Genomic DNA, 72,089 nt, shown 5'->3' on the forward strand with positions numbered 1-72,089 from the left:
TTTGATTAAATTTATTTTTGTAAAATCTTATAATCGACAGTAAACTTTGAAGTGTTTTTCCAAAGGTGTACTTGTGGAGAAACTGATTTTTCCTCTAAAGAAAAATATTTCCAGAAGCGTGTTTTAAAAATATTATTACGCAATTTTTAAATAAAGCTGCTTCTGATATACTTTTAAATATCATCCAATCATTTTTCTTTGAAGGTATAAAGTATGATTAATTAAAAAATGCGCTTACTTGCAAAAAGAAAATTGCAAAAGGTATGCATACTGCAAATGCTTCAAGAGTTTGCGAGGAAATCGTAAGAATGTTTTCTCAGCTAACTTAATTTGTTCATGGCCAATGCTAGGGTTTGTAATGACTTTAAGAAAATGGTCCATTAATATTTACGTGAAAATTTATAATTAGTAATCAGAAAATGCATCTTTGTTTTTGTAAATTACAGGATATAATGAAAAATTTACAAGTCATAATAGCAGCTACATTATCGCTCCAGCTTCATCAAGAAAATTTATAAAATCTTTCTCTCTTTCATTCCTATCCAGTAGACCGTAATATATATATTGAAGTACTAAGAAAACCTTCTAAATGTGCTCAAATACTTTTCTACCTCGTGCTTTCGCTCGTCTCGGCGCATTTTTATTTTGCGCCTCTTGCTTCGCAGCCTTACCTAACTTTTGCCGTCTCACCTTGCCTTACCTGGAAAACCCGCCGGAATTGAATTACAGGTAACGATGATCTGAGAACTAATGGACTTTCCGGAGGTGGGATAAGCCGCCGAAGAGGTGAGGAGCGCCGCGCGAAGAGGAGGAGGGAATGGGGGGAAGAGGAGAGAGAAAAAAGGAACGGAGCGAGCACGGAGGCGCGAAATGTTATCGAGCATCGACGAGCGTTCGATCGATTCGCCGTCTCTCACGGTGTTTCCCTTCAGGAAACTTTCGCGCCCCTCCGCACCCCGTGCCGCGAAGTGCGAGGGCGAAAATTGAGTTACGATGTCACCGCTACCCGTTCCGAAAGTCGCTCGATATGGAAACGAGGCGAGACTCGACGCCGACCGCGAAATCTCCATCGCTATCTTCGTCATCCCCCTTCGGCTGCTGTGCCCCTCGTGGCGTTCCGGCAGCCGCGGTTCTCCTTCGCTCTCTAAGAGATAAAGCTCTTTTTCAAGATTTCCCCGCTCTGCTCTTTGCACAGGACCGACATCACGTATCGTTTGCTAACCGGCGGTCAGAGGTTGATCCCTTGACTTGAACCTGGAAGCGGAGAGTGTGTGTGTACAAAATCTCAGCGTTTACGCTTTCCCCGGCACGTTTTCCGCTAAAACTGCGGCATTTTTCGCGGATATTCAACAGATGGGAACAGCTCGTTTTTGGCGCCAGGCAAAGCCGGAGGGGATTTCCGCGGTCGGATTACGATATCTAGCAGAATAAATGGCTAAATGATATCGTTTGTAGCGGTATACCACCATTTCTTAAGTCACTTTTGCACCGAGATGTTTCTTTTCTCAAGATATACGATTGTTATTGAGGAAGAATATATTTTTATTGTGCGCGTAACAGCTGCGGTAAATTAATCGTTAAAGATTCAGTACTACAAATATATTTTGTATTTTACAAGTAAACAAATTGTTTAATTGTGTATGTATGTGTGATTGCTAGGCGAAACACAAAAATAATTTATTAATACGCAATTTTGCATTGAAAGTAAGAGACAAATGGAAAGCATTGTAAAAAAAATGAAAAGCTTACAAAAAATGAAGGAAGATTGAACTCGGCAAGAGAACTTACTCTTGTTCCTCAACCAAGATTTTATTTCCATCGCTCTCAATTAATTTGGATTTTAGTTTGGCGACATGAAGGATAGCGGTCGTTGGGAAATAAGGAACTCAATTATTTCACCGGGAGTTCGCATTGTATCCGGTACACGACGCAACCCCGTGGCACCCTCATCGACTTTTCCATCTTAACATCGAGGTAGCACAGTAGACACCCTTCGTTAGTTCAACGTTAATAGCATTGTGCAAAAACCATTACCGCGTAGTTTTGCGACCGATTCTAAGCGAGAGAATTGAATAAAAGCATAATGCACGGTGCTGTATTCAACGGAGGTTCCACGAACGACAAAGACTGCGAAGCTGGAGGCGGTGATGGAGATGGTGGGGAAAGAGTGGACGCAGTCGTGCGGCTTTTTCGCCCCGTTGGCTTGGGGTATTTGACAATTTTGATCCTATGTCGTTTAAGCGAACAAATACATCCACGAAAAGTGAAAATTGTGGAAGTTTGAGGAAGTTAGAAGACTGCCGGCTACACGTGGCAAAGAAAAAGGAGCGAGATCAAATCGAGATTTTGAGAAAGTGTCTGAGGAGGAAAGTAAGAAAGAGAGACGAGCGTGGAATGAACGCAAAAAGGAAAAGTGAGAACCGTGGGACGAGCAGAAGAGAGGATATTACAGACTCAGGCGAACCGGAAGTATATGTGTACATATACCAGTGTGACCTCACGTACCAGCGATCGTTGTAGCATGCTGGATCAGCCGTTTCAACGTCGACACGCCTGATTGGATGCGGTAAAGTGACATCGGAACGCTTAGACGCCATCCACTCGACAACAATCAAGAACTGTAATAATCTTAAGTCCAGATTAAAAGCTCCTCTCTTCTTTTTGTTTGGCTTTATATATGTTGATTGTAACACATTTGTGGTAACACTACGTTTGCTATTTGTACACAATTGCGTAAAAGAACCAAATTAAAGTTAAATAAAAAGGGGTTATTTAATTAAACTACATAGATGAATATTCATCATATACAAAATATAATTTCTATATGAATTATATCTCATATAAATTGTAAATATAACATTTTGTTTGTTATATTTATAATTAGATGTAACTACATAATTTGAAATTGATGTACATAACATTTATATATATATATATATATATAAGAAGATCTATATTTCTATTATACAGATCTAACTGTTAGTAAAATTCATATTGCAAATATTAATTCTGTATTTGATTAAATGCTTTAAAATTTAGTAAAAATGATGATAAATATATATACAAATAATGATTAAATATATACTTATATTGATTGACGATATATCGATTAGTTCGGTAATTAAACCACTTCTAGTGAAATAATATACGAATATTATTTGTTGCTTAATTAATCACTTGGACATTTATAATGCCTCGGATATGAGATTAATATCTGAATGCATGATTACATTGATATTGTGATTATACGAGCACGATGGGATGCACAATATGTCGGAAAATTGAGAGGGGGGAGGGTGCTAAGTCAACATATCCAAACAAATACATAATTCTTGTATTAAACGCAGTATTGTTATATCATATAAATCGTAGCTTTGTTCTCCGTTTATCTGAAACGCAGAGAGAATATTTCGGACGGAAGATGTTATCAATAAAATATATTAAACAGAATCGGCATGTTGTTACATAGTTAACATCGAACGATTTACCATACCGTTAAGTGTAATGATATTATTAATCAATTATATTAATTATACATATCGTTATGAGAAAAGAATATAATACTGATATGTTGACGAAGTTCGATTAATGATAAACAAAATTAGCTGAACATTAGTCAAATTATCCTACCTAAATTACGGCTATGGTTATTACATGGAAATAATTGCGTGTTAAATACGGCCTCTTGCATTTAGCGTTTGAATATCCATGCCAGTGTGTCACATGATCGTATAGGTGCGCATGACGTAACTATTATAAAAGCGGAGATTGCTCGAACAATTGCAAATATTCGTAAATTATTCAAACTAACATTCTACTTATTGATATAATTAGTTATAGTTATAAAGGCCGTTCTTTTGAAACTATGTACACGCAGTTTCGCATTCAAAGCTGCGGGTAACATAGAAACAAAGGAAATTACTAGAATATCTGTAAATTTTGCTTGTGTATGGAAATCGCTGTATTATTGATAAAATTCAATCATCAGCGAAAGAATCGCGTCGACAATTCATTTTACACACGTATACATTCAGTTAATCTCTGATTCGCGATGCGCGCGTTCGAAGCGCGGATACTCGCCGCCATCCTCGCCGCGATGCAGCTGACCCGCATAGTTACTCGTCTTAAAGATTTATTTCCTCTATAAATGAAATCCGATGTCCCGCACGCCGTAACCGGGATGATTCATGGCGCGTCCCTTCGAGTGTCATGCAGTTCATACAGTGGGAATACAGTTTTCGTGGCTGCGGATAATAGACCAAGCGATATCGACCTCTCTTCTTTCTCTCTCTCTCTCTCTCTCTCTCTCTCTCTCTCTCTCTCTTTCTCTCTTCTCTCTCTTGAAGTGCTCGAAGATCGAACTTGGACGGAAATGCGGAGGAGCGGAGAATCTATTGGCAACCGGCTCCAATGCTAACAGTGAAATTTATCATCTCGTTTCGTAAGAGCGGACTTTAGTTACGATAGCAAGCTTCAGTTTTCCTTATAATGGGGATATGTATTTCTCTGCATCGACAATAAAAAAACTAATTACTTTTCTTGGCAATTTTAAAGTCCATAAAGTACACTTCGAAATATTATTTCCATAAATAACGCGATAATGATTGAATGATATTTCAACAATTTGCATATTGCACAGTTACTTTTCATTTGTTTTAATTTATTAAACCATGCCTCATGCATCGGAACAGGGCAATAAAATCATTTGTAAAATCGTAGTCGTTTATGTGGAATTACGCTACCCGCCGATAATACGCAAGATTATAGTTCCCATGATTTCTGATACACCGTCGCATTTCGATGGAGATATCCCGAATACATGTCATTTAATACATTCATTTTCTCGCTTAAAGCCTGATATTTGCCATAGCAATAATTTATGCAAATTATGGATTTCGTTTTGCCTACGCACCTATCATACGCGATATTGTCAACGACGTTATTAATGCGCGATGTGATATATTAATATTAATATTATAGTGTTATCCGCGGTATTATACGCACCATTATACGTATCTATACGAATGGCATCATGTACGTAGTGTGACATCTTGCATCGTCACGCAACTCATCGTTGTGATGAACTTCGTAACAGCGGGACAAGTGATCGCCGTCAACCATTGACAGGTTTGCGTCGACCAGTTAGCGCCGACTGTCGATACCTGTCAATCATTATCCTATACAGTGTACATGCTCCAGTACTCCTTAACCTGCTACTATCATGCCTTTATATTCGACATGTAGCAAGTTTCGACGTAGAGCAAAGGGATATATTCGGAAATAATATTTTGGAAATAATTTCTTTGGAAGTAATTTCTTTGGAAATAATTTATTAATATCTAACAATTTATTTTTGTATTTATTAGGTAATTTTTTAGGTTTCTAATAGACGAAATTGCGCATAATATATTCAATTATATTTACAAAAATAATGTAAATAGCAAAAGGATAAACTACGTGTTATAGCAAGTAGTAATGCTGCGAATTAATCCACCTGAGAAATGAGAAATATCTAACTGATCAATTATACATGCCCATTTTATAATTAAATCTAGTTTATATTTTCAAAAGCTATTAATTGCTAAGAAATTTTAATGCGATGTTGCATACATGATTATTATCATAATACAATTATTTTATTTTGTATCAGATATTATTGTACGATACAGATTTCATCGTTAAACTACTTTCATTAATTATTGATTTAATAAGGTCACAGTTGTTAATCTCAATTTGATAATTATAAATATATTCATTGTAATTTCCAACATAATCAGAAGCCATAAAATCTACATTTATTGTGCAAAATAATTATGAAAGATATCAACATATTTATCGTAATATAATTATTATAACAAACATAACACGTAAATATAATTTATTTTATTATACTTTATTACATAAATGATATGAAGATATAAGTCATTCGACGTAAAATAAAAGAAACATATTTACAGTTATTGCCATTCGATTATTTTTTTCTCTTTATCTGTTTTTAATATTTCACTTTGATCGAACGGCAAGTGCAGCCGCTCAACAGTTTTAAGAATATGTAAATGCAATATTAAATAAATCATGAGAATTAAAAATTAATAGAGCATAAAGCTAATCTCGTTCTTTTCCAGCAGAGATGACGGTCAGAGCGTGATTAATGCGACTTAAGATGCTCTCTTTCCGCTCAGCGATAATCCAAACGCGGACATCTGACACGCATGCGGAATTTATTTCGTTTACCCTCGCGCCAAGGAAAAAAAAAGTTTTATGACTAATATGCGATAATGTGCCATCCAATACATATATATTTTCCCGGAGCCTGATAAAATTGGAGACCCGTCAATACCAGCCGCCGCAGATGCCGGGCCGCCTCTGTTGTTCCGCCCGGTACTGCGCGGCAGTAAACGGCCAAACTTTTCTCCTTAGTTAAAGTATCAATATTTTTAGATGGCGCAGCTTTTTCCCTTATACCTGAGATGTTATTTCTTCGGTATTGATTTTCTTCATTTCAGCCATCCGCTTTCGGCTAACCGCGGTAAATTTCCTCGAAACGCGTGGCATTTCGTAAAATAGAAATGTCGCTATTGAGGCTAAACAAAAATCCCACGGCTTTATATATTACGTAATTGAATCTTCTTAAAGGAGTTCTGTCACAGAAATGAACATTTCGTAACCACTATTTGTGCGTTTGTACACGTTGGCGTTCATATTTCCTGCGGATAAATGAGGAAGATTATTATTAGTAATGTTATTATACGCTTCATTAGATGAATAACTAGTTTCCTGCAAGCACATTATCGTAATCGTATAAAAAAATAAAAATCTTAGCAAGTTTCGAGCTTTAGCAGTAATTATCGTGTTATTTAATTACATAAATTAATTAGATTACATCTGCATAAAAATAAATAGATGTATTGTTATCTAAATCTCTATAATTTAATTTGTTATAAGGAATTCCATCAACTTCAATTGCAAATTAAGATAAAAATCAATTATATATTTACAAAATTTAAAATTGCAACATTCGAAATAGATATTTACTTAATATAAAAAATTAAGTAAAATAATGTTATTATATATAGAAAAGGAATTACAAGTTGTCATCTAACAAACTGTGAAAAATATTTTCCTCTGGTTGTGTAAGCCAGAAATTGCAGCATAAAAGGATTGCATTTGTTGAAAACCTCAGTTTAATGATGCAATTATGTCATGTGAATTTATACTTGTAAGCAGCACTTGTAAACATTACATAGGCAATAAATATTACTTTACTCGTTCATAAAAAAGTTTTATCTACAACGTGCATGCAAATTTTTGCATAAGCTTCTAACATGCAAATTGCAAATTGCAACCAACAAAATGCAAGTAACAAGTTCTTTTATACTAAAATTTTGAAATTAATATTAATTATAGCTTAGAGTGCTTGATTCTTTATGGCTGTAACAATTATATATAATATATATATATATATATATATATATATATATGTTGCTACAGTTTTTAGAAATATTTTTTTCTTAACTCTCTCTCTTTCTCTCTCTCTTTTTCTTTCCAAATCAATGTCTTTTTCATAAACAAATTTGTATGTTTATAAAAAGAACAAAGAAATATGTTTTTCCATTTTATATCGTAAAATAAATTTTTTTCCTTTAATTTTTGATAATGTCAAATGTTTATACAGATAATAGTTTATTAATGAGTTATCTTTCGATGACTTTCGTTTATTTTCCAATTAGCAGAGCATGGCAACTTGCACGAAGAAAGGAGAACGGTGTGAGGAGGGAGACGGACAGGCCGACGATTTACAGCTTTCGCCGAGCAAAACAGGCCGAGATGGAAGTTCCTTGGCCGCTGGTATGCGCCGGAAGTAAACCAATTAACCGGTTGCAAGTTTCGCGGAAAATCTGAAACTTAACTCCCACAATGCTTCTTTCGCCAAATCGTAATCCGGCATTTTGCCCCGCGATGCCCAGCGTTCGCGCAGTGTGGCAGAAAGGAGAATACTATCTCTCGAGGGCGAGACAGAATACCGTCGACATTCGGGCGTCGTCGACGGACGTTGTAAAGGACGGCGTCGACGTCGGCAGCAACAACAACGACGACGACGACGACGACGACGACGACGACGAAGGCGACGGCGACGGGGACGGCGACGACGACGGCGACGACGATGACGACGACGACGACGACGACGACGACGACGACGACGGCGACGAGAAGGACGAGGGCGACTCAAGTGCCTGCAAACGAATTACGTTGCGCGGCCGAACAAAAACAGCAAATCCGGTAATCTTGTTTCAGACTCGCCGGCAAACTGCTGCGAGTCGTAAGGAGAGCAAACGTTCTACTACTTCTAATTAATTTCTGTTTGCGTGGTAGTAGCTGGATGGAGGAGGACAGCTATCAACGAGGATACGGAGGGTTGGAGAAGGAGAGCGAGAGGATCGGATAGCTGGATGGAGGCACAGAGCGGGGATTGACATTCACTGAGCTCGTTTTTATGGGTCCTCGTTAAGACTTCTAACGTGAATTGTCGGGAAAGCTCGAGACACGCAAAGATTCGAGACACGCTGTTTTGATGGTCAGCGCTTTACAACGTTACGATGGCTTTGCGACAGTCACGTGTAATACAACTCAGTTGTGATAAATGATATATTAACGACGTAAAAAAAAATGTGATTTAGTAATTGCGTTATATAACGTTGCAAAAAATGTATCTCTTGGAATTATTTAAATTTTTATAACTTTTTTCTATTTTATTTTTATATATAACAATAACTTACTATTTTGTTGCTTGACTGTGAAGTCAAGAAGATTCACCGAGCGAATATCAAATGAAATTACGTATCGCGTGAACCAAACTGGTCGCAGCAAAGTATTCTTCTTTTGATAAAATACACATCAATCAACGCATGTAAAATATTTCACACGTCAATTCCTGTGGATTAAAAGTTAAAGTTGAACGATTAGAGCTTACCTCTCGTAAGTTTCCATGCTGTCGTTTTAAAACAGCACGCGTTCGTAAAATCGAGGAATCGACGATACAAAAGTTTCTCCCTAAGCTGTAGAATTTCTTTCCAAAAGATTTCCCACGATGAATAGATGCGGGACAGTACGTACACCCTCCATGTCGCTTCCGTCCGATATCGTGAATAATGCAACGGACTTGGGTCAATCGGTAGCATGGAAAGATAGGTGATCTGTGTCGGAGAAATCGTACGCCGGAAGTTACTGTGAAAATATAGTGCCGCTGTGATTTTCAGACAATCTCGCAATTTCAATATGATACGTAATTCGCATCGATATACAAGATTAATGTGTAAGTTTTTTACATGCGCATGTGTATGCGGGTGCTTTTTTATATGAAAGAAATATACGTCACATTTTCCATTTTAAATTTTTATCTGAATTGTTTGAATTATCTGACTTTACTTTTCGCTTTTATAAATATATTTTATCATAAATATTTATTATAAATAATACTTTTATATGGAATCACTTCCAACAAATATTTTTCCATTATGTTTTATACATATTTAAGTTTTACATAGCGCCGATTTATTCAATATACAAAACTTGTGATTTCAATCTTTGAGTTTTTACGGTACATATTTCCTCAGCATGCAAAATGGTACGATAAATTATTACAGATTTATTTCTCGCAACGGATATCGAACGCGGTGGATATATCGCAAAGGAAATCGAGATGCAGCATCCAGACGGGACACACGCTCGCAATGTGGACTATTGTTAATTTATCAAGCTACTGTACTGTCGCGCGCGATACATTTTGCTTTCTCGCTCTCCACCGTGCAAACGAAGGTGTGTGAATTAACAAGCAGTGATTTGAATTTCTACACCGATGTGCACCGTTGCATTCTGTGTCACGCACGTGTATGTCGTTCATACAATTAGATAAGTGCGTTTGCAACAAAAGCGGAAGCGGAACAATACTGTCCGAGCGAGGCGCAATTCGAATGTTTAAATGTTTGGTTTCTGATTCACCGGAGCGCATTCCGCGCGAGAATATCTCACTCTCAAGGGAACCGAGCACAGTTGACTTTTTTTCAAATCATATTACGTTGTCCAGGTATTATAATGATCGGATACGCGAGTAAATTTACAAAAGAATATTAAGCTCAGAGTCAGTGAGGAAGTTCGATAAGAGCCAGTACGGTCTCGGTTAAACCTTGTCACCCTTCAACATCCACGTAGGTAAATGCGGAGTTATCCAGGAAAGCTTTAGAAAATTCGACACCATCTGGCGAGGCAAAAGGAGCCTCGAATATAGCTATCGTTCTATAAATACGCAAGCAACGAAAACACGTTGCGAAGAAGTTGCGAGAAATGTTATGTGAAAATAATGTTTGTGTTAAAAGCGAAATATTGATTTTGACATACATACGACAGCAGAGTGCATCTTTGTAGAATTTAATAGTTATTCAATTTTGTTGTCTCACAAAATAAAAAAAATATATTTTTCTGTCGTATAGAATTGTTATTCGTAAGAATTCTGTTTATCAAATTTCGAACTAAATAAAGCTATAGTAAAATGTTTTTTTAGACTCGACTATAAAAATGTTATTGCAAAGTGTGTATTTAAAAAGAAATAAAACATGACAAGGAATATATAAATATATTCTTCTTTAAATACTTCTTTAAATATACCAATAAATATTAGTTATCAAATTAGTTTTCTCATTTGTAAATTCCAGTTGAATTCAGTAATGTATTTTCACGATCAATCTTCCATTACCAACATCTGACAATTGTGAAATATTGTGTTTACGTCACATGTATAAGTTATGATGGGTTTGGAACTTTGCATGACGAGCAGAATCGTGGAAGTTATAATCAATGCGGCCTTCTTTACAATTCGCATCTTTATGCACGCTGTATTCGTAGCACATTTACTAGCATACCGCCATAATGAGGTCATGAAGTGTACACGACAAATACACTCGCATAAAACTGCCTTTCTAAGAAAAGTCGTAGATCTCGTTCAGATGGTTACACACACACACACACACACACACATACACGTGATGAAACGCTGCACCGGATCAATACTATTGGAACGTTCCGTAAATGTCACCGAAACTTTGAGACAGAGAGTAATGTGATATTTTATTCTTGCGTTTTGCTTTTTCTCACAAAACATCTTTAATCTTTGTACCTGAAAATTTGACAGTGAAAAGGATTTCTTTTTTACGCGATAATCATACATCTTATTCGTTTTATCTTCATCTCTAATTCCATAACAAATAATTGTTTGAGATTATGTATAAAGAGATAAAAACACCATTATATTATTTTAGTAATATCTAATATATTAAATTAAAATAATGCATGTATTACAATATAGAAATTTACGAAATTGGTAGCAAATGAAAACAAATTTATTTAATGCAATACATAATTATTTTATAATTGTGCGCACGAAAGTACTTTTGTTTCATGAAAAATTTGTTTAAATATAATAACATCTATAGTATTTTCAAATTTATTAACTCATATCTTAATCTATCTTTCTTTTTATAAATTTTTGTTTTTTATTAATAGCATTTATATTGATTATATTACAGATTAAGTTTAACATGGGATATGAATGTGTTGAATATTGAGTGCATTACTCTTGAGAATATCCGCAGTTTCTAAGGCACCATAATTAATAGGTAAGTTAGTTTAAGTAGATCCCAGGTTAAAAGACAACACATCCATTAAGCAAGTCTTCGGTATATCCTGTTCTTCCATAGTCCCTAAGGGGAGATTTTAAACAAAGTCTACTATATTTTATATATTTAGCACATATCTTACATTTAATTAGTCTCAAATCTACACTTTATTGATTCTAGGATAGAAAATTCTATAAAATCATTATACTTTACACATAAGCTATGATATTTCATTTGTGATTTATATAATATTTTAAAAAGTAAAAAAAATTAAAATAAATATTTTATACATATTTAGTATATGTTTAATAAATTAATTAAATTTAAGTTTATATTATATGTAATCAAATTTTTTTTTGTATTCAATATTGTAAAAAATGCGCCAGGCAAAAGAGGCCACGTGCATTCATCGTCTTCAGGTAAGCAAATTATGCAAGTAGTATGCGTTATTACCCTTTAATACAGGGCTATTAATTCGCGTTCTATGGTCATTAGCCACGTTTCTACGGCGGTGTATTAATTTCAGACGTTCTTGATACATACACGTCGTACCAGACGTGATGAAAGACGTGCAATCTGCTGCCGCACTAATGTTGCTGTCAGATGCCCAGGTGTTGCTTGACCCGTGTAAATCGATCTCAGCCTAAATTGCATCGTTAACCACTCTATCGCGCGACTGCGTTTCGCATCACAGCTCATTTCGCTCGATTTGTCCGCACGACATTATAGTTTAGAGATTGCCTTTCCTAATCATTCTACTAATGTAGGTTCTGTTGCAATAATTCAATACCTTCAACAACCAACATATCCACAAATAAGAAATATTCGCAACATAATGCAAACATACATGGCAAGTATGCATTATAAATGTATCCAAATTAATTTCTAAGTAATTATTTTATTAAACTATTTTTTAAAACATTCTCCTAGGTAGATAATTATATGTATCAACGTTTAAAGAAATAGTTCGGATTTGATGGATATTTACCTAATTTACTCTAATTTATGAACATGTATTTTATGTTATATTATTTATTATCTGAATAAAAATGTTGGTATTTGTCTGTTCGATAACTGCTTGTCATGCTTGCGTCCCTCGTTATACACCTTCAACGGAGAGACTGCTCTTACCAGAGTGTCGGATGTATCAAAGTTTATCAGAACCGATATACGTTGATCCGGAATTGATTATGGAAAATTGGATATTACGCCGATATTAGACTGTTACCTGAGTTCAAGCGAGTATAATTACTGATCATCGACGGTGCTGTTATCGCCTACCGTTCACACGCCTATGCGTGGGCGCACGTGATGCATTTGCATAACCACACGTGGTATGAGTAACACAAAAACGATAGAAAATCCGTTTTTCGTTAAACCAGTGGCTGTTCGCTCTCAGTTGGCTTCCTTTCGCCTCTATGAAACAATCGAAACGAATTATCGCGCGAACTTTCAATTGAAAATTTAAACCGGTACTCACTGGCTTCAGCTTCCCAATTTTGATCGCAGATTGAGGTCGTAAACTCGGAATAATTGGAAGGTTAAATAGTGACTTGAAAAACGGATAAATTGCTAATTTCTTCAAATTTCCAGTAGATGATCACAATTTAAAGGAATAACGGAGCGACAAATTGCCTTAATTACTTAAAGTCAAACCTTAATTTCAAAACTTTTTTAAATTTACACTTTTTTAAATTTACATTTATGTACACATTTATATACACATAATATATTCTATTATAAATATGAAATCAGTATTAAAAATTTCCAAACGTTCATTCTTCATTACATTGAAAAAAGGATTATTTTTTTCAATTGAAAAATAATTATTTAAAATTTATAACAATAGTTTGATAATAAAATTATACAAATTAATATTTTTGCATTCTGTTTAAATACAAATTAATATTATATTACACACATCTCTCTCTTTCTCGTAATGAAATAGATCTATAATTAAGTATAAATATAAACAAGATGGAATAATAACATGTTTCAAATTGTACAAATTTTGAATTAAAATTAATCGAAATTCTATATATCAATTTGTTCTTCATTTAGCCTTTGACAAATTTTTGGAATTTAATATCATTTCAAGATGATTAATATAATACGTAAATGTATGATTTACATGTGCAATAATAATCAATATATTTACTCAATGTTAATGTATATATTTTAGTTATTATGTGTAGTTATGTTGTCACATTTAATGTTATTTTTACAATTTGTATAAAATGTTATATACATACGTGACATTTATACATTCTCTCTCTCTCTCTCTCTCTCTCTCTCTCTCTCTCTCTCTCTCTCATATAATATCAGACGCAGTAGGTTGAAAATTGTACTTCTATGCCAATAAGTGGCAATATTTTGGATTATTGATATTTTGGATTGCAACATACACTTGAAATTACAGAGATGCAAAACACACACACACACACACACACACACACACACACACACACACACACACACACACACACACAGACACACACACGCACACATTAATTATCTATTTATTACGCAGCATTTCGTATTCACGTAAATGTTATTTAGAAATCTATGTTTAATTTAATCATATTGAAATGCTTTTCGCTTCTATCGATAACTTTTCAATAATATTGAAAAGTTTCGTTATTTCGATAGCGACGAATCAGGACTGTTGTTCACACCCCATCTTTTATAACCGGGCACCATTGAATCAACAACATATCCGATATCATCTGGTGCAACGAAATAGCTTCTATGAAAATGGTTCCTCGCGTCCCACCTATCACGGAAAATAGTTCTATTATATGAAGTAGCAGACGATCGGAAAATGGATGGCTATTGACAACAACTTAGAAACGTTCACGAGATTTGGAACTGCTCTATTCTTCTTTGACTATTGCTATTTCTTTATCTTGTAATAGGTATATCCTTTTACCAGTAAAGGTTTGCCATTAGGTACCACATGCTGCATGGTGCATGGTAGTAAAAGATTCAGGCAGAAACCTATTCCTCAGAGATACTATTCTCTCTCTCTCTCTCTCTCTCTCTCTCTCTCTCTCTTTCTCTCTCTCTGTATCTCTCTCTGTATTTCTCCATCTCTCGCCAAACGTTACTTGGCCGATATACTAGAATGTTTTACGATATTCGATTTAGTCACGTTTCGCGATTCCGGCTTCTAAAGGCACATCCGTGAGTTAAGACACGCGGGAGTTTTCATCGTTGAGAAAATAGAGAGATTTCGTTGAACGAAATAAAGATATTGCGGCACACATAGAAATTAGGACAGAATATGACATGGGAGAGAAGGTGGAAGAAAGAAAAATGAAGGGGAGAAGTTGAGGAACGTGAAATAGGAAGAGCAGAAACGAATGCAGAAACGAGCGCCGGAGTTAGTGCTATTTACTCGGTTTATACGCGACTTTCGCGGCCACTCGACGTTATATATTCTCTTCTGCCGACTGTCTTTTGTCTACCTTCTTTTTCTCCTCTCGCATGTCAATCTCCTTCTTGGTTTCCTTTTCTTCGCTTTTCCATTCCGTCTTCGGCACTGCTCTCCATTGCGCCGCATGTTCGTGCCGACTACGCTTTATCATTCCGCAATTATTTCACATACATGCCACTCCCCTTCACTCTCTTCTCCGACACCCTCTGTCATCCCTCTGACTCTCACACACTATCCCTTTCCTCTCACGGCACTATCACGCGGCCTTCTATAAAATATATACGTTTGTAGGCGGACCGGCGATGTGGCGGCCGGTTATTTATTTTTCCAGTAACTGTAATTTTTCAAACACGTACTGCCCGCTGGATAAATGTGCCAGCCTGTTTTTGACGCGCTGAAAAATACGATGTCGGATCCGACGGCATTTCTCGAGATCTCTCGGTGGTTAGGAGAATGATAAAGATCTAGACGGAGAATTGATTTTCTTCATTGTTGTTCAGTGTTTGCGCGGTCGTTTCTATATTCCTTTTTAATGAGTAAGCTATTTATCTTCAGATAATTTATAATAGAAAAGCTTACGCTTTGCCTTCGTATAATAGCAAGTAAAGTAGCAATAGTAATGAATACCTTTCTTGAGGTGCTCTTAATGCACAATGATACGCTGTACATCAGTCTGACAAAAATTTTGCATAGATGAAAATAATTCATAAATCAAGAATCTCAGGAAAATTCAATATTTATAAAATATACATTTTTATAAAACATTTGATATAAAACACATATACTTTATATATTTAAAAAGCTTCATATTTCTTTTTGTATACATAAATAATAAAATAATACGTTTTGCTTTATTAAAATGTTTGAGTGCTTTGTCATAGTCCGCAGTCGTGTTCGACAAAAGATAACATATTATATATACTCGAGGAACATCATCGGTTGGAAAAAAAAGCTATCCGCAAATTGGAGAGGCCATCACGACAGGCTCTCCAATAGTTGCGCCTGTCGCTTCATTTGAAGGTAGTACAAAATCCCTTTGAATTTCGCACCCATGCGACAGATACTGTACTGTCGTTCTTTCCCTTCTGTTCCCTTTGTCACGCAGAAACCGCGCCTCGGAACGCCGTATTAATTTCGTGATCGATAGAGAAAACGAACGAGAGCGGAGGGAAGTCATAGTACCGATGATCGAAGGAGTTATTAAAATGGATGGATATATTCCTCCGTCTTCCATAAGTTCCAGAATTGACTAACTAGCTCACACTTTTTTAATACTAAAAGTCTACTGATTGGTTTATAGCTTCTAATTTGAATATTAATCAATTCTTACTATAACGTCGGATAAGATGTTTGAAAAATGTGTTTGCTATTCTCGAGAGCACATAATGTTAATTATCCAGCTTGTTCTGCGGCTTATGAAATGTCTTGCATATAAAGAGGCGAATTACCAACGTGCATACATTGATCTTAAACCACGCGATCGAAATGCTTCAATGGCACGACGATTAATCAAATTTTTATAAATACATGTGTAATTATATGTGACCGATATGTTGTCCATTTGAAATACGAGCAAGGGATATCGTACGGTTTCTACGCAAATACGAATGGATAGAAAAAGGCACGTTTGTTCGCAAGAGGTATCTGTATGTTTCGCATGGAATTATTAAAGCTAAAACCGTAGTCCTCACGGTTTGCGTCTTGCAAGGGGATCCGGTACCGATATGTTGGTATACACGGTATGATATATATCGAGATTACGGCGATACATCGGCGTCGACAACGTCAGGCTGTCCTCGGATATATTGGAGCATGTTGCCGATGGAGAAAGATCCAGATATGCCGTTTCTAGTCGAGTAGGCACAGTTTCAATAATATCATCTTGGCGGACTGCATATATCTTCGAGGATCAATCGTTCGGGATCTGGAGCTTTCGGGTCAGTTCGATGATGAGGTCGAACTGTAAGAAGCTCGCACCAATGGTGCGCCACGACGATAAGGCACGTCTTCCTTGGAACACGGTGTAGTACAAACGATGTGGCACGTTCGATATGGTAAGGCATCATAATATGGGCAGCTTACTAATAATGCCCGCACGAAACATACCGCTAAGTGTATACTATTATGTATATATATATATATATATATTAGCTTATATACCTCTTTAGAGAATAATACTGGTGTTGGTGCGTACTGCAAAGACTCATACTATTTACACGTATATAATGTTGTTTGATGTATCTACTTTTATTATATAGTGTAGTGATATTGTGTAATTATTTCTTTATTACATTTCGTAGAAAAATAATTCTAAACATATTATAATCTTAAAAAATGCAAGCTTTAAAAAGCACAAAAGTGAAAAACACATGAGTAAATTTAAATTGTAAAGATATAAATCATTTTCAAATTATTTTTTACTATAAATAAATTATATATATATATATATATATATATATATATATATATATAATATATTAGAATTATTTTTAATAAAAATGACATCACTACGATATTGTTTACTATTGCTTCATAAACTTTATTTTCCATGAACTTTATAACTAAAATATTTTGATTTTGTTTTTATTCATATTCTTTTATATTTTACAAAAATAAATTTCTGTAATAAATTAAGTTTGTAACCAGTAAATTTAACTTACATACATAATAAGTTGAGTTATTTTAACAGTAATAAATATTTCTCAAAATAAGAAAAGTTATTAGATTGGAATTGCAATGATCTTTACTCGCCAGATTAATTAATTTCTCTCAAGTTTTATAAAGTTTTATTTATGTTTAAAAAATGTTTATTACTATTTATAAAACATACAAATTTTTTGTTTTGTTTTGAAAATAAATGTTTAAACATTAATGATTAAAATTTTCTATAAAAAAAGAAAACTATTTTACATTATCATTATTACTATAAATAGTATTATAAATAGTATAAATAGTACTATAAATAGTATAAATAATATTAAAAATGCTACAAATGATCAGCTTGCCTATTGCCCTTCACAAACGTGCAATCCATCTCAATTATTGGTGAATCAATATGCACTTACACGTGAGTTCACCAGATGTTAAAAGTGTAACATAGCAACTACAAGTACCGTTAACAACTACAAATACCGTTAGAATTGTGACTTCTAATATTCATATCTATCAGTACAGAATAGATATTTTTGGATTTACAATGATTTTAGTACTAACAAAACAGTATTCGATCTCATCATCCACGATTAACTTTGTCGATCTATTAATTTCAAAAAATGTAAAACTCAAAACTGATTATTCTTAATCTAATTTAATAATTATTTTGATTAAAATTATTTTTTAATTATTATTTATATGTATTATATTTTATATAGGTATAAATTACAATTTGTAGAAAATAGACAGATGATGAATCTGATTAACTTTCGAAACAATTTACCTATAGTAGTCTATATTGATCCTGATGAAGATTAAACTATTAACAGAGAGAAAGAAGAAATACAGTCATGATGTTATTACAATGAATAAGTTAGTTTATCTATGTTCAGGAAATTGTCGAAATATTAAGTCAACGCACGGCCGAGGTCACATCCATGGTGGATTCATCATTGATAGAATACTATAAATTCTCAATTATTAATAAGCTTAAGAATAAGATTGCAGTCACACAACATTTCGATATGATCATTAAAAATGATCAAATTTTGTAGAAGTTTGATATGTAATATTCATGGACATGTAATATTCATGGTCTACTTACTTGAGATGTATCTACATCTGAAGTCAGTACCGTACTAAGGGTTCGATAACTTTGGCCTTTAAATACAGGTAGACTTGTAACTATAACGGGAAATATGTAGAATGTTATAAAATAATTTCATGTTAAATATGTATAAGCAATTGGAGTAAAAATCTCTATTAAAAAAATTTCATTTGGGCACCTATTCTAATTATTTTATAGAAATTTCTCTTTACTATAAATGACTACTATGAATGATCAAACTTTCTAGGTCGACATATCATGTAATATTCACACCAAGTTCGCTGAAGTTCTATCCATGTCTGAAGTCAATGCACTTCTGAGAGTTCGATGGCTTTGGCGCCTAGACATAGGTGGGCTTTGAAACTGTAATGGTAAAGATACATGCATAGTTTCAAATTTAAAATAGCTTTACACTGAATATGCCTAAATTATTAAATGCTATAAGAAATGCTATTAGTAAATCATGTTTTAGTCTAGCTATTTACTGGTTAGAAACTAAAATTTATTGACCAATTTGATCCGTATTGTTTCTATTTAATTATTAATCAGAAAAGGTGGTCAAGATATTTCATGGTTTACTGACTAGAAGCTGGTCAATTACTGACTAATATTTCCTTATTAAAAATTTTTGCCTAATTATTGAATAGTTATCCAGTAAATTCACAATAGTATAAACTAGATGGTTTTTGGTCTGTAATAAATTTTTCCGAGATATTTCCTTATTTAGAAAGTTTTATTTATTTAATACAGAATTTTGCATACGTTTTACTTAACTTTTCGTCGGAACGTTTAATTAATTTATTTTATTCAAATTACATTGACAATTCGATAGCTTTGGCATCTAAGCATAGATAGGTTTTGAGTTTATAACAGCAATGAGACATATAGAATTTAATAAAACTAGATACTATTAACGTATGCTATCTTCTCTTTATATATTTCAATTAAGTATAAAATTACGATCAATATTCTATGATATGTATATGTACATTATGTTATATACATGTCTACATTGTACTATGAATAGCTATTGCGTAACATGAAGAAAATTGCTTTACATATTCATACATCAAGATTATTTGATCATAAAATACTCCGAAGAAAGTACGAAATAAAATATTTTCTCACAATTTGTAACATTCTTATCCGTGATGACAGTTATGTATACATGTGAAAAATATTGAAGCTGTTAAAATACATAATCTTCGTGCTGACGGCTATCCTCATAACACGAAGTAAGCGAAACAAGAAAATTAACAAATAACATGGAAAAGCGGCAACAATTAAATTTTTGCACGATCTTTTTAGACGTTGAGAAGATGCATTTGTTTTCTGTCTTTTTGAGAATGTTTAATTCTAATAGTATTAAAATAACATACACACATCATATATCTATTCCTATCAAATTGTTACTGAAAATTTGTGTAAATAGATTTTAGTTAATAATTTCGGCGTTACCATCATTATCGATGTTTGTGCAGCGTGTAACAAATTCATAGCGTCGTAGCATTTGCAAAATCCGATTAAAGCGATTACTCCAATTCCTCACGGGCCTACTGCGTCTTTGATGCGATCGAGCGAGCAACGCGTGCTCGGTCCGATCACTCCGTACGTACAGGCGTAACAGGCGCGCTATTCGCGAGATACGTGGCAAATCGTCGACGTGATTGTCGGCGTCGACAGAATATCCTTGAGCGCGGGAATGAAATTAATGGCGCGCGAACGATATGGATGCACGGAACGACGGCGAAATTTCGCGATAGCGTTATGCGATGGGAACCCTTCGAAGCACGTCTCTGCGCTTGCAGTGTATCCGCGGCATCACATGCCAGCAGTTTCGTCGCACCTCTGCCTATGAGCTATGATAGGACGAACATTCATATGCGCTAGCTACGCACGCACATATCCGCGTGTACGCATCTCTGCATAATCTGGGCCAATAATGTACAACAGCCAGCGTAAGCGGTACACACAGAAGATGAATCTTACAGGACTTGGTAAAGTCTGGAGGAATCAGTCAATCTTTTCTATCTCTTTAACTGATGTAGTAATTTATTTTATCTTTAGAAATTGTATATTGAAGATATTTAGTGTAAAAAAAAGGTTAAAACTGTAAATAAGCTTATAATAGTGCTGTAATAAGCTGGTGAAGTCTACTTCGAGATGTACTAATAGACATTTTCGAAAGTGCAAATTTTGTTAATATACAAATGTAACATTTATATTTTTTTTTACTTTATTTTCTTTACTTAAAAATTAACTTTTTATGTCATATTATTAATGTTTTATCAATAATACACGTTATATAAAAATAAAATAATCGGTATTTTGCAGGGAACAAAATAATGCTTTGTATGCATTACACTTGCACGCTTAGTATGCAAATTTACAGTAAATTTTATTATAAATCGTTTCAGATTCAAAAACATACATACTTTTCATATATGTACGTATAAAAGCTACTTTACATCTAATTAAAATATTATTATACGCAGGAAATACGAAAAAATTATAAAATTTTGACATTTTACATATATAAAAATAAAATTTCAATTTATATTTTATTATGATAGCCTAATGTATTGTATCAATAACTTTAATATTTTTTATTCAAATTAATAAAATTCAAAATTAATAACTGCATTGAATTTGCAACAATATTTTCTAATATTTAACAGATATATTTATATTTATATGTATATATAAACATTTTTTTTCGCTAAATAACTGTTTCTATTATAATCGTAAATGTTAATCGTATGCAATATCATTATTGCTTATAATTAACACTCTTAACTTAAATCTTAAATGTTTCTGATATATGAACTATAATAAAGGAAAGGAAAATTCATGTTTCACACACGTACACATGTTCTATATTGGAAAAAACCGCGAGATTGGATTATTATTTTGATGAAAAATTTCGATATTTTTTTTTTAAGTTAATCTCAAATAACTTCGATAGTTTGTATCTTACTGCATGCCATTCCGGCTTCATCGTTTCAGGGATTCTAGTTATGTTATACTATTCATTTCTCGCGGGAATGTCTCTCCGATACATAGATTGCATGATTAAACGAACAACACGTTGACAATTTGTTTGTCAATTCGCTTGTTTATTTTCAATACTGTGAAACGCTAATATCGCACGTATTAAAAACGGCGAAACTTATTGGTTCAGTGAATGCAATGAAAAGATTATCCGACTGTATAGTACAATATCGGCTTAATAAAAGAACATTATAATAGGTTGCTTCATATCGATTGTGCAGACTTTTCGTGTTGTTTGCGCAAATCAATTATTATGCACAAAGAATTTCGATGAACGTGAGTATATTACATTAAATTAAATAAACACGAGAATTATGAAGATTGATGAAATATAAAAATCAGTTTTTGATAAGTTTATTGTGATTTAATCGATTTTTTTCGTTAACAAAAATAATCCTCTTTACGCACTAACACAAACGCATATATATATATATTTAACTTCATAAAATTATTACTGGTTAAATCAAATTTTTATATATTTTTCCAAAAATTAGTTTATTAGATAAAGTATACGAAAGAGAAATGACTGTTTCTCTAAAGATGATGTTTTTCTAATATTAAAAATGTCAATATGTTGCATCCAATAAATTGTACAAAGATACGATGGAACATATTAAAGATTCAAAGCTATTTTGTACACTTACACGAGAATGTCGATATATTTCTGTTAAAGGAATTATTATTGTACCGAGAAACCGAGCTAGAGCTTGTGATGTTATTTATCACGTCTTCGGTTGGTTCTAATAAAAGATTTTGCTAAAAAAATCGAAGTTATATTAAACGTTCGTCCGTCATCTTATAGCCGCGTATGATTTCTTGTTTTATTTTGACATTGATCGATGTCTACGTTATTTCACATCTAGGAGCTCAAGACTGATACGCATTATTTGAGTGGTACAGAAATCTGACGGTTTAACGAAAAGAAAAGAGAGTGGAAAAAGAGAGGGGAGAAATTATTCGCGAAACTATAAAACAAGTGTATTCGTGAAAATAATTTTTATTGTACACTTTTGTCAATTATTATGTATACATTGTGTTATGCAATGTCTTAAATGATTTCTTCTTCTTTTGACACAGAAGACTTCATCGTAAATTTTGTGATTCAAAAAAGAATTAATTTTTACGTTCGGAATAATTTAAAATGTTTGACATTTTATAGAAAAAAATAATTTTTTAATAATGCTGTCGTGGAAAACTCCCGTTTTTTTTTTTTTTATCACTAATAGTGCTAAAATGTGCTTCTTTATCTCAGCACTGATAGCTAGATTACGATCGGTCTTGTGTTGCTTTTAACACAACGTTCGATGTCTCCGATCAGAGAAACTTTTGCAATTAATAGCAGTAGAGAGTGGCGGAGAAACTACAGAGGTCAGAGGTTGGAAAGGGATTGAACAAACCAGAGGGTGAGAGGGCCGAGATGCAGCGGTGTACTTGGAAAGATCGTGGAGCTAACTTTTGTCGAGTAATCAAGGAGGCGCTCTTTGTGCAAGGTGCTCGTCCATCCACCACTTACTCGAATACTTCCAAGGTGAATCGTTATCATTGACGACAATCGTTTTATGACCGATATTATACAGAACCCGGGTGAATTTCTTTGTCTCTCTCTCTCTCTCTTTCTCTCCACCTCTTTCTTTCTCTTGCTTCTGAATGTTGGCAGCAGAAGTTCCTCGATAATGATTCTGGAAAACAGGATCCGCTTAATAAAGATTCAATTAAGATGTCAGACGCTCTTTAATTCACCGAGGAACAAGTCGAGAAGGAGAAGGGGAAGGATGAATCCCGGCGCGACTTTATTCGTGGCGTGACGACGACTGCTGTGAAATTACGCCACAGTAATTAATCCAACGACGATAAACGACGTGAATCGGCCGCTCCGTGTGATTTGCAACAGCAAATTATAGATAACATATTGCGAATCATCTAAGATATTAAATTTTGCGCGTCACACGCGATACAAATCGAGCAAAGAGAGACAAAGTACGAGTGTTTAACAGATGAAGCGAGAAGAGCGATGTAATTCGTATCTGTTCATAGTTAATGTTCTATCAGCAATACGTAGAAGCATTCATGAAATAATGTAATTTGAATATAGATAAGAGGTATATTGTACACGTATGCTTCAATCGCGTGTTTTGCTACTTTTTATCTCAAGTAATACATTCAACAAAGCAGCTGTATTGCATCGTATTCGATAAACTTATAACTTGTAACGAGGAAACAGACGTTTCAAACAGAAATTTTATCCGACCATGAAACTTCACAGGCGTGCGAATTATTCCTTTCGTATGCCATAATTATACAATTGTAAAGTAACGAAATTTTTTAATTAATTATATTAATTATATTAATTATAAGTTATTCGGTTATAAAAATATTTTGTTAAATACACACACACACACACACACACACACACACACACACACACACACACACACACACACACACACACACGCAAGCACGCACGCACGCACGCACGCACGCACACATATATTGCTTTCCAAGTTCGTATTTAATGATCCCCGTATTCAAAAATAATGCTTTTCTCAATCTTATATTTTCGACGCAAATAATATTGATTCATCGCTTTGATTTATAGCTCAAGGTTTTCTTCGTAATACTATTACGTACTAACTTCAAATACGTCAGTTTGCTTTTGTATGTTTAACAATCAACAGTATATAATTGTCAATGAAACATCAGTGAAAAATATCGTTTCCTCACTGCATCATAATTCAAATGGCAGATATTCTGTGCATTCAAGTATATTCAAAGTTATCATCGTCGCCTCTTTCTATTCACTATTCAATTTTTCCCCATGTTTTACGTTGGATGCTTGATATATTCGCAGTAAATCATTCATAAATAAACATGCAGCTCTTTTACTCCGTGAGACACGCTGACGTTATATTTTATTTGAATTTCAAGAAAACATCGCGGAAATGCTAGGTCAGTATGGAAAAATTAAATTAGATGATTCACTCAGGAGAATCAAAAAGCCAATACACAATTCTAATTAATGCTGTAAAACTTGATTCACGCAAAAACTCCTTCTCTAACGTACACACCGAGCGGCTTTCCACCGACTATAAACGAATCCGCAATAAACCGCGATTTTATCACCAGAATATCCTGCTTTACGAGCATTGGAAAATATCGATTCCGCTTTTGCCGTATTTATGTGTTTGGCATGGACACTATCGATTTAACTTTTTTAAACGATTAACTCTCGACGATTTTATGTGCGAGCGTATTACAGACAACTGTGAGAATATTTAGAATGCTCATAAAAAGATGTATAAATTATTACTAATTAATAATTAAGAAAAAAAGATAAATCAAACTTATTGAAATATAAAACAAATATAAAGTACATTTTTTTTTCTTTTACTGTCTATTTTTATATTTAGATAAACTTGATTTTTTGAAACGTTTGTAAAATATTAATTATTAGCATCGTTATAATAATCAAAATTTTGACCTTTGATGATATTTATGGCATTTATGGTTTCATGTCGGTTATGCAGTGCTATGTCGTTATAGATCTTAAATTTTAGTTGCATATGTCAGCGAAAGTGCTAACGAAGAGGATCAACGTCCGGTTTAGGTAATTAACATTTTAGCTTTGCCAACAGTGAAATATTGCTCGATCTATAGGAAAATAGGTTATTACCAATCAATTCGCATTAACGTTATAATTCGATCACCAATATTTCAAACTATGTCTCGACAAACATTTGATTGAATTTGATGCACAACAGAAGTGAGGATAAGTATGGTTGCAATCAGTGTTTACACGGGACAATAAATCGGAACGGTACGATATTGCAAAAATTCGCCGATTAAGAATGAAAATGCATTTCCATTTACGTCAGCTTTAAATTTTCATTTTCCGAAACAATGTGGCGAATTTAATTACGTATATTATGTGTACAAGAACGATTGTACACACTATCGTCGAAACGGTCGACATGAGTCACATTAATGATATTTGTTTACGTACGCGTGGAAGTTTCACGAACTTCATTTACCAATACGCGATTCGAAGCACCATATGCAATACTCTATGGCGCATAAACAATGCCGCAAGTTGATTTAGCGTTAAGCCTAATGATATTTGTGCACCTGCTCCACTTGACATTATGATTTCAATTGACTTTTTCCCATATCATGATTTATTGAATAAAACATAAAATAAATTTGTATATAAAATGTATTGTATATAAAATTGCTATAGATTTATTTGTAGAGAAATTATTCCGTGATGCGTGTATTTTTATGGAACCGTTTTCCTTCTTGTATTAAAGTTTATTTATTTATTTATCAATCAGTTGAGACGTGACGGTTGAGAGCTGACGGATATTATGCGCATGTATTTTTAGCCCAAGCATTTCTTGAATTTTCAAAGATAACTTGATTTGGAATTCTCGTAATGGATGGGGCCTAATGAATATGTAACAGTGCAATGAAAACAATAATAACTCTGTTGAGTTTTGTAGAGATATCGGATAAAATTCAACTACGGACCTGATGGCAAACGCGTAAACGTTGGGAATGAAAAAGGTGTGACTGTATGCGAAATTAGCAGGAAATTCAAAGTTGATAGTTTCCAGCGGCGCCATCAGAGCTGCCGGAAATCTCGTAGTAAACCAGATGCAGCCTGACAATCTCCGCTAGTAGTCGGTAGAGCTGAGTTGTAAGCGGCGGAGAGCAACTCTAGCGAAGCGCTTCCTCCCGCCTGGGTTGCCTATGGCAACCATCTCTAGGTGCGCGACGAGCTATTAGACTTTCAGAAGGGCGGTTGATCATTGAACACATACCGCGATCCACAGTTTACACATCGTAGACAAATACCCCGCTCTCTCATCCTTATGGTAATGCCGCAACCGCATCGGTGAAGCGGTTGTATGGCGACGAATGTGAGCGTAAGTTTATTAGAGGGATCACGAAAGCTTAAATTCAGATCGCCCGGCGTTTCCGCGCGGGCTTTTGGCAATTACGTACTCAAATCTAAACGATTTCGTAGAATAAGTTGCTCCGGGAATTCACTATCCGCTGGAACAGGGTAAAACTGCCAAAAAGTAAAAACAACAGACGGCAAATAGTGAAAAAGCACAGGTTTCCGCTTAATGAACCTAAAGCCTAGCAATGTTGAGTTTTTCTTTCGTAGACGACCTCTTTCAGCGTAAAGTAATAATCAATTTTATTATAGATAAAAATATTTTCGACATCAAGAATATTTTCTCTCATAAATAAAATTTTATTGTAGATTTTGCTTAACGATTCTCTTTTTGAATAATGACGGGGATTCATAATAACTCTTATCACTATTATATGTATTATAACGTATATGATTGATTGTAAAAAAGCGAAAGAATATATATCCCTTTATTCTAACACAGCAGTTAGAAATAAAATGTTATCAAACTACACACGATATATTCTTCCCAGTACGTTTGAAGCCGACAGGATATATTTGCGTACGTAATAACACAATTCTGGTTTCAGTCAACATGGATAAATCGACAGTTGATATATTTGTTTTATTCGTTTGCTTATAATTATCTTGACAACTCGGACAATCAATAGATACATATAACACTTAATCAAAATGTAATTTTTTACTTCTAATATTAATTAACCATTTCAATGATCAACTTTCAAATTAAAAGTTTCAAAAAATTTTACTACTCATTCATTTCAAGTTAATTAACAAATATAAAAAAAAATTAAAAAATGTATTTTACTCTTTATACATTTCATTACTATTATATCAATTTGTTAAAATTTAGCATTACTATATTATTTTTAAAACAAATATATCTTTAGTTTTAATTATGCATCTATTTTGCATTATTCACGTTAAATATCATTGTCAAATATATGTGATTTATTTTTACTTTACTATACATTGGATACATTTTAGATTCATTGAGATATATCATTCAATATTCTTATTAAATAATATATCTCAATTTAATTAAACAATTTGATATATTAAAAATATCATAAAAAGAATAAATTAAAAATTTAATTTGATTTTATTGTCGACCAATCATCCAAATCAATTCAACTCAAATTTTAATTTCTGCAAAGTGGCAGCTTCCACTTTTGATGACAATAATTATTTTTAATGCATATTGCGATTACATTATCCATATATGCTTCTCATACTTTATACATTATAAATTACAATCACATTACTGACGTTTTATTTTATGATTTCTGAAAACACAATAAATTCACAAATTCATTACAATCCGTTTACTGTTCGTTGATCATTATTTATCTATATCTCTGTATCAACTTACAAAGCTTTCCAAAGAGACTTTCATTTGAATAATACAGCAAAACATACAGCTAATAAGAGTATAGTTCTCTTAAATTCATATAATTATTAACATACACTTAAAAGATAATAAACGAATACACACACCACACACACACACACACACACACACACACACACACACACACACACACACGCGCGCGCGCGCGCGTATACTCAATTTTATATATATATATATATACAGATATACATACATACATACATACATACATACATACATACATACATACATACATACATACATACATACATACATATATATATACATATACATATACATATACATATATATATATATATATATAATATCATTTTATAATATAACGTTATTATCACAAACGAATGTTTCTTTGTCGGCGATATACATTCTTTTATTGCTGTGCAAATGCCGTTGATATCATCAAATTCTATATGTCAAAATCTATTTATTTACGAAGAATACAACCAAATAAATGTTTTAGAGTTGGGATGCTAAATTAATTTGTGCGAGTAACGAATTGTATGATTTTCCATAAACTCTCGTTATTGCATTGGCTTCTCGCTGCAGCGTTTTTGTAAAAGCGTTCGGTGCCATTCAATGCCGAAATCAATTACTCAGCAAAAAGCGTGTTATTATGTGAGTGTCAACTACAAAATTCATGTATATGGATGTGAATAACAAAGTGTTACAGTTGTGTAACATTTGGCAATCTTCACGAATGCAACTGGGATAAATAAATACTACTACTCAATGAACAGAGTATGTTGAATAAGAAAAAATATGGGCGATAGCATAATTTCATTTTATTCGTAGACAAATAATCTTACAATAATATTTTTAAGTCTAAAAATATGTTTATGTTATACATTAAAGGAAATTATTTGTATTTAAAAAAATAAAATATCTGACACATAATCTAGTGTATAAAATTGCATTTTATTGTCACCCATGCCATTTATTTGCTATTTATTAAATCATTTTAAAGACTATATTATTGTTATATATAATATTAATAGATTAAAAAAATAATTTCTTTTATCAAAGATAAAGATGCCATGTGACATTTAATTATAATCTGAGCTGTTCCCTTTTTACGGCACACGTTTTCGTAGCGATTCTGCTTTTTGTCGCTAAGCTAACAACTAAGTAGGTAGACCCATTCTGCGTTTGATGGGTGTAATTACAGAAGTTCCGAGCGCTATAAACGTTGCTTCTATCCAAGCCACGACGTTTGTCGTGTCACAGTCTGTCTTGCAATGATTTAGTGATATGTAAAAAAGGTTCAATGCAATCGTGTCAATCAAACACTATTCTTATCAATTACAATTATATCTTTGCGTTCAACATAACATTTATATCTTAAGTTGTTGAGTTGATTTAATATACTTTGCTTTGTTTAAAAATAGTTATGTATTAATAGAATAATATATAAAAACTTATTTTTAAATATATAAATTTTTTTCAACAAAATATTTTCTTTACATATACATAATTTGGCATATTAAGCTATGCCAAATTATTATTATTTGATACAACATAAATTTATAAACTTCTATTAAAGTGGTTTAGCAATTGAATCGTGATATTTGATATACACATATGTCGTAGTTGGTGTTCGTCTTGTGATGTCGCGTATGAAAGAACTGTTAAAAAAACAAGTATAGGACGCTGACCAATTCAGAGAAAAATCTCACGAAAGACCTTTTTCTTGCTTGATTGAATTCGTCGTTGCGCTTCTTGTTGTGCAAGAGACACCGATCTTTTGCACATGTACGTATCGGTGTCGCATGCTGAATCGTGAAAGGCTGAGGTGAGGTATAGTGTGGTGGTTCAAGACTGAACGGTTCCGTATCAATGTCGAAACCAAGATTGGTGAGATATCCTGTCGTGTCGTACACCGTTTGTCGCGCTGAACGTGCGTGAAGGTGGATAGCAAGGATGCGACCCCGGCGGGTCAGGGCGGATGAGCGACGAAGTTATCACGCGAAAAAACGTCCCCCATCGCCGAACGACACGTAGCCGTATAATATTTTACGAGGGGATCGTGAGTATCCTTTATATCGGTTCACTTACAGCTCGCTGTTGTTTCGTAGTTGCCGTCCGTCGGCGTTGCGCACCCCATCCTCCTTACAGCTCGTACGCTCTCTCTCTCTCTCTCTCTCTCTCTCTCTCTCTCTCTCTCTCTCTCTCTCTCTCTCTCTCTCTCTCTCTCTCTCTTCATTCTTCCTTCCCCTTCTCGGTGTTGCCGACATCGAGCATCCCATTCCGCCACAGGACCTACCCTTTCTTTTTCTCACAGCGTCAGCGTCGACTCGGCTGGTTCAAACTCCTCTTCGCCCCCTTCATCCGAGACTTCCGTCAGGTCCGTTTTTTCTAATCTCTCGTCACTTTTCTGCTTACCCCCACGCATGCCTCATTCCATTTTGTGCCTCGTCCTTTCAGCAACCTGAGATACTCCCAAGCGTCTCACTCTTGCACCCCATTCCTTAGACCCGTCGGCATTTTATTACCAGCCCCATTACCCCCGGGGGCCAACCCCGCACCTTCCACTCGCTCTGCAACGCTCTGCACGACTCCTCCTGGTCGGACGATCCTGCTACACGATATTTTACTGCGTGTTTACGGCGGAACACAATTATTATCAACGTTCACTCGCACTATGTCCTCCTGCCAAGTAGGTAAACACGTTTATTTAATTGCTCGCACGGACCTACCCGTGTTCACTCTTGATTCTGTTGCACGTGATGCAATCTACCTGGTCGACGTTATTACGCGACGGGAGTATTGGTCGTAATAGACTGAACTTCGTTTATTCCCTAGAGTATGGCACATAAAGCGTGTCAAATATATCATCGCACTTTAAGAGAAAACGTTTTTAATAAAAAATAAAAATCATGAAATAAGAGGTGTTGACAGGCAATAATTTTATTATCAAGATAATCTCTATCTGTGCTTCTAATTTTCTTTTTTTTAATACAGATTTAATGATATTTTAATTAAAAATTCCAATATCAATTAATAGAATGTTAATGTAAAACTCCAAAAATTCCTAAAGGTCATGTTATATTAAATTATTTGGTTATATAGATATATGAAATAAATAATATATATGCTGAATAAATATGCTAACGATGTTTCATTCTTCTTGTCGAAAATGAAAGTATGAATAGTTTTAATAAAATCTTCAAATACTTTAATGCTTATTATTTTCAAAGAACGCAATGTTATTTTAAACGTAATTAATCTCAAAATAAAATGTTCTTTTAAGTAAGTATCGATAATAACTAATTAGTTAACGGAAATGTGAGTTAGATGTTTGTTTTAGAAAGCATAATTAACAGGATTAAATTATGATTTTAAAGATAAAATAATGCAAGCGTTATTTTGGGTGTGTTGCTGGTTACACTTTCGTTCAAGAGGTCATTCTACTATTCTATCATTCCCTTTGCGACGCTCGTTTTCACTCGTTCGTACTTATTATACTTCACAGGAGATACAATGCAGATTTATACCTCTCGTGGATGCTTTCGGTCGAGTGCACTAACACAGATGAAACGAAGTTGGTGTAGTGCAATAATTCGCTTAACCCCTTAACTGACGACGTGGTGCCTGTAAAACACGGTGCGGGTCGCCGAATTACCAAGCACTCTCTCTGGCTTTGTTATTAATTCTCAACCTTGTGCATAGAGGATTAATCTTTGGCAAAGAAATTTTCTTGAATGTATTGACTGTTTCTCGTAAAGCTATTATTATATAGTATATAAATGATATATTTGTAATTTTTCAACTTTTTATATAATTATTACATACAATACGCTATTCTAGAGAAAGACTAAATATTACTTTAACGATTTTAATCTACGATTTAATCTTAAGTTGTTAAATACACATTGACAATAGGTTTTATAAGTACGAATTGCAAATTAAAAGTTACAATTATTAAAGTTACAATTAATTTATTTAAAACGAAAGTTATTAATAAGTTTGACGAATACTTTAAGATCATTTTACGTGGGCAATTGGGCTAAAGTAATTTGCGCGTTCATCTTGTTCGTGGACTCTTTACACGCGCATCGGAGACCAATCTTCTGCCAGCGTAAGAAAAATCTGAATCCTCGGCTTCTTTTAGAAGTGACACTCGAGCTTTTAAAATTCCTCTTAACGTTCCGTGGGTAGAGGAGGTTGGGTCGACGACGAGAAAGCAGTTTTATCGGCACGAAAGCGAGGTGCAAATTTCATCTAACCTACGCCCCGAGAAGTCTTTTGAGCTCGAGATACTCGTCCGGGTATCACAGTTAGATTCTAACTATTTGTGGCCGCTGGTAAAATATCGTAAACGCAATGGATGGGCGACAGGATAGGAATCGGCAAATGAGTCACGCTCTGCTGAAAACGACGGTTCGATTCGGGTTTTAAAATCCGGAAGAGGAGAAACTTGAAGGAGCGCGTCGGATATATATACGTAACAGTAAAGTCCCGGACGGAGCCGACGCTGCTCGATCGAGGAATAATTCGGCGATTTGCGTGATCGTGCAAAATCCGAAATGCAGGAGAGTGAGCACAAATAATGCGGGGCTGCGCCGATATTACTACCGATATGAGATCGTTGAATGTGGGCCAGGAATGGTAATTCGCGGGCGAAATACTAAAGGGAAGATTATTTTCTAGCCGTCGTGAGCGGCGATTAAGGGAAAGCGTGGTTGCAATGGAAGTTTTGTCGGATAGTTTCATTTATACTTGTTCCGATCGCTTAACAAACGGGTCGCACGGTAATCACGCAATAATTTTTCGGATGTGTAAATGTGTGTGTGTGTGTGTGTGTGCGCGCAAACAGTATTTATCTTTGGACCTTTTCCGACTTTTTCTCCTTAATTACTTCCATTTTAGTGTCTTGGGCTGTACAACTTTATCTACGTCATTTTGTAATCCTGATCTTGGCCCTCAGTCCAATTTGTTTTGCGCGTTTCCAGTTACGCTTAAAAGTCGCTCTTGCGATTGTTATCGTCATAATTATTATTATTATTATTAATAATCTTGTCAAGTTATTAAAGTTGTTAGATTTACTTATAATATTAAGCGCTTGAGAGAATACCGTGTCGCAATGCGTAATAAGCGCTTTCCGACGTTAATCTCTTCCTCTAATCCTCACCCGTCTTTCTTCTCATTGCTTTCACGTATTATTCTCTGCGCCACGCAGGGAGTCTTTTCCGCTTGTTTTTTTATTCTTTTTTTCTCTTTCTTGCATAAATTTTATATAATTTCTAAAATTTCAAATAATAATGTCACGAGTAATATTTGAAAATGTAGTTTATTTTATTTAACTTTTTTCTTGAAAATGTAAATATTAACTATATAATTTTCAACTGTAATAAACATTGTTGATGTCTATTAAGTATAATTTGCATGAATTATACACAATTAAGCATACAGTTAAAGCAGTAATTTAATTTGTACATATTTTGTAATATTCTCTCAGATTTTTTATGTTTGGATATTTTCAAATAAAAATTTTAATTATTTTCATTAATATTTTATTTCATTATATGTATAATCGTATATAACGTATATATTAATTTATAATGTAATTTTTAAAAATGTTTCAAAAGAATTTAATTTATAATCTCAATTTTAAATCGACATAAAATTCAGGACAAATTATGCACACATAATATTATTTCGCGAAAATAAGGAATATAGATTTCTCAATTGAATAGGATCGATTATCAGCTATCATGATAGCATGAAAATTCTTCTATGAAGTGGAAATGTAGCGAGATTTGTAGCGTCACTCGCAATTCCTATGCACTTTGTGAATGCACACGGTTGATACTAGAAGACTTTTGACTAGTACTCCGGGAAGAGAATAAAGGTCGATCGAACATCAAGGAAAAACGCAGCAAGCGTGAAATACTCCGCTGCAGAATTCGTTGAAAGGCGCAAATGGAAACCTCACTCTCGTATGGCGAAAGGTAACGACATTCTGCCGAGATGTATCTCGACATTGTGCCTGGATACAATCTATAAAGTATATACGTTCGATAACAGCGATAAAAGTCGAGCAGTCAAGAAAGACGGTGTGGCAGGTACTCCAGCATCAAGACGCTCAAGTACACCAAAACGTCATGGTTCGACATGCGATAACCTTAGGTAAGAAATTTACTTCCTGCATTGTGACTTCCTATATCATATAAAACAAATTGTCCAATTACTAATCAAATAGAAATAAAATTACATTATGTCCAAAACAATTGGTCTACTTGACAATTATATAGATTTATTTAGAATTATTTAAAGCACAATTTTTCATATAAATACATCAATTAATACATCAATTAATATTATTTTAAAATGTCTGTTAATATCTGTATTATCAAATTATTTTTTTATCATATAATAATTATATATTTAAATTTGGAAAATAAAATATTTCAAATATTTATTTTAGTGATTTTTTTAAATATTTGTATATAAATTTTCTTTATAATGTAAAGTAATTTCTCATTTTAATGCTCTATTACTTCAAATAATAAATTTTTCATCATAAAATATAATCAATCAATTTACCTGAATAAATAATGTGCGCCGCGTTTGAGAATAAATCGGAAACTATACTTTCCATAAAATATTTATTAAAATTTTGTTCATAAATTATGAGACACTCTTGTTCACATTTTTTTAAAACGCTTTAACGGTGCTTTAAAATCAGTTTGCGTACTTTTATTCAACATTGCTCTTCGAAGAATAAGCTTTAAGGTACGAAATCGATTTTCCGATGCCTCTCGTGGAAACCGCGTTGAATATACATGTTCACCGCTACGAACCGATCGACCTCATCCGCATTCTAATCAGACCTTACTTCACACGGCCAGAAACAGCTTGCTGAACTTTAACTCGTTATCCTCGTCGGCCACAGAAATGTCCTGGTTGGTTTGGCACCGTCGACCGATTTCACGAAACTCGATCAAATGTTTTTGACGTTGAAACCAGTTCGAAAAAATAGCTCAAATCGTACAGAGATTAACGATTACAAATAAAAAGTAATCGAAAACCGATAGATACAAACCAAACCGTATAAATGCCACTTTTATTGAAGTACGTGGCAATTACATATATTATTGAGTTACTATCTTTCAATTGCATAGTAAAGATCAATGCAACATATTAATTAAAAAATTATACTCAAGATCAATGCAACATATTAATTAAAAAATTATACTCTTTTTTTTTCAACGTAGACATTATTAATTTATTAAATATTAATTATTTTTTATCATTATCGCTATTCTCTACGTGAGTGAGAAGCAGTCTTAATACGTTAATATATATTTCTCACAGAGCAGTAAAAGCAGCTACTGGCTTTATCGTTATTATCATTATTCGCGAAAATAACGAAAAATGGAATTTTTGTCGCTGGAATCCACATTCTTTCACGACGTAATAAAAGTTATTATTATTTTTAGTGTTATTACTATCGTATTCGTGAGTACGCTAAGCGAATCTTGACGCGCACACGATACGCCCGCGATGCGAAACGACGCGAGGCGACGCGACTCGGAGCAAGACGAATGTCTATTCTGTCCGCCTAATCCTTATGTGTAATTACGCTATGACAGGTAATAAGCTCTTGTCGTTAATTTGCCAGACTTTGATGCGCGTCTCTATGAAATTAGCTGAAGGCCGAGAGCAATTCTGAATAGAATGGAGTTGTCTATCAGCAGAGAGAGAGAGAGAGAGAGAGAGAGAGAGAGAGAGAGAGAGAGAGAGAGAGAGAGAGAGAGAGAGAGAGACAAATCCCATGGAATCTGGAACTATCCAGGATCAGCAGTAAATGCAACGCGATGCCGGGTCGAAGTCCTTGAAGTGGCGAAAGGACGACAACGAGACGATGTCGTTAGTAGGGTGGGCTCTAGCTAAGCTACAAACGCAAAGCTATCCAAACACCGGAAATGGACGGCGTGGTACCGGCTGATGTGCACGTACCCGTAACAGCCGTACATTCGGTGTGCTTTTCCACCGGCGTTGGAAATCGGAGCGAATGGTGTACCTTTGAGAAAATCGTAAAATTAAATGCAAACAGGGATGGGAAAGGACCGCGATAAAAACGTTCGCGGCGTAGTTTATCAATTCGTGGATTATGAGCTAAACGAAACGATCTATTCGTCACTTGCCTTTGATGTGTACTGAATCAATTTTTTTTAGACTACGACTAGAACTGATAATGCTAAATTATAAAACATTGTTGTAAATTATTTATTTTCCAAAATAAATTATGTATCGTAATAATTCTTTCCTTCTTTTAATAATATTTACCTTTGTAGTATTGTAAAATAAATTAAGCACTGTTATTCTACTTCTATGCATATTTAATGGGCCACTCTTGTATATGTTGCAAAGGAGCACACATATGGCGAATTTCTTGCACCATACTTTGCATGATAATATGTTTGTATTATGTAAGTGGTTTCTAAGATGATAATATCTATAATATGAAATACTTCAGAAAGTATAGGAAGTATATGAATAACAAAATCTTCAAATATAAAATATAAAATTAGGCATAGAAATTTCTTAATAATTTTTAAAATCTTATTTTTTATTTTCAGAAAAATAATAGCGATATATTCCAGCTCTCTATAAAAATATATTTAATAAAGTAATTTTGTATATTTTTTAATATGCTATTCTTAAGAAGAATTGATAAATCTTTCTTGAAAAATTATAAAATCACATATACAATTTTGTTAATTAATACATAATTTAATAATTGTTTAAAAATGTATACCTTTTACGCGTTTTCCAATATTTTTTTGTCACTTTATTTAAAGATTTAAAGACAATACATGCGCATATATATATTTTTTTTTACAACGATACGATACGATGAAAATCTAATCCCAACGACACTCTCCGAATAGCGAACATGCCAAGGCGTGCTTTCCCCTTCTTCAATTTGCACCTAAGGTCTCGATGTTCGTGAAATACCTCCCTCGAGGAATGCACACTCCTCTACTCTCAAGATTTTCTTCACTAAAGATAAATAATTTTCAACCTCATCCTTATTTTCATCCTATCACTTCCATGCTAAGAAAACTGTTTTCCGATTACATAATATTGTTAAAACTACTATAATCAATACAATTGAAAAAAAGAAGCTATTAGATTATTTCCATTCACATGAAGACAATTATATATATTGTAAATACAAGATTATATTTAACTAACTTTTTTTTTAATTTCTATAAGATGACAAAAATAAAATTTAAATATAAATTTTTTATCGTTTAAATTGTTAAAGGATATATCGTTAAAGTTACATAGATCCATAAGCTCTATGAGACTGTATGTTTTATAAAAATAAAATTTGAATGAGAATTTATGATTTAACGACATCGTAAGCATTATTTTTCATGTATTATAGTTATAAATACGTTATATTTATCACGTTTCATTTAAAAGATTCATGAAAATCCCGATTTATTGATGCAAAATCGTGCACAAGTGTCGCTCTTCTTTGCATTTAGAGGGCATAAAATCCATTTTTACCGCGTTTTACGGAAATAACTTGTTTGCCGGATAAGTCGCTCGAAGGGATTCCCTTCATGCAGCCGCCCGTTTGCAGCAACGACGGCAGACAGCGTCGACGAGTCGCGGTCATGCCGCTGTTTAGAAATTTAATGCAACCACCGCGTGTTCTCGGACGCGCTTTCGAAAGTAGTTTGCGATATCGTAAATCATAATCGCGTATATACCCGTCGAGCCTGGCCCGGATTGTGGGTGGGCGTAATGCATTCGTGTGCGTATTGCTCCACCAGCTCGCGGTAATGTATTCGCGAGGATATAACGTATCGATGTCGAATCTTCCATCGAAAAATAACCGCGTCGTAGATATGCGTCGAGGGGGGAAAACGAGAAGTGGGTGATGCGCACGACGGAGGAGAGGGCGAACGATCGGAGAACGAGCGACTACGAGCTTGAAAGTGGTATCGTGGTAAAGTCACGAGCAAAAGAAAAACAGACAAACGACGTTTGTACACTTCTGTCTGTCCGTGTGCGTGAGGCAAAAGGGAAGACGGCTGGGAAAAAGTCGAGCTGGGAGGAAGAGGATCCAGCGAGGAAGTTTCTGTTTTTCGCAGAAACCGAGCTCGCGAATCGCGAAGAGACAAACGCGGGTGTTATTAGGCGAAATTTTTATACACGATGTTATCTATTTCTTATTATACGACATTGTCTTGCGCAACGAGAAGAAAAGGCAGTTGTATACATAACTGTATACAGTATACATCCTTGTATATAATTCTAAGTTAAACTGTAGAAAAAGAGACGTAAACATTAAAGACGTTAACATTAACATCTCATTAAAAAAATTTGCTTAAATATATTTAGACTGTGAAAATTGCGAAACTCTGTTATATATTCGTTAATAATAAATTATTATGCATTATGTAATAAAATATTTTAATAATATATTAGATAATATGCAAAAGAAATTAATGACTATGAATAAAATATGAAAAAATTTTTTTAAATTTATTTATATTTAGAAATTTTATTATAGTCTTAATTAAAATTTCTTACATTCCTTTTAAGACTATTATAAGTTCACTCCATCTCTCTCTCTCTCTTTCTCTCTCTCTCTGTCTCTCTCTCTCTCTCTCTCTCTCTCTCTCTTCCTCTCTTATAGGACTACGAATTTATTAAGAAATAAATTCAAACACTATCTGGAATCTCATTAATGAAGCTTTTCTAGTTGCTACAAAATTCTCCAAGATAGCCATGGTAATTTAGCTATTTACCTCAATTATATCATTATGAAGACCATATCAAAATTATTATTACCAATAATAGGATTAAACATAGTTGCTGTAGCATATCAGGTAAAAAGGGCATTGTTCACGCCATATATATTCTTGATTCGAAGTTCAAGTGGTCAGAGAAAAAAACCCAGCTACGAGGAGAGCGGATAAATTTTTGTTATTCCGCTAAAACGCTCCAATAAAGGGAGAGAAAAAGCGAAGGAAAAAAAAAAAAAGATGCGAAAGCAAAAGGGCAGACGAGCGGGTGGAGTCTCAGAGTGGATCCCAACGGGAACGGACATTCTTGAATATTCGTAGACGGAAAATGCATTCCGTGCAAGTTCATACGCGTACCACCACCGTATGCGTATATAATATACGCGCATATATCTGTACACATATATATCTGCCGGCGTTTCGGAAAAGGGACAGCGCGCACGGCTGTTTAAATTACTAAACTTTAAACTTTCACTCACGTATGCAAACTAATGCAAACTGGAGGCTTGTGGAAGGAACTGCAAACAGCTCGCTCGGGACTCTCCGCTACCATCCGCGTTCCCAGAACGGGTTCTCCACTCGACACCCTCCAACCTTCACCGACCGACTTCTCACTCTCTCTCTCTCTCTCTCTCTCTCTCTTCCATTTTCTTCTTCTCTCATCTCTCGCATTTTCTCTGAACATCCTTGCTTCTCTCGCGTACGTATACCCATCCCCGTCGCCGCACATCTCGCGGCTTTGGTATCTATATATTGGGTATTCTAATTTTCATGCTGACGCGCGCGGTGGCGGACGCCCATCGCTTTATCCTTGCGAGTGTTTTCGCTTAACCAAATGAAGACCGAGTAAAGCATGTCATTAAAAGGTGGTATTCATTCCTGCGACCAGACGGCGGCCGGCGGTTAGGCAAGTTCAACATACTCCTCTCTCAAGCTTTGTTGTAGACAAAACGATTTGCTAGCGTTGCCGAGCGCTCGTTCCTAACATCATTGGGCTTTGCGGTGGGTACGTGTGTGTTAAGTTGGATGTATTCTCAACTCAGGAAGGCAAACAAATGATAAAAAAAACGGGGAAGCTTTTACGCGGCGGCCATTAGTCTGAGATATTTAATGACATGACAAATATTTCGCTGGTCACGGATAATGAGTAAATTTTGAAATCAGACAGCCGCGTATTATTGTCAATTTTTCCAATATTAATGACGCGCAATTTGTTAATGAATTTAATAAATGAATCACAATCGTTTTGCGAGATGCATTGACGAGCAATGTCCGCTGCGACTAATGCAATTGCGGACAGTATAATGCATCGAAAATTTTGCATAATGCATAACATGAAAATGGTAGGCGCCATTACTCCGCTGATCCCGCATGTCATAATGCGCACTTTGTTAAATCTGCCGTTAAATGTAGGATATTTTATCTTGTATAACTGTCACAAGCTTTTAAAAAGAAATCTGTTGCAAATAAAGTTTACGTACACTTATTGAATGTTTGCCAGCCTTTATAATATGATTCATTATACGCATATCTCAGTTAATTAATAATATTTAAATAATAAAATTTGAAGCACAAACTCGTTCGCTTATTATGTAATTACAATTAATATTAACCTTTTTTAAATCTGACATGAATCAATATCAGAGATATTTTCCGCATCGTATTATCTAGTAATTATAAAATAAAAATCTTCAAAGAATTTCTTATGGAAGAGAAAAAGGGAAGTAATCGATTTCAAATTTTATTATCAATTTATTAAAGAGAAAATAATCGACTGTAGCCTTGAGCTGCAGATAGATATAAATTCGAAAAAAAAAAAATTATTAGGCATCTAAGATCCTATTTATCGAGTAATGCTTTCTATTATCCTAAAGATTATTAATTTCTATAATAAAAATTCATAATATTTTACAATTATGACTAAATTTCTTTTACAATCTTTATATGATATTGTTAGAAATATTTTAAATTACATATTTGAAAAATATATTTTCTTTCCAAATTCCCTACTTGCTTCCTTCTAACAAAATTCACTCTTTAGCTTACAGTTAGTCCTATAACGTTTCCAGCGCTTAAGAGAGACGATCTGGCCAATCATATTAATACAATTTTCTCGCTGATCGATGTTCGCGAATTGCGCTTCAAATCGGAAGGAAGCTCGCATCAGTCGAGCTGTAAGTCCCGCAACTTGTAAGTTAATCGACAAACCGCGGAGATATCGTGCCGAAGTTATCTATATATATAGGAAAGCTGCGGGGAGCCAACGATAAGTCAGTGAAATTATCGAGATTGTCTTTCGAAGTTACCCGTGGCGGTGGCGGTGGCGGCGACGCCGCTTTGTGGATAATTTAGTGCAAGCCATAAGTAATAATCGATGCCATGCGAGTAGTGCGGTATATGTGGTAGGCGCTAATAAGGACTTATATATACATATACATGTGAGTGCGCATACACGCTCGTGTGTTTAATACATGCACCAATACCTCGCCAACATTGCGTAATGGATGTCAGTTGTAATTCATAGCCGAATGCATAAACGTCCTTTTCGCCTATTATCGATAAGATTTAGCTTAAAAGTATCAGAAAATTAAATGATATTGAACATTTTTGCTTTTCTTCTTTTTTTTTGTTCCATCATTGTATTATGTTATGGCAGCAGATTATCAAACAAAGAAGTGTAAACACGTGTAAATAAATCTTGAATTTAATTAAATTTCTGATAACGTGATTAATAAAACATACTGTAAGATAATATATTATATTATAACATTATAAATCAAATGATTATTAAAAATATTTATTTTGCTTTTATACGTATTACATTCTTAATGCTATTTTTGTTAATGTAGTGCATTATTTATATTAATGAGAAAATGTAAATTACAACTCTATTATTATTTTATTAAGATTGAAAGAAATACATCAAGAAATACGATCACAGTGAAATAATTTAGAGAAATAAAGATAGCAATTTTATGAATTTTAATTATAGAGCTAAAATTTTATATTCTTTTTATTTTATTTGAAATAAATTCTTTGTATAAACGTTTTTATAATTTAATAATAATACGAAATTTTCTCAGAACGAACTTGTTTTTTATCATACAATTTTGATACACGTTATTGTTATATTATTTGTTAATTATTTCTTTAATTCTAATTAAAGTGGTAACTATTGGTGTAAAATTATGTTAGAGTACAAAAGAGAGTATTGATTATATTATATGAAAGTTATTTAATCATCAGAATTCAATTAGTGGTTAATGCACGTGATGCGTATGTGTTATTAATTATAGCCGTATTTTCACGGTATTTTCCCTCCTTAATTTATTGTGCAATAAGTTAAATTTAGTCGACATATAAACATCAAAATATCGTAATTACTGAAATATTATAATTTCTAGAATTTCAAAATAAAATGATTACATGTTGTTAAACTTATTAATTTTTTTTTCTAATTAATAGTTTGTGTTTAATCGGATCTGTGCTAGAAATACTTAGAAATTAATTTTTGAGATGAGAAATATATCAGAGAAGGATTTTGCTTGATTTTAACTTTGAATAGAACGTGATTCATATAATAATATTAACATTAATAATAGCGATGTAAATTATTCAAACACATGATATCTTTTCCATTTCATGTCGCTTGTTGCCGCTTTAATTATGCTAATGGATCCTGCCACTATTTCATTTACATAGCATATCCATTTTTTCTTAATATTACTTATATGTGTAAGTAAAAGACATAAATATTCAATTATGAATTATAAGATATGTAGTTATGTTAACTGTAAATTTTTTATACATTTAGCTGAATAATTTTTTACATAAGCATTAATTAAATAAATATCAAAATATAAAATATAAACAAATTGTAGAGAAAAACAGATTTTATTTTTTTTCACTTTTTCTATATTCTTTTGTAAAAGAAAAATTTATTTAAATTTAACAAAAAGTTAAGAAATTAGGATTAAATTTGCAATAACATAGGCATTATATATTATGCTTTTATGTGCTGGATATACAATAGAATATCTTTGATGTTGCCATATTCTTTTATCTAAAGCTATAATCTAGTTTCGTTCGATTTCATTACACGTCGAAAATGACTTCTCTTTTAGCAAGCTTGTTTTTGTACCTTTTATATACTTTTAGTATGTATGCTTTTACATGCAAATGATCACGTCATTGCATGTTATTTATCGATGCGCTAAATTTCCATTTTTCATTTTATGTATATTACAGTTCAATCCTTATATACAATTTAATAACAGTTTTAATAAATGTTAGTTTAATTTAATTAAATGTTATAGAATATTTAAATTTATAAAATTTTAATAAAGCATACATTTGGCGATAAAAATATTTGTAACAACCAAAATGTAGAAGCAAAATTTTATTTTTGCAAAATTATAAATAAATTTTTCAAGAAGAATTTATTTTGTGCATTATAAACATATTTAATTAAAAATTATGCAAATAAATAAATCATTAAATGGATTTAAATTTATGCTAACAGAAAAAATATGTATTATAAATTAATAAAATAAAATTATTTCTTAATTTAAAAATTTAATCTTCTCATTTAATCTTAGCATTTTCAATAATTTATTAATGTTAATAGAAAATAAAAATAAATAACTTATTGTTGTTGTAATTAGAAATTTATATGTAAGAATTATACACCATATTTTACAAAAGAAAGGAAGATAATAAAAAAGAAAAAAATAGTTTATAGAAGAAAGAATACTTTTTTAGGCACCAATTTTTTCTCAAGACAATTTTTCATAATCGTGTACACTTTTTAGGATTCACTTTTCAAATTTGTTACCGTACTATGCAGCACATGTCCATTTCAACCGCGGTAATATTTAATACTCTTATTACGGAGCGCTGAACATGATAAGTTAATCCGTTATTAATTCTAAATGAAATGGACTGAAACGTAATTAAAAAGAAAAAACGGTTGCCTGGCGATGAAAGTGGCTGAAGCAAATGGCTCGTCTCGACGGCACGAATTAAGATCGGCTGAAGCAAGACATTTTCGGAAGTACGATCTCTTTCTCCTCGAATAAATTATTCATGATTTCAATGGGTGATTAATTGGGGCTTTAAGTCGAGAGATTATTAAGACAAATGACGTCGATAGAAACACTTTTATATTTACACAAATCACTTCTGAAATGTTTTATAATGTTAAAAGAAGTAGAGGAATTAAGAAAAATTCGCTCAGGAATTTGGTGTGTACTCATTGCATCCATTAATTCTTTTAGTTAAATGCTTATTGTTGGATTATAATTTATCTGTAGGAAGTAAATTCCACGCGAATGGAAAATTTAATACCCACGGGGAACAAATGCTTATGAAATTCCCTAGAGATTTAACTGTTGATGTAACATATTTTGCACAAAGTATTATTTTAACATGCAGCAAGTAGAATTCGCTGACAGTATGACTAATAGTTGCATCAGATTTCACAACTACTACTTATACATATGATGTACAAGCGTCGTTAAAACATATTTTACAGTTGCATCATCCATTTATGTGCATATATACAATTTCACTTAATAATTAAATATCTTTCTTGTGTTTTTTAACAATGGAGAGAAATATTTGCACGTGTAACATTATTCAGTTTCGTATTCAATTGCGATAATTATATATGTATATATAATATATTATATATAATATTATCGTGATTTATTTATTATAGTAAACCGTCTGTTTGTTCCTTATCTTTATCACATAATGATGCTGAAAATGATGCTGCATCGTTAAAATTGTTATCTGTGATAACACATTACTTATATATAAGTCATTAATTATATCATTCTTCTAATTTCATAAAGATTTCGTATATGTTATATTTAAGAGAATTTGTGAAACTTTTAGACCTGTTTTGTACAGATTTATTTTCTTTTCTGATAAAAAAAGATTTTATAAATAATTATTATAAATTAATATATTATAGATTGTGAAGCAGTTTGCAAGAAGATGATGACGTAATAATTATGAGAGATTAAAGTTAAAGAAACGGAAATTACGTAGAATTGATGAAGATATTCCCCGTTCGGTTCTCCGGAAATGATTTCTCAATTCAATATATTGCAATCGCGGGTAATGCAGGTATATATCTACAAAATCTTTATGTCCGAGCAAGCAAGTCTGTTAGTCATATTGAATATTCGCTACAAGATTTGATATAATTTTGTGCTTGCTATAACTTTCCTCTCCGCCGTCTCATCGACTGAAATTCCCTCTTTGAATATACATCATAGAACTTGTTGCTGTTACATAGGTACATATACATTTAGATAAGTTACTTGGACGTTACATAATTTACTTGCAATTAAAATCATATTCACGTGAAAATATCGCTATTCAAGAGATATTACATACTGTATCTATATCGCACTATTATCATTGTTCTACATATATGATATCTATTAAATTCAATTAATTTTTTATTCATCATGAAATAATTATCGTTAAGAAAAACATTGCACGTTTTTTATATAGTTTCATTAAATTGATCTTCATTTCCGCTATGTATGATACATCACACGTCATATACAATACAAGGAAAATAATACGCGCATATCAAAACAAGGAAAACACGCGACACATTTTTTCTTGAGCTAAAATGCTTTGCAATTATAACGAATGATATTTCCTATTTCGAATTAGCTGTGACGTTTCTGATTTATATTTAACCGTAATTTTACCGAATCGTTGACTCAAATAAGGAAGAATAAATTTTATTTGTGCAAATGAATGGATTCCCCTTTACGTTGCATCAAGAATTCATTGGCGATGAGTCATATAATAATCTAACAGCAAAAATATCCACTCGACTGCAATTAATTTCAAATTCTAGGAAATTTAACACCAACTAGAAACTAAGATAAAAAAGGTTAAAGTGCAATTAAAAAAAGTCAAGTGTAATTAAATCAATCATTAAGTAATTAAAACCAGTAGTTAAACCGATATTATTAATGCATCGAAATATGTATCTCAACAGTTATAATCTGTGTAAATTATACATTCCGATTTATTGACTAGATTAATTGCTATAATTAAATTAATCGATTTTTAAAAAATTTTAATTTTACTAAACATGTAGAAAAACATACGGAAAAAACGGAAAAATATTATTTTCAGATGTTAAATGTTATATATGTTAATTTTCCGTACAATTTGACAATTTTAAAAATTATATTATGTTATCCTTGAAAATTCCTTCCTTTCTTCTGATTTGTTCTTATGATGTGTTTATGACGATTCAACCTGTTCAGTAGCACTTACGAACATCGTCTCACATGAGAAGGTCACGGCCAAGAATGTGACGAAGTCACACAGCGTGAGCATGATGAATAATTTTTAATGTATGCGTTTCTAATTAAGATAAAATGTCAGAAAGTTTTATAAAACATTTTCTCTTGCCTATTAAGTATTTGATATATTTTTAGAACATTTATTACATTATATGCAGAAAAGCACTTTTGTTTCTTAAAAATTTAGTTTTAGATGATAAAAGTATGTTAAAAATTATCTAATTTAAATAAATTTATATAACTTTATTGAGTATATGTATATTTACATACATTATTTTCGTAGTAAAGTATATTAGAAAAAAAAAGAATATAAGTTTTTATATCTTTCAAATGGAAATCTTGCCTTTGTACATTTTTTATGATGCAGAGATTATATATTTTTATGAAAGTAATAAAACGTTATATATCATATTGTCCAATCTCAAGCTGTTGTATTATTACAAGTAAATCCAATATTAATAATAAAAATAATTTTCTATTTCGTTATATTTTTAGTAAAATATTCATACTGTTTTCAAATTTTAAAAAATATATATATAGAGCACCGAAAACATTCGTTAGATATCGTTCTAGTTAACTAAAGAAAACAATATATGGTGATTCAGATTAACATACTGGAAGATCTTATAAATTATTCATGTCATTTAATAAATACGCAAAGCGATGTAAAACAAATCGAATCATCTAGTCGGCGATGTATTCCGATATAGCAGACTTTATTTATTCGCGCAGTGGGGCATATAATTCATTGAATAACCGACCGTCCCGCTGGATGCTACATTGGAAATATAAAATATATTCTTTCATTTCCCCGAGGAGAAAGACTTCCAAGAGCTTAGTAAAAGATATCGCTAACGGAGAGTTAGTCCTCTCACGATTGAACCTATTCTGGTGCAGACGATCACCTCTTGCCTCGCGGATTAATCTATTCATTATCCTTCTTTTCCTTTCTTTCTTTCCTCTTCTGAGAAACAGCTGAAAGGATGACACATCTTGAAGCAACGTGGATGCCTCCTCCCCTACCATTTTCCTTCCACCACCAATCTGCCGAGTACTTATGCTGGAGTAGCTCGCAGATTAACTTTTGATACGTCTCTTCAGTCTCTGTGCCAGCACCGATTCGTACGTGTGCGGCGTAACACGTTTCGTTGTCGCTGATTATTAAATTTGTATTAGCGTTTCGAATTGCTCGTAAAGTGTAATTTGACCAGAAGTGAGGGATATTACGGGAAGGATTTATCGCGGTATATACGTGAAACGAAGAGGTGCCGTGAAAGAAGAGAGGACGAGAAAGAAGGGAAAGAGTAGAACGAGCGGACGCTAAGTTAGACGAAGAACGAACGAATGTGAGTGTAAAGTAATCGTTAATCTTGTTGGCCATGAAAACGCGAAGAGTATCGCGTTTAAATTTAACGTAAATTATGCAAAATGATTTACATCTCAGTGGGCGCTTTGAGGCCTCCCTTTGTGTTTGCAAAGCAAACCGTGCATGATTTTATGCTCGATCTCGCGACGGTCGTGATTTCATAGTAACTTGGGAAATCGTTTACAGTCCGGAACCGCGTTTGCCTTCGAGAAACGTTTATATATCCTACGAAAATATCCTATCAAAAATTTTGGTGGCAATCTAGTACTTCCGGCGTTACATATCCTTCAGAGAATCGTCCATTTTCTTTATTGCTATCCGTTGTCTTCCGCAATCGAAATTTTATCTTTGCATTTCTTTCAGATTGATCACATAAGTTTTACTAGAAAAACAACACAATCTTTTATTTAAATTTATAGAGAGAAAGAGAGAGAGAGAGAGAGAGAGAGAGAGAGAGAGAGAGAGAGAATAAAAAAAGTTTAAAATTTTTTTCATCAAGAAAATGTTTTTTTCTTAATTTCAATTTAATAATTAGTACTTGTTATCAAAAATTTTAATTATGCTTATAAGTATTTGTAATTTCATTAATACAAAGATATAATTATTGTCGTATCTAAAATAATCGTAAGTCGTAATTAAAACTTAATAAATAATAACTTTATCATAAAAAGTTATATATAATATTGGAATTGTTAGTGACACGGATAAAATAATAATTCAAGAAATTATATAATTTTGCTTTTAAAACGATGAAATTATTCGCGTCGTGGGGCATTGTTTTTTTATGCGAACGCAGATATGTAAATGGTACTGAGGCAAATATGCGTTCTTTGTTTGCGAACGAGAATTAATCTCCAAATTTTTCGTGCGCGAGAGATAAAATTAGCCGACTTCGGTTACCGAAGCGTCCACGTTGACGGGAGAGACAGGCAAAAATTAATCGTTCTCGTCAACCGCCCAAGAGTCAACCGATGCACGTGTAATCCTTGCGATTTCCCCTAGTAGTAGTATAATGCTTCGGAAGAAATTACGAAAAACAAGAATAAATAGATAAAAAAATCAGAAAAGGAGACAGTGATGATGTGATGCACGGGCGTGCTTCGCGCCATGTATTTCATTTCTACGATTGCAGATTACGGTGGGAAGGACCTATTTTTAAAAATTACGATGCACCATATATATCGGCCGCCGCGTGACAACCTGGCAAGGCTATATATATAGGCGATAAATTGTTTTAAAACCCGTTGCGCATTTATAATGGATATATCCGCGTATGGTCTCGCGAACGCTCCATAATCCTTCCGCTCAGTGAGAGACACAAAGATAAAAAAAAAAAAAGTGGAGACAAAAGATAGGAGCTCCGAATATAAATGCCGGCTCATATTTCTAAAAGATTTACAATGCGAATCTCACTTATCAGCATATAAATTGCAAATCTGTAGAGGAGCAAGCCATTGAGGAGACAAGTTCGCCATTTCTACGGCTGTCTTTTTAGCAGTCGATGTAGCGAATTCCGTTCCTCTGTCTATATCGCTACAATCCAGAAAGGAGCAGCGAAGCGCTAACCTAAGGGTTACTTAAGCTAGACTGTCGGAGCAACAACTTAGTCTAAAGGACCGGTCACCGTATCGTGGAGTAATGTTGAAACTTTCCTCTAGAATTATCGCGAGTATTTCACCTGAAGGAGCCAGATATACCCGCCCATTGTGTTCTGTTCCATGCTTGGAATTTAAGCATTCAGATGGAGATAGCGCAATTTATTATGCCGGGCCAAAGTTAACTCGTCTTTAATCACGTCGAGTGGCGCGCGTTGTTATCTCGATAGCTTTTATTACAAGCTCAAGCTCTCTTTAAAAAAAAATTTGCTATTCAAATCTTAATGTCGAGCGAGAGGAATCGATCGGGAATTGATTAAGAATTGTTTAAGAATTCATTGGATGTGTACGTCACTCGAGATACGTTTGATTGTGCACGATGCTCGTAGTTACACGTGCCTCTAAAATTGCTTAAGTTAGACATTACGACATTAAGCTGATACAAGTAGTTTCAACCTGCTTTAATTGCCTAGGGCAATAGTGGCTTATCTTGATGACAACGTTGCGTGCCGTCTTTACTAAGCACGTTGCTTAGGAGTACTTTACAATTATTGTGAACGTTCACCTACTTCTGTTTGGAGAGTAATTTCTGCTCGTATCGATTTAGCCCGAAGCGACATTAATTAATACTTTAATGAAATCGTGATGCGATAAGAAAATAATAAAAGAAACATATAAATTGTGGGAAAGTCTCGTATTTCCCCACAATTTAGATATTATTGCGAAAGTATTTATTATTGTCAGAAAAGGCATTGCTGAAACATATTTCTGAAATTGATTTCTATCATGCAACATCCTGAAACAAATTCCAATTAATTATGAAAGTATTTTGTAATGACATTAATTATATAATTTAATATTTTGTTAAATATTTAAAACGATAATAATATCAAATAATCAATTGTATTGGATAAAATTTAAATATTCAAACGTTATTCACATATCAACATATATGAAAGTGGAAGTGTTTATTAAAATATTAAAATTTATATACAATCACAAAACTTGGGAATATAGAGATGCATATACTTTATAAATTATTTATCAATTGTCCTTTACATTTTGATATATAAAAAGTTACATGTGTAAAATTTCTTTTTTTTGGATAACAAAAAAAACAAAAGTGTGTGATGTTTTGAAAATACGTTTAAGTTACATCGTATTTTTCATATATTTTCAGTTCGTATTTCTCCTTCGTAATAACAATTTCGAGAATGGCGACATGAAGTATGAATATTAAAATTTTGATCGCTCCAATGCAAACATCGCTATTTCTGCCACAGAAATAACTCACGTAATATACGGAAAATTCTCATCTGTTAATATATACCTGCAATGGGAAGTTTGTCGTCGTTTAACGCGATTTTTCACTGCAGCTGCGAGGTCTTTCGAAAGAAAATATTTCTCCGCCCTTCGTGCGGTATCATCCATAAAAGTTTACGTTGACGTGTCTGAAAGAACTGTTTACCTATTACGGTCGGGATTTTACGGCATTCTTTAAACTAGCTGCCACAGATCGCGATGGTGTCAGACATAATTTTTATTGTCGATGCTATGACTTCCGTAAAGTAGCCACATTGCAAAAGTGGTATCGTGCGTGACATTACGCATTAAAATACAATCGATTAAAACATACAATGCACCACCATTTAAAGTCATTTTAAACATGATTAATTTAAACATTATTTAATTATATTATTAAAGTAATATTTAAATAATATTTTAATTTAACAATATTTCACAGAAATTGTTAATATATACATAAAATAATGTTAAATATTTTTAATATCATAGTATATATCATTATATTTGACATTCGTAATAATCGTTTTCATATTTTAAATTTTTATAAATTTTTACATGATACAAAAATACTTGAGAAGCTTATTAAAATTTGTATTTGCAATGTTATTTAAATCTAATATTATAGAATGCTTAAACAAAATATAATATAAAAATCTTTGTTTAAAACAATTTTATGATTCTCTTGTATCAAAAATTGTTCCATATAGACACTGTTTATTCAGTTGGAAAATTAATTTTAAACTTTCCATAGATAGGTAAACCGCGGACCGCAGTTTGCTAGCCGCGTGCGAAAATTTCGCGAAACGCGATAGCGTGGAAATAAATACGCTTGCGCAGACACTATCACTTCATGGATGGTATTTTGCAGAAATATAATCTTCTTCCAGTGTACTTCTCACATTCTTTGAACACAAGTTTAGCAGAATTAGTTTATTTTTCTACAAATTATATATTTGTGATATCAGGATTTTCTGCTAGATGTCATAAACTATTTTTTGAATCAATTAGGAAATATCTTTTTTACAACTTCTTTCCGCATGTTACAACACATTAACTTTTATATGTATTTTCTCGGAAAATAAATTGGATAAAAAAGATCGGCAAAAAGAAGGGAATAAATATTTTGTGATATACAATATCTAAATTATTTTTTTCAATTGTTTAACAAATCAAAATGTTCTGTAGAATTATAAACATAATGAAATAAAATTATAAAATAATATTGTAAGGAGAATGGATTAATATCTTAGTGCATTAATTGCTGTTAAATTTTGTACTGGAGATATACTGAAGATGTTTCTTTGTGAAATAATGCCACACAACTCAAGTTTCTAATTGCATTAGGAAATACAAGACGCAGAATAATTTCACGAGAAATGGAAACTCGTGAAAATATTAATGACATGCAAATCATCGAATGAAATAATTGATAATCACAGATTATGTAAAATTGTATATATTTATTAAATATATGTATTATTTCGCAACTAGTCATTCAATTAAAAATATTCATATTTTTTTATTTTTCAGTTATTCATTTCAGTGTATAATTGCAGATAATACAATAACTGTATCTTATTCTTTAAAAAAAAATAAATGACACAATAAAAATAAAAAAAATATCTTTATTTACAGAGATGGATGTATGTCAGAATCAAATTAAATATATTTTTATTTGCATAGAAATGTAAAATAATATTTGCAAACAACTGCATTTATTTATACGAATTTTTTGTTGATTTCATATATCTAGAATTGCGCCATTAAATTTATTACAAAAATATTACAATATTTAATCTGATAATTTATTATTTTTGACATTTGATGAAATATAATCATGCGATATAAATCTACACGTTTTAATAATAGCGTATGATACTATTTCTTCAATTTAATTACTGATTATTGATCAGCGGTTAAATTCACTTTTAGGAAGAACGTTTACGAAGAATATATCAAATCGATATTTGAATATATCAAAGTCAATTGTCACTGTTTTTCTCCGATGTTGATTAACTCTTTTGTGACGCTTATTTCAAAAATGAACCGAAACAAAAAAATAAAATTTGTTTATATTAGAAAAATAAATCTTTTACAAATGTTTTTATCATTAATTATTACAAAATATTAAATTACATTATTACAAAATCTCTTTCTATATTATAAATATATCATTTTCAGATTTTCCGTTTTTGTAAGACGGTACAACGAATACAGAGTACATCGAAATGCGTTTATTGGCGTTACTTTTCTTTATCATATCTTGCGCCCTCGCTCGCTCGGCGGTCGGCATCACAGGAATGATCAATTCTGACTTCGTCTATTTCCCTGACCAAGAGGACTACATCAAACTCGCTGTAAAGTGTAAAGATAACATGATACTGTGGCCAGCGAATCGTCAGTGTTACAAGGAAGGCGAGCAAGGTCCCTGTAACGTCGGTCGAGTACTGATATTCGACCGTCGGTTACTAAAACCATATTGTAAAGATCTTATATTTTAACATTTTTGTATAGAAAGCAATGTAACCAACTGCCGGCAATATGTAATTTATTCCGTATATGTACTGATGTATGATAGATGACGGTAGTGACTGAATTTTCCGGGACAAGTTTCTGGGAAAAGGAAAATGTGTTCCGTTGTTCCGAGGTTCAACTTTATCTGATGCAGACAAAAATATTTGTTCAAGTGAAACGCGTAAAAATTTCCATAGTGCAAGTATAAATACTATTCTTCCTGACCATATATATCCAATGTAAGCAGTTACATTTCGTGAAAATTATGTTACGCGATAATATGTACGAAAAAATAGATTGCCACACATGTCGCATTTGTATGGAAATATGAACTTCTTTAAGTATTCATTTCTATTAAAAAAATAGAATTTTATTAAATTTTAAACAAGAGATTGTCTGATATATCATACTCGATAATATATTTTAATTTTTGCTCAGGAATGTAGAAATTTTTTTTAATACTTGCCATGAAAAGTGATGTTAATATAGTGCTGTACTTATTACTGTATTTTGCTAAATTTAGAACATAAATGCATTTATCTAAAATAAATCTTACCGTAATTTATATTTACATTAATAATTGCTATATTAAATTGTACGTACTAGTTATTTTTAGATATATATAGATTTAATTCATAATATGTTTATCATTTGAAACCGATACGCTTCAATTTGTTATATAATGTGATAAAAGTTATAAGTCCTCTTATGTCTTGATACTGTATTTTTTATAGGAAATTTTCTCAATTTAACATATAATTATATTATATATAATAAAATATATAATTTTTACTGATTGTTATTAGAAGATAATTATAAATAAATAAATTTAAAATTATTAATATATGAAATAAATTGTGTTTTGCAAGTATATAAAATATCTACAGTTTTGTAAGTATTTACATTTATATCTTAATATCAGTGTTACATTTAGCATTTATTACAGGCATTTATTGATTTATATTTTTTCTTGATACTTAAAGATTATGTAAATATTAAAGAAATTAATTTGATGTGTTATTTGATGTATTGTTTGAATTATTTTGTACTTCTCTGTCATATTTATTTGTACTCAACAAACTGTTTTTAAATATTAGATTGCATTTTTAAAATTTTTTTTCTCGATGCATTTGTTGCCATTATTATAACTGGAAACGTAAATATAAGTGGATAAAAATAAAAAATGGAATAAAGCTTTTTCAGTGCCAAATATTCGTCTATGATACTGCTACATATCCGTATAAATTACAGATAAAACGAAATGGTAGGTACCATTGAAAATAAATACAAGCATTGAGCGAACCATAGACTCTTATCAAACCATATATGCTGGTATTTATTAATCGATCGTGACTTGATGTTCGAGGAAGTGGATAGAATGTCCCTCATACCTTGTTACTCTTCGATCAGGAAGGTTTCCTGCTCGTTCCCATGCAATATCTCAGAGTCCAATGTGACAATTTGGTACGGTGGTTGACAATATGGAGAGGCGAGGAATGATTTGGAGCTACGAATGCTGGCCATGGCGCGGTCGTTTCGAGATATCTTGTGCGGCCCACTCTCCCTTGCTACCTCCCTATGTACTTGATACGTGCGCAGGGTAACAAGCATTGCGAGATGTTTTCGATTAACCTCATTTTAAGAATGACTGTCGTTCTTTACTATCGGATGGAGGGCCCGATAGCCTCGTCACACTCTCCATCTTTATTCCTTGGTAGGCGCGCAAACAGGTCATGATCGGGTTCTCCTTCACACTTCCTCTCCCTCTACTATATTAGAATTCTACTCGAGGAATCTAGAAAGGTTGAACTTCTCAATAATACGGTTTATAATATTATCTGTATTATTAATCATATTAATTTCGACGTCTGCCAATATCTGATGGTTAAAGAGAAAAATCACGAGAAGAATTATTGAAGCTTTAACACGGGACAATTATTTTCACGATAGAATTTAATAGAAATACAGGTATTTTATATTGGATGCGTCACATAATGCAGTGAAGCATGCAAATTCTTTTACGATATTCTGCAATAAGCTAAAGCGTATTCAAATTTGATAAATATGTGTAACGTTATTTTAGTTCTATTATTATTTCTTAATAATTTTTACCATTCTCCAAAAAATGCAAATTCAATGCATAAATAAAATTAGAATGCAAAATTATCAATTAAACTGAGAGAATAGCTGGTAAATCTGATGACTTTCATGTCAAATCTTTCAATTATTAGCTCGAGCTTTATATGTTACGTGAAAGAAATGTAAAATAAATTTTGTCAGAATTATAATAGTATATAGCAATCCATTTATATCAAGCGATATATGATATTAATAAAGTTTTAGTTTTTTTTTATATATTTTGTAAAAAATTATGCTTTAAATATAATTCAATTAGCAGGTATATTAATTAAACGTAAATATATTTCACGAAGATATCCATTGTTTTTTATTCAATACTATGACTTTCAACGATACGTCATTCAATTTCCGTGCTCCGGCACATTGTTCTCCATCGCTTTAATTTCGCCACGTCCGCCTTTTTTAACTTATAACAGATTTCTCTTTGCAGAGGAAAATACTACCCACGCGCCGTGCTATTACGAAGTACGACGATTAAGACTCAGTGCTGCAATTCCAATCCTTTCCCGCTTGCATTGCCGTATTCATCATCTCAATTTTATTCCGCCAGCTCTAAGTTTCGCACAGGAGATTTGCCCGACCGCGAATAAAATCGAGCGCGGATACATCGTCCCGCCTCGAGCGGAAATAAATCTGCAAACCTGCGAACTACGAACGGTCAAGGTAGATGTAATAGCTTGCGGAGAAGCGAGTTTGTCGGTCGCGCTCGTTACGCGACTTCCACTTCCTTTCCCTCGTTCGCTGCAATTCGTCATCGCAATTTCGCCACTTCGACTTTTAAATCCGGTGGACGAGCGGCATCGCAATATTCGCTCGAAGGGATGCCGCGATCCAAGCTACATTTGCGAGTGACAATGTTTAAAATTAAATTAACAGGAAGAGTATCTGGACCGCGCAGGCAGGGATTACAATTTTTATCAGCCTCGAGTTACGTGTCGTGATTTGCTTTTCATATCTCGCTTTAAATTCCATGACAATTATGTATCGTGTTCAACGCAAACTATGTTGTGGCAAGTTGAGCATTGTGTTTGTTATCATTATATATTTTGCACGGATGGATTATCGTCGAACGTGAGATAAATATTGAAAGAGAACATAATATAAAATATCGTATTTAGCGATATAAGTAAAAAACAGTACAAGTATACAAATATAATATTAGTTTTAAGAATTTTATCAAAGTGTTCCATTCTGTGCTAACACATGACACAATTTAATTTTACTTTAAACGTGACGTTATTGAGATTCAAACAATCCCTCAAAATGTATCTAGAATGACATAGTTACGGAAGATAAATACAATGGAAATTCAACGCTATGCCATCGTATATACGATAAATGGTGTCTCACGAAACGCCAGGTCTCTTGGATGTGAACGGCTTAAATGTATATTCCAAGTAAACTCCATAAGAGGGTTAACAACGCTAATATCGTGGCCTGAATACGTGCCTTAGACCATGGACTATAATGCTTAAGTCCGTCTAATCGTTTCTCTGAAACAGTTAATCGCTCAACGATACGATTGTAACGAGCTACTATTTACAATACGATTTACAATACGATTATTGAATTTAATATTATAAAGACACACGATTATTGAATTTAATATTATAAAGACACAAAGAAAAGTTGTTGTTATTGAAGGCCATTTGACTCATTACATTTAAAAAGATTTTTTAAAAAACTCCTGAGTTATATAGACAAAGGAAAGGATATCTTGTTACAGCAGGAATAAATTATACTTATTATTTTATCAACTTTTATAATATAATTTAATCATTAGCATATATTTGTTATATTTATTCTATTTGTATTTACCATTGTAACAATTTTTTAAACGCTGACTTTATTGTTGACAAAGTCTTATTTTGAGAAAATAAAATTTGGTTTTGTTAATTTTATTTCTGGAACAGTTTACTTTGTATTCTGATAATACTTAGTCTACTTTTTTAATTCTTAAATGTTGTGCGATATGTAAACTCTTAACGAAGGTTACTCTAACGGCCGACAGAAAAGAGGCGTTTGCCCAGGGGACAATTTTAACTTTCTCATGCCTATAGTTCCCGTATCCATAATTCCAACTTTATTCCTTGAACTTCCAACTTTTGCAGTATTCCAGAACGGGATTTGTTACTCGGTTAGCAGGACCGTCGGGTTAAGAACCGAGGTAAAACGAAGTATGTTCTTTAAGGGGTACGTCTTAGGACTTCGATATTTCTTATTTCGAATTTGCATCTATTAGCCTCATTTTATCCATATCCAATTTGTGTTAACATTTATATGACTATAAAGCTTGTTAAGAATAATGTAAGTTTAAACGTTATGTAGAGTGATCATTTAAATACCGCGATGTCTTCTATAGAGAAGAGAAAATATTTTTAATTCCTTTGATATAAAAAAAAGCTATTGCAACATATAAATCTTGTAAATTAAACCATTGCTATATAGTTATCTACTTACAAGAGAAAATTGTAACATTATATAAAGTTAGCAGCGCCAAGAAGTATAAAAGTAAAGCAGTCATTATCGCTGTGTGAAAGTAGTAGTCGTTATTCTACCTTTTCTCTAATAACGTTAAAAAGGTTATCAAAATTTGCCAATCCGTGAGAATTTTGACGCGCATCGCTAAAGGCGTCCAAAGATAATTAAATTCTGCCGCTGTCTGTCAAGCCACATCGCATTCCCGTCCGCGGAAATGCGAGATATCTCGTCATGTCCGTACTTGTCGGTGGTTATAGTGTACGAAAATGGATGATGGTCGAAGAGATAGAGATACGAGTAGATAAGAAGAAAATGTGAAAGGTGAAAGAAAAGATCATTCGTCGACCTTGTACACATACATACGCATTCACACATACGCATACGTATCTTTATATCATATCCTTATTTCTCTCGCACCATCTCCTTCCTCGACACCACAGAAAACATCTTATGGTAGTTTCTTGCCACGAAGGAATCGGCGACTGAGTTTTCGCCGTTAAGCCAAATCCCCGCGAGTCTTGCGTCGCGTCGTCGTCGTCATCGTCGTCGTCGTCGTTGGAACGTAAAAAGCGGCTCGACGACGGCCGTCGTGACAAACGATCGTAGTCGCGGGCGAACGGTTTCCTCTCCCTTGCAAACCGTTACAGCGTCTTAAGCATCGTGGATGCGAAGATATACCTAGATTTGAGGTATGGATTGAGAGTGACACATCGGCACGTCGGGTTCTGCATTCGAGCTTTGCATTTGTAAAACGTTTCTGAAAAGAGACGTGAGTCAGCACGGCTAAAGTCAGATGGATATTTCCACGATTATTTGGATATTTGTAGATAAAATATAAATATCTATAATAATTCTTTTATAACAAACATAATTTAGAACTAAAATTAAAGAAGTGTAATTCAAGATTAATAATAATTGCTGCATATGTGATAAAATTTTTGTAAACAGATCAAAATATTTAATTAAAATTGACTTTTATTTCAAATTATTTGCAAAATAAAATTTTTTAGCCAATTAGCCATTTTATATTTTAATGTTTATAAATTAATTTTTGATTATTTATTAAATAGTTATCAATGTCTTCTTTTACGTAACAAATTTATTTATCTCTAAATTTGTCAAATTTGTACATAAAAAATCGACTAGACATATTATATGCTCTCTTTTTACTTGTACGTGTCTTATTATTATTATTATTAAAATTATAATTTATGATATGATGTCTCAGGACAGACAAATAATTCGATCAAGTGGAATCCGATTCCTATGACATGTAAATCAATGAATTGATTGGCCTTAATGTTATACATGACTTAATTGATGTAAAGAATATAATTTAATTCTAATTATTTATTTATTATAAATTGATCTTAATTATATTGTATATATAAAAAAATAATATTAGTAATAATTTTTTTAGTAACATGAAATAATATGCTATTTGCTTTCATACATAACTTTGTATAATAATCATTTTAAGTCACGATTTTTATAAATTAAAGAGAATGCAAAGAAAATTTATTAATGTTAATGTTAATATTAATGTTATTATGTTAATGTTAACACTATTTTTAGAATTCTAAAGCAAAATAGGACAGAAGGAAAATCAATATTTAGAATAACCAAATTTGCGTAATAGAAATTTATACATATTAATTGTTGTAATATTTATATAATAATGCTCTTTTTTAAAGATTTTTTAAAATTATTTTGTTTTTGTATCAAATTTCAAATAATAACCAGCAGCTGTGCTCTGAAAAATATCAAATAAAAGCATTATGTTACTAAAATTTTTACATGAAAAGTTTATTATAAAAATGACATGTGAAAATACCGCATATAAAATATAAATACAGCAAAAACAAATCGAGCAATTTTTCAGACCACAACCACAATGTGTCAAGTAGTTAGTTGTATTAACTGCAAAAACTGCACTGATATTACACGATGTGGTCGTTTTCTTTTTCACTTTTTTCTTTTCTTTCTCTCTTATCTCTTTTCCTATTACAATATTATTAATTATAAGTACTAAAAACAATTATAATTCATACAATTAGCAGCAGTTTTTAGTTTCACAATATTGTACATTATATATACAATATTTATATTTTATAATATATATAATTATATATAGATAGATATGTATTATATTACAATTTATACTTGTTATTATCAATTTTCTTTTTAAGTTTTCTCAAAATAATTTTTCAGTTTTTTACTTCCTTTACTTTCATTTTTTGACATTGTACTCTTTGAAGATTTTATGTTTTTTAATTTTATCGTTTGATTAAATGTAATAATTTTTTTATATTTTATGATATATCTTATTTGTTGTTATATCTTATACTAGTAGATTTTTTTACTATTTCGATAGATATGATCGATAAGAATAATTGGCCATATTGCGTATGTACATGCCTTCTTTTTTTCATTTCAATATTCAGTTAGGAGATAACTTCTTCGTATGTCTTACGTATACTTTCGTGAAAGCATCAGCGGTGGATAGAACAAGGAAACGGAACGGTGAAAAGACGACGGGAAAGGGTAGAAGGGCGACAGACGTTGCAATATTCTTGGCTCGCATTGTACGTGTCCCATAAGTTGGCAGGCGAGCTCCCTCTCAGCGACAGCTTGACAGAACATACGCTCTTTCCCGCTCGAATCGTTTCGTCCCTATTCCCTTCTCACTCCCATACGCTTATCCTTTACCTCTTCTCCGTCTTCTTTCCTTTACCGTTATCCCCCTCTCCTCTTTTTCCGAAAATAAAAGTTTATAAGCTAACGCGCACGTATACATGTGTAGGTGGAACTCGAGCGTGGATACACCGCTCTCAACGAGCACGCGGAAAGCAGAAATGTTGGTAGGATAGCGGATGGAACGGCAGAAAGATTGGTGGTAGGAAGCAGAGAAACGTTGGCGACAAGAAAGAGAAAATGGGAGGGGAAGAAGGAAGAACGAGAAAAGTGGAGACCACGTGCAGAAATAACGTTCGTGTTTTTGATTTGAGGCACGTAACCGAACCACATTGAAATCAGATAGGAGCGCGAGAGAGGACGCTAAACTGGCTCCGGGAGGCTGCGGAAAGCTTGCTACGAGAATACCTAAACCTCACGGGAAGGGTAAGGAGGTCGGAGGACGCGTTAGACGCCCGAGGGAAGAGGAGAGATCGCGCGAGGTAGTATGACGGCGTGGGGCGGTGCGAGGGAGAGAGAGAGAGAGACATCGCCGCGGGGTGTAAAGGGTGGCGAGCCGCCTTACAACGGGTGAAACGTGCCACTTTCTTGGATTTTCGAATAAATCGGCACGGCGCGGAGTGCGCGCCGCTCGACTATAACGGAGTCTACTTTGACTCAAACCCTCTCTAACCCCCGAAGATCCGCGTTCCGTAATCCGGATCGGCTTGATCCTCCCGTTTCCGAAAACGTTGCAGGGAAAAATTTGGCATCGCGTACCAATGAAAGATTCATATTTCTTAAAAAGACATGAATATCTAACTGGCCACGCTTGCACTGCCGCGCAATTTCCTTTGCCGTTTTGGTATTTATTTTTATATTGTGTCAAATAACTTTGTAACTTTATTCGTTATAATATCGTAATTCGAGTTTCTTAAAGCTTAAAATTTTTTTTAAAGACAAACTGCAAGCCCAAGTTACTATTACATTACTTTATATAACAACATTATTTATTATTTTAAAGAGAAACGCTTTCAATTATTTGTTTTATTGGAAAATTATGTTATCTTGTATAAATTTAATATATCCTCTTTTTCTGTGGAGTACCTTTTATATCTCAAATATGACCGTTCTAGTAGGAATACTATCTACATGCGAACGCTGTTTAACGCACGTTCCATCTTGCTAACATTTTCAACGGTGACCGACGTATTCCGGTGACATCGCTGCTCGTCGCCCGCGGTTTGGTAATGGATCGCCAATCCACGCGACATTTCGATCATTGAGCAAGCGTGTAACGGGCAATGATCTATTATTTAGCCATCATTCTGCGCACATCGGTTCGCACTCGTACATGTACATCCATACACACGAGAATCGTGACGTCGGCATTGATCGAACAGCTAGCAGTAATACGTGCGGAAACACTCAGTTTGCTAGTGGTCGTGGAGATAATTAGGCAGAAATGCAATGTTGTTATCGGAAGGGGGAGGACGAATTACTAACGATTACGTTGCACGATAATGAAATAAATGTTAATAAATATGTCGACCACGCAACTCAGCGCAGTTGGCAGATGGTGATGCAGATACCGCGAAAGATACGACTGTTCCGAAAGTTTCTCAGGACTTATCTGCGAAATGCATCAGTTCTGAACGAAACTCCGGCTATATCCAATGTCTGCCTGCAAAGAAAATGATAAATTCTGCTACGATTAAAACTTTAAACTTGCTTTCAGATTTATTTAAAAATTTGGTCAGGCATATTGCGTTACGAAATAAATAAATATAAAGTTTTGCAAAGTTTTGCACTTAAAATATACGTGAGATGACATCATAATTTTAATTTTTAATTGTTTAAATTTAGAAGGAAGATGTCCATCTCTATATAAACACGATGAATGAGATATTAATTAGAATCCATCAATTAGAATAAATTGGAAAGAAAATAATGTCAGCCGTGGTAACGTTATTACAATATTTTGCTTGAAGAATGAAAAAGAAAAATAATAAATAAACATGCTTTTATCATAATTTATTAGCAATATTTTAGAAAATAATAAATTAACTAAAATCATGTTAATTTATACAGTGACTACTATTCAATATTTTCTGTCTGGCAAATTTTATCTTTTATTACTACAACATTTACGCATCATATCGTACTTTCTTCGAAGGAGAAATTGACACAATCTCTTTCTTTGAAGAGGTTACGTCTATATAACTTTGACCGTAATCTTGGGACCGCGAAGTAAAAGGTAAACATCAACTTCTTGACTTCTTCATTCCGCATCTACAATCTAAAAAGCTACTGTCGGTGCACATAATTTGTCGTTAAACTTGATTTTCTTTTTTCTGAGATAAAGCAACATTATTTTATATCATATAAAATATAATATATTATTAAACCATTGCAATTTATAACTGAGATTATTTTTCATGAAGATATTTTGTTATAAAAATGATATATATATATGTGTATATATATTGTATATATTGTAATATTACATAAAAGATACATACAACTTAAATATTTATACAGCATTTACTTGCATTTTAAATATGAGTTACTTTTAATTTTCTTTAAAATAATTTCTTCAAAAGCATTTATTTTTATAATTTTATAATCTGTTAATTTTTATTTCATGAACCGCGGATCATAATTATCAGTTTATAGCAATTACTATTCTGATGCATATCTCGACATTACAAAAATTTGTTCATGAATACGTAATGTGAATATGTATAATGTGAAAAGATACATGTGCCACTCACGATATTCCATTTGATCCGATTGATATCGTTGTACATCAACCGAGAAATCGGCCGAAAAGTCGTCATAATCAGTATAACGCAATATTTGATGTCCCTCTGAAATATTTCCCTTCCGTTCGATCGTTTCACGGCTTTCGTTAACCGACTGTGCCTCTCTCGCATACGTTATCCGTTCTTTCCCTTTCCGTCATCCCTGCCGCCCGTATCTTCGGCCGTGAGTTGCGCCATATTTCAAACGTCATATTAGCAGGAACCATGCGTCTTCCGCGAGTAAAATGTCTATGCCGCCGGCAGGCTTTGCCACCACTACATCACACGACTCTAGTCCCTCTTGGCGGTGTGGTATCGTGTCACCTTCCCGGCTCGCCACCAATTACACATTAATGCGGCATCGCGTTATCCGATGTACGAAGTGGAAGCGAGGGGATACGAGGGATAGCCAGAAGTCTGCCGGTAGATATCCTTCGGGGATATACTCTCTTCCGGTGTAGTCAATTAACCCAGTTTCACTTGACGCAACGGTTCGATCAACGCTACCCCGCCGAGAAGATGGGAAACTATTTTGTGCCAGCTTTTTCGCCGATTGCACGCCGATCGTTGTATACAATTTTCAGATTGAATGTTCGCGGAGGACAGCACAAGCGCTCTGAAGGATGAATGTTATTTCAGGTATTTTCGACACCGATTGGATATGTTTCAAATGTAACTACAAACATGGTTGATATTGTTAGTATTGTCCACAATGGATGACTTTCTTGCAGTAGAACATTACAAATTACAGAAATAATAAAACTTTACGTAGAAATAATGACGCAATATTTTATTAATGGCTTAACTTTTTAGTTTGTTCGAAGTTAGGAAAAATCAAACTAAAAACAAAATTATATTGCACAAATCGATTGATGTAAATTATGTAATAGAGAATAATATATATAGCATTTAATTTATTTTTTCTGCCTGAAATATCCAGAAACTAAATGTTGGTAATTATAACAATTATTCGTTGATATATAAATTTACCACTTAAAGTTCTAAAATTTTGTACTTTGCCATCGCCATGTGTAATAAGTTTACTCATAAGCTTCATTATTCGGTAATAATGCAATAAAAGTTATTCATTTTCTTTTGACTGCATTCTTTAGAGAAACTAAAGATTATTTTTAAACAAACTTAAATTATAAATCTTTTTAAATTTTTAAATCTTTTTAATTTCTACTAATGAACATTTCAATATTTAATTAAATTTCCAATTATACCTAATTATTTTGATTTGCCTAAATTAAAAAAATAAAATATATTTACTAAGTATCGTTAAAGTTAAATATATCCCTTTAATTTTAAATTATTTATAATTCAGGAATGAATAAAGACACCCTTATTTGCGTCTAAATTTTACTAGAGCAAAATTGTGCATAATTTATCGAATATTCTATTCGGTAAATATTTGTTTTATATAATAATATAAAACAAATAGAATTATAGTAGACATTAAATTTAAGTCAGCTATTATTTGTGTGATTGTATTTCAGAAAGAAACTAAACTTTTAGAAACAGGAATGCCTAGAAGGCCTACTCTAGGAATTCTCAATTCCGAGTTTATCGAGAATCAGTTTGACAGAAGGTCAACCGGAAAATAGACTCTGCTGGTGCTTCCTCACTCGTCATTACGTTGGAACATTAATATTATTAAGCAGCATTGCGAAAACCCGAGCGAGGAGACCATCGGGGACGTGTGTGACGGGTGGTTGGAGGGGGAGGGAGGAGGGGAAGGGGACTTTCTCGCAGTAAATATTGTAACATCTGGTGCGACTCATACGAGTTCGAGTCACGCCTCCGGCCCTCTACATTTCATTTCACTTCTTAGATACTTCACTGAAATACTGTCGAGGATCCACTAGCTGCCTGGTCTCTGTGTAGACTGGCGGTAATGCTTCGGAAAGGGATGGCGAACGAGGGAAAGAATGTGTGTATGCCGCATTTGTTCCGGCAGCTTCCCGGATTTGCACGGCCACCCTTTTGTGTTACTCGCCTCCGCACGTTGTGGCAGCGCGACGAGCTGTTTCCTCTTCGAAAGACTGATATTTATGTTATCATTGGACGGCGTTACAAGATGTGACGTGCTCTCCCTGCAAATTGCCCCGGGTCCTTTCCTTTCCTATCTTATGCAACTTGTCACTTATACTATAAATTGGATTATGAAATAATAGAGTCGCGTATTCGCGACGGGCAATAAAATTTATTTTGCGTTAATATGCGTATGATGATTAACAACTTCTTTAACTTTTATAAGTTTGTCGAACGCGCTAAAGTGAAACGCGTAAATAATAGTGATCGCAATGAGATATGAATCGACGCAGATAATTCATGGGAACGGCACGATGCACAATGTATCTCATCCGAGCATGAGACATATTTCATCTATACAAAGTTTAATTCACTAGAATCCTGCGTTTGACAAGTAGTACGAGTCATTCAAGTGCATGCAGCGGTGATTGATTGCGCGCGCGCGAGCGTGCTGCCGGAGAGGAATGGTTTATATATTTATGCGTGCGCTTTCCGCGGAATTGTCACCGGCTGATCAAATGAATCCGGAGCTTTCTATTTACGAATCGTTTCGACGTTTTTTTCATCGCGGTCGCGAGGCGCATCGATACATCATACCGACAGAGGCTGGAGCGCAGACGCATATCGTAATTTTTGCATCTGAATTTTGCGTGTGAATGTTTAACGGTGGTTTCCGGACGCTCTTGTTTACAATGGCAACCGATTTAATCAAACTGCGAGCAAGGCGTGCGTTTCGCCCGGTTGGTATGGAGTTAAAGCACGCTTCCGCACGTTCACATCGTGCCACGTCATATAGTTGCATTTTTTTAAGTAGAATTTCAGGTTTTTCTTTTTTTTTTTTGTGTTATATTAAATTTGTATTTTTAAAATATTGATTCGATCGCGAGACTGATAAGCGTGCAAGGCACGAAAGAACATGCAATGTTAATGTCAGACTTAATTAAAATTTTCAAATTAAAGATTGCGACACTTCGTGCCGCAATAAAACAGAACTTTTTACATTTCTTTAGTATGCATTCGTACAACTAGTTAGTAAATTCAACCAAGATATACCGTGTAACATTAAAATCAATGTTATTATTCGGTTATTATTTTCTGCAGTTTATGGCGACAGTATTCCGTGAAAATATCTTATGGTTTATATATAAAGCGACATATATAAAGCGAGATTTATTTCTTTGAGATGAGTCATATTATAAAATTATACGCTCTCGTGTACAGAGAAAGAGAGAAAGATAGAAAGATGGGGAAAGGGGAGGGGAGGTTTTTAGTGAAAAGAACTAAGAAGCTCACGCGGACGGCTCTTTCAATAATTCATTAACCACTTGTTTCGTTAACTACTTCTACGCAGACCGTGTGGTAGACTCTCTGAAAAGTGCTTTAATTTCCTTCGTCGACTTGTTACCGTCTTAAAACTTTAAGGCGCTCTCACCGTTAAGTGACACGCTTCATGGAAATACGACAGCGCGCGGAATTGCCATGAAATGTCTCAGACGTTTCGATTTCAAACTGGAGGAACTTTTGGTCCTTTAATCCGACGCTCTTAAAATATTATGTGGAACGTATTATCTTAAGTTCACTATCCGTCATATCGAAAGCAATGAAAAAGTAATATAATATACTCTGTAGAGCAATGAAACTGGTTAATAGCGTAAGCTAAAAGTAATAAGCAACGTTGTGGAGTTCGCGTAGCCTATAAGTTATCAAATTAAATTTGTTAATTATTTATTAACATGTCTTTAATCTAGAAGTTTATCAAAAAAATTTACATGCATAGTCTTTCTTTTTTAATTAATTCCGGAATGTACATGTGTAAATGTTTACAACATTCTATATTGTAAAATTCTGTGATCAATTTGGTAAGTTTCTTACTATAAATTTTTCACTATTAAGTTTCTTACTAAAATTTTTCACTATACTATTTTTTATTAAACGGTAAATTAAATTAGAGAGAGTTTAAAAGTTTTAGCGGAAACGCGAGCCGACGCGACGTGACGTTCAAAGACGTTCATGTTCGCACGTATAAGCAATGGGAATTCGAGAATTTGTACTTGGCGGCTGAAGACCTGGCGAGCTGTATGCAGCGTACACGTGCATAAATGCCAGATTACGGCGCAGGAATTCGTGAGATAACGTCATCCTTTCGGAACCGTCAGCCGCCAGTTCGTGCAACAGAATCGTACCGAAGCTTCGTGTCTTTCGCCTTGATACAGTTTTATTGCTGTCTCGAATCTTCGTCTACGCGACTGTCGTATACGACTTCCCGATACATCGCAAGCATGGTGCACTGTCCCATGTGAAAATAATGACACATACTCTTCGAACAAGATTAGGTAAAAAGCTAATACAGATGAAGAAATGTTTTCAATCTGATTTCTTTAGATCTATGATACATTGTTTTGTTGGAACATGAAATTTTTATTTTGTGAGATAACATAAAATTGAATTTACTTCAAAATAAGATGCATGTTCAATGTTAAAACTTTTCAATCATTAAAATAAATTAATTTAAAAATAAAATTACAAATTTCTTATTAAAATATGAAATTTATGAAATATTGATATTATTTGTTGTGTATTAAAGTTATGAGATTAGAAATATAAAATTTTTAATTTTGTTATATCTCTTAAAAATATTTATTTCAATAAATGATGAACGTTGATTAATGAGTTCAGCGTTCCTTTTATATAGTTTTTATCGATCGTTCTTTTATGATACCCAATTTTATATTTTAAGCATTGCTCTATTTCAGAACATCCGTTCGTGGTTACGCCAGACGAGTAGAAGTTCGCGGCTAACTTTTGCCCGCGTTCACGTACGGGTTGTTCGTTTAAGAATTACAGGGTCCATTTGCCGGTATTTCATGGGCGCAATCTAAGTAGGCACGCCCCGCGCAGGATTTATTAGAATTAGAAATCTGATGCTCCATGTGTGCGACTATGTTGTATATTAACATTAACGGCACGGGTGTTACGAGCCATTTGTACTCAGAGTAGTGAATTACATAGAACGTGAGAAGCTTTAACGAATGCGAATTATTAGTTTCATTATCATATAGTTTACAGGTTTTGCTAAATAGGATAATCTGCCTCGCTGTTGCACTGCTGAAAATAAAAGAAGCGCTTTAAAAATAAAAGAGGAACTTTAGTTGCATTGATTATTTATTGTTTCAATTCGCACTTTTGCCGTTAATAATCGTTTTAATTATTACCAAACATTTATAGATATAAACAATAACTTTACTATATATTATATAAAATATAAAAATGGTACATATACTGTGTAAGATTATACTGTAACAATATAAAATAGACATTTTTAAAATAAAAAAGAAATAATAAATGATGATTTAAATATAAAACTCATCTGTTAAAATATTAGTGAATTATTAGAAAAATATTCGGCGTTTCAATGTTTACAATATTCAAATGCATTTACGTGAGTAATAAAAATTTTCAATATGTAATATTATATACCATTTTTTAATTCACATATATAAAAGATAAAGTAACATAGTAATTTTTGCAACATATTCTACATTTGTAATAAAATTCTTTAATTCGTAAAGATATCCAATTATATGAAATATATGTAATGTTATAGAATTTTATATTTATTCTTGCATTAGTAAAAATTTACTAATTGATAAAGAATTTTATTATTAATAATAAAAAAATTTACTTATATTGGAAACTTAAACTAAACTCTTTATTTTTAATAAAAAGTCACTTTATATTGATATCGGATTTATCATAAGAGATCCGTATGTATTTATGTATGTATGTATATGTACACATATACTAGGCATGCGCATAGTAAAATAACATATATATGTAAAAAAATATATATATACATAATGATATAACTTGATGTAATTAACTTAAAATTATTGATGCAAATTATTTAAGACATGATAAGATATTTTGACTGTATATACATAATTAAATTTTAATTATATTCGCTTATATATTATTGTTTATGTAAATACGTAACTTATGATATGTAATTTAAGATATTTATTTGGGAAGACTAATTTTTGCATTGGTATCGCTTTTACTAATGTCAATATAGTGAGAACGAGATACAGAATACATAGTGTATATCTAGAATGACGCAGACGTTATTTTTCAGGATTTTCAACCATAAATGCCATATCTGGGAAATAATGACGATTGATGGTGGTTGCACGACGCGTTGAGCTAACGTTACTATAATACTCGGTGAATTCTCTCGCATTAGATAGTATATATTTAGTCGTATATATAGTGTTTTCCTCTTTCCTTTTCTCTTTTTTTTCATACAAAGTTTTGATTACGTGTCATAAATATGGAAAAATTTAAACAAAAAATGCAAACAATGTTACATTTTCTTAAAGCTTTCTTGTTTTAATTTAAGTTAAAATAAAAATTATGATCTTCCATATGATAATTATGTAAAAGATTTGATAAAAGCTGATTTAATAACTAGGATCGTACCGCATAAAATTACTTTGTCATCGTAAAGATTTAATTAGAAGCGCATAATTTTTCTGAGAATTCTTAAAGCATAAATTTAAGCGTAGCTTCGTAACTTAAGCTTTAGTAATTTAAACTTAACTTTTTAAATTGAAAATTAGAACTGTATCAATATTTTTTTTAAAAGAGAAACTATATTAATTACAGTTAAAAAGTACAAAATTTGTTCCATCTTTGACTTAAATCAATTATTATTATTTTTTTCTTGTTTTTTTAAGTTATAAAATATTACTGGAGATCTATGTGATTTATAGTTCGTCTCTTAACTTACATGATACGTCGCCTTCGCATCGGTGAGCATTCAAGAGCTGTGAATACCATCAAGAGAATATATCACGAACCGTCGAATTGATATTAAAATTAATGTTATATAGTTAAAGCCGAGAAACTTCTCGATTAATTCGGTAGATAACGCCCGCGGGAACTTTCGCGAGCGTCGATGTCGGGATAAGAGATAGCGTTTGCCGCGAACACGGGTGGTATCCAATCTGAACAATTCGTTTTCTTTCGAGGTGGGACACGCAAAGGTCCTCTCTAACCCATCCTTCCAGCCGACAGATAGAGAAAGTGCGAGGGAAAAAGAGGGAGAGAAAGATAGAAAGAGATAAAGAAAGAGCGAGAGACGCGATTCACAAGGGAATTATCGGTACTTGATTGCGCTTAATCCACGAAGTTTTCTCGTTTGACTTCCTCGCTTCGAACGCGACTCCGCCTCGTTGGCCACCGCCGTGCACCACTCACAGTCGGACATCCGTCGAACGAAAAACGCACATTAATGCCAACCCGGCAAAGAAGAAAAATTCATATCAAACGCGAAAAGTCGAAGGCTGAATCCCGCGCTAACGACGCCCGTTCGGTGGAATATGTTTGCTCACTTCCGGCGTCGTTCTCGCATCTTTCCTTTTATCTCCTTCTTTTGCCTTTTGCCAGTCTTTCCTTTCTTCTTCTCGACCGTTCCCAACGCTCCCTCTGCTCGTGCCCCTGTCTTCAACACTCTCAGAGAAGAAACGTGCTGCACGCACGCTCGAAAAGCGAGGACGTACCTCTAACGGCTTACACTAATCCCAGGCTGCCTCAACAGCCTGGCGAATTATTTCCATTCCGTTTCCCTATTCCCCTGCATCTAGCGTTATCAAAGCGTATACGCGCCGCGGCGCCGTTTGTAAAGGCAGACTTGCGGTTTCCGGCATTAATTTCGGAAACAATGAGGGATGCTTGATGCATTCTTTTCCAGTAAGAGTGAGAGCAATCGGATTTTGAAAGAATCGTGCAAATTTGACTTTTTGTTTCGTCCTTTGTAACATAGATTCAGCTAACAATATTATAGACTTGTATGTGACAGAAATGAGAATTCCATTGGTAAACTTAATAAAACCCTTTTTTACCAAATCTAAATAAATGAATAATTTCAAAGAATTTTTACATTTATTATTCACATTTTTTAAAGATAACAGATTTAAATAAAATAGAAACTGTAAAACAGAGAGATGAAGATAAAATGTAAGCAAATCTAATCAATGATAAAATTATTAAATAATATATTCCTTCTTTTTTTAAATTTTTAAAATAAATAAATTATTTTCATGCACATTCTATTTTTTTTTAAGAAATAGAAGCGACTGGAGGAAGGATATAAAATTAAAAATACATAAGAAAAAGTTTAAAGAAAATACATTCAAAGTTTTCTTGGTCCTCTAAGTTTTCTAAGAAGCTTTTTGATATTTTAGAAAGAAATATATGAATTACTCATTAATGTGTACTCTGCATCTATTATTAATATATTTTTATTTTTATTCATTTTTAGTTTATTATATTCAGAGTTATTCTGTAATAAAGAAATACATGTATATAATCAAACTGATAAACAAATATATTTTGAAACTTGCAAAAACAGTTTTCTTATCTCATTCAACAAATTCTACAATTTATTACAATACACAAGACCATGACTTTTTTTATTTCTATTTTGCATTTAAAATAGATTTTTCTTTCACAAATTCCTTGTTTAACCGTTAAATTCTCCATAATATTAAAATATTATTCACATTTTTTTTAAAAAACTTAATAATTTGTGATAAATGTGTCAAACAAAAAAAAAATATATATATATATATATATATTTGTAATGCCATCTTCTTTTAATATTATACATCTTGATACGTTCATTATATATGATTAATTATATATTATATATTTTATAATTTTTAATTTAATCGAAAGATTCTTTTCTTATTTCTTACCTCTCACAAAGTGAAAATCAACATTAAGTAAAAGAAGATGTATACAAAAGA

At 33.1% G+C, this 72,089-nt stretch overlaps 2 long non-coding RNA genes across 2 annotated transcripts; one reads left to right on the forward strand and one right to left on the reverse strand.

Moving 5' to 3' along the window:
* Positions 1-18,096: 18,096 nt before the first annotated feature.
* LOC148937649 (uncharacterized) lies at positions 18,097-20,650 on the reverse strand. Its single transcript, XR_016138126.1, has 3 exons — positions 20,324-20,650; positions 19,137-19,228; positions 18,097-18,942 (listed from the first exon to the last, which is right to left on the reverse strand). It is a non-coding gene; the product is annotated as an uncharacterized LOC148937649 (long non-coding RNA).
* Positions 20,651-47,435: 26,785 nt separating this feature from the next.
* LOC105428270 (uncharacterized) lies at positions 47,436-54,264 on the forward strand. The gene is made up of 3 exons (XR_016138130.1): positions 47,436-47,718; positions 52,820-53,119; positions 53,217-54,264. It is a non-coding gene; the product is annotated as an uncharacterized LOC105428270 (long non-coding RNA).
* The last annotated feature ends 17,825 nt before the right edge of the window (positions 54,265-72,089 follow it).

This window comes from Pogonomyrmex barbatus, unplaced genomic scaffold (assembly GCF_055798465.1).
Source record: "Pogonomyrmex barbatus isolate J1 unplaced genomic scaffold, ASM5579846v1 scaffold12, whole genome shotgun sequence".
Lineage (NCBI taxonomy): Eukaryota > Metazoa > Arthropoda > Insecta > Hymenoptera > Formicidae > Pogonomyrmex > Pogonomyrmex barbatus.